General features: G+C 46.1%; 3 protein-coding genes across 5 annotated transcripts; 2 read left to right on the top strand and 1 right to left on the bottom strand.

Moving 5' to 3' along the window:
* Nucleotides 1-38043: 38043 nt before the first annotated feature.
* Nucleotides 38044-44345, top strand: LOC136515006 (protein DEHYDRATION-INDUCED 19-like). The gene is made up of 5 exons (XM_066508707.1): nt 38044-38383; nt 38493-38632; nt 39531-39608; nt 39737-40014; nt 43882-44345. The coding sequence occupies exons 1-5, from the start codon at nt 38311-38313 to the stop codon at nt 43988-43990; spliced, it is 678 nt and encodes a 225-aa protein (XP_066364804.1). The 5' UTR covers nt 38044-38310; the 3' UTR covers nt 43991-44345.
* An 892-nt stretch (nt 44346-45237) lies between these two features.
* Nucleotides 45238-49216, bottom strand: LOC136517363 (uncharacterized). 2 transcript variants are annotated; one of them, XM_066510914.1, is made up of 3 exons: nt 48649-49216; nt 47654-47932; nt 45238-46718 (listed from the first exon to the last, which is right to left on the bottom strand). In XM_066510914.1, the coding sequence occupies exons 1-3, from the start codon at nt 48748-48750 to the stop codon at nt 45558-45560; spliced, it is 1542 nt and encodes a 513-aa protein (XP_066367011.1). In that variant the 5' UTR covers nt 48751-49216; the 3' UTR covers nt 45238-45557. The 2 variants fall into 2 exon arrangements, with proteins under 2 accessions (XP_066367011.1, XP_066367010.1); XM_066510913.1 differs by having other exon boundaries at nt 45238-46736; nt 48649-49215.
* A 2736-nt stretch (nt 49217-51952) lies between these two features.
* On the top strand, nt 51953-56182 carry LOC136517072 (3-deoxy-manno-octulosonate cytidylyltransferase). Of its 2 annotated transcripts, XM_066510588.1 has the most exons (9): nt 51953-52301; nt 53538-53844; nt 54378-54423; nt 54506-54592; nt 54690-54814; nt 55077-55216; nt 55295-55346; nt 55451-55561; nt 55769-56182. In XM_066510588.1, the coding sequence occupies exons 2-9, from the start codon at nt 53608-53610 to the stop codon at nt 55859-55861; spliced, it is 891 nt and encodes a 296-aa protein (XP_066366685.1). In that variant the 5' UTR covers nt 51953-52301; nt 53538-53607; the 3' UTR covers nt 55862-56182. The 2 variants fall into 2 exon arrangements, with proteins under 2 accessions (XP_066366685.1, XP_066366684.1); XM_066510587.1 differs by lacking the exon at nt 51953-52301 and having other exon boundaries at nt 53366-53844.
* The last annotated feature ends 15199 nt before the right edge of the window (nt 56183-71381 follow it).

The following is a 71381-nucleotide window of genomic DNA, read 5'->3' as shown; positions in this document are numbered from 1 at the left end:
TTAGCTAGTCGGGTCATGCAGCACCTGCTGCTCGCTGGGCCTAGCATCGTGCTCGAGTCTCGGGGACTCTTGTACTGGTTGAGCTAAAGAAGATGGCCTCGTCGATGCCTGGCTGGTCGAGACCGCAGGCTTCACCGGTTGACTCAAAACTGATGGCGCCTCTAGCTGACTTGTTGATGGCGTACCCTGTACAAGTGTTGTCCTGCCTCCACATAGGTTAATGTCACCAATTATTTTTGCCAACAAGTCCAGCTAGGTCATCTGAAGCTCCTCAGCCTTGTTTGGATCTATCTCCTTTGGGTATCTAGCCTCCAGGCGCTTGAGATCGATCAAGGGGTAGTGAGCACGCACCATGCTTAACACATGTGCTCCGGTGTACTCACCCACCTCCTTCATGACCTCCTAGAACCATCCCCATGCCTTTCGGCATCTATTGACCAGTCCGAGCTGTGGCGTCCTTGGAACATCCTCTGTAAGCGCTAGATCGATAAGGTTGAGGACTAGCAAAATGCTTGTTGCCACTTCCTGGCACTGATTCTTCCACATGTCCTGATCCTTGGAGATCTCTTGGCACCGTGCCTTCCAGCCATCATGATCTTTTATCATGACTTCCAGATGCTTCTTGGCATTGACTTTTAAAACTACAAACCGCATAAGCCATTAAAATGTCATACCACGACAAGATAAAGCGGGCAACAAAGGTGAGCAAAGGGGTTTGGAAAACTTACTTTTTAGTTCCTCTTTCATCTTGGTCATGTGGTCCCAGAGCTGTGACTGGTCGTGCGCCAGTTTTCTGTTGTCCTCCTTCAGGCGATCACACTCCATGACCGCATGATTGTTCTCCTCTCAGAGATGGACCACTCCAGCTTCTAAGCCTACACTATAGCTATTACTACCAACAACGCAATAACACTCGTCATGCTCTCGTTGTGATAAAGTGACTACTTACTTGTTCTTTCCTGCTCTTTTTTACTGAGCTGGACGACCAGGTTCTGGTTCTGGGACTCTTGCTCCGTCCTCTCACGGTGGGCGGCTTCAAGTTGGTGGCGCAAGCGTTCCACTTCCACCGTTAGCTCTTTATTGCTTACAGTGATCCCATCGATCTGGTCGAAGCATTTCTTATGGTACCTTGCGGTCTTCATTAAGTCCTATGTGCAAAAAGCTAAGTAAGAAAGTTTGACTACACAGCAAGATCAGGTGATGAAGCAAAACATACCTGGACCTCCGTCACCAGTTGTTTCGCTGCTCGTTCAACCTTCTTGGTCTCTTTGACCTCTGGGATTTCCTCATGAACAACCCATTGGTCGTTCCACCAGCACGACACATATACATGTTGTCGCTTGTCCTGTGGACGGCCCAGGACCTCTACTTCATCCTCTTCAGCCTCCTCTTCGGGTATCGGTGCTGGTCCGGAGGTGGCAGCTTCTGCGATCACTATGGCCTTTCCGCGGGCTGCAGCATCGACAAACGTGCTCTGTGCTATCACTTTCGGTAGCTGCTCCTCAATGTGTTCCATTACTCTTGGTGCTAAGGTGTTGCCCTCAGCAAGGTTGGTGCTCGGAGCACTTGTCCTTGGCTCAGCTCTTCCCTCGACTACCTGCTCAAGGACTATTGTCTGGCTGCTTGTGTGCTAAGGCTTCGGCGGACCTTCTGCTATGGTTTTCTCCATGGCTGGCTGCTGGGCAGTCTTCTCTAAAATTGCTGGTAGAGCCACGCCACCCCCAGCTAGTTGGTCTGGATTTTTGGTGGACGCCGAACTAGTATATCCGAGATAAATTTAGAAGGCAACCGTAATCAATATAAATTGCAAGCTTACATCAAGGTTACAAATACTTACATGTTGGAAGCATGGAATGATGTGGTGAAGGCGTGTCTCTTTGGCCGTGCTTGCTCCACGTGCTATGCGGGTGACACCTGGTCTCCCTCTATGCCCAGCACCGACGCCGGGGCTTGGTGCTCGACCCCTCCGCCGCTTGTCCTCAGCGCTACAGTGGTCGACGATGTGAGTTCCACCGGCATGGAGGAGCCACCTTGCTCCATCATCTCTAGTTGCCTCCTCCTCTTTTGAGGGACGAGTTGAAAGATGTCTGCATCCTCTGTGTCGTCGTCCGAAAAAGTCAAGATAGCCTGACGACGCTTGCTGGTCACCGGCCGCTTACCAGTAGCTTTGGTCGCTGCCTCTTCTCCAACTCCGAGCATGGCCCAGTCCACGTCCTCACCCCTGATGCTGGTCTAGGTGGTCAGGTCAGCAACTTGTGGCCAATCTACACTAGGGGGTGGTGACACAAACACTATCGCTCTATCCTAACCATTAATCTAGGAAACAAATAGGAGATCACATAGTAAGTTTCTACTACAATATGAGACTATGGGTACAAGGCAAGATGAGTTACCTTTGGGGGAGGTCGGGCGAGCTTGAAAGCGTGCTCGATGTCGCTCAATCTAACATAATTTGGATCCGCTAAGTTAAATAGCTCTCTAATTCTGGCTCTGACTTCAATCTTGTCAAGCGCCTCCTGCCTCATCCTCGTTGGGTCTGCGCTACTTTGGTACTCGAAGCTAGGATGTACCCTCCTCTGGCAGGGCTGGATCCTTCGGCTGATGAAGTTACCGACCATGCTAGGACTATCCAGTTTCTTCCACGAGATCATCCCAAGTATTTCTGGAATCTATTCTAGGCGCTCGGGCTTCTCCGACCAGCTGGTTCTCTTCTCCAGAATGAACCCCACGTCGCACAGTGTGATCGTGTTTAGCTCTTCACGGATGTAGAACCACTTCTTGTACCAGTCGTCAAGCGACGTGTTCTAAGGGCAGTGTAGGTACTGGGTCTTCATCCCGTCATGGAGGTTGAGGTACACACCTCTGGCTATCTTCGAGACACCGCTTCCTTTCTTCCGTAGATAGAAAAGATGGTGAAAGAAGTCAAAATGGGGCTGGAAGACGCCATATGCTTCGCAAAGATGAATGAAGGTGGAGACAAGGAGAATCGAGTTGGGATGCAGATTGCAAATCCCAATCTCATAGTACAAACAGAGCCCCTGAAGGAAAGGGTGCACTGGAACCCCAAAACCCCGCTTGAAGAAGTCTTCAAAAACCACAATCTCACCTGGTTGTGGATCGGGGTACCCTTCGCCCTCCGACATGCGCCATCCTGTGAGTTCCTTGTTGTGGAGTACTCCCATGATGACTAGGTCTTCGATGGTCTACTCGTTGCTTCTTGACTTCCACCACTCCTTCGCCATGACTCCTGCTTTCTTCTGGGCGTCACTTTTCACCATGAATCCGGCCTTGCTGATGAAAGAGGATACAGTGGAGGATTGATTGGTGATGATTTTAGAGGTATTAGGGTTGGAAAGAGAAAGAAGAAGGCTACAGCGGCGAATGGTAATGGGGTTCGGTAAAAAGTAACTTACCAATTATATACTATATTTAACCAAGAGTTTCGCTGTTTCATTTGCCTGAGATTCTTGGGAGACGTGCGCACGTGCCGCAGACGGTTGTTTTCATAGCCTCGAGATCTATGCCAATATATGCGCCTCTTCGTTATCAGTGTATGTGCCTCTTCGTTACCAGTGTGAGAGGGCCCACGCTGATGCACCTCTTTACAGGTGACAAGTGACTATTTGCTTGAAAGGACAAGAAGGCAGTATGACATGCTATACCCATCTACTTTTTTTACCAGACGTGTCAGATTGGACTTGACAGAGTAAGAAGATAAATAAATACACCAAATAATAGTACAAGTGGCATTTGGTTCTTCACCGCACCTCTCGTGCTCAAGGACTGTCTAGACCACTATCGTGCTCGGGGATTGCCTAGACCACTACCGTGCTCGGGGACTGTACATACCACTACCGTGCTTGAGGATTGTTCCGACCACTGCTCGGAGATCACTCTCCTCGGCTAAATGTGATTTGTGCTCACATACAGTCGAGAGGCATTTATTTAGACCTTGCTACAAGGCTTATACTTTGCCTTCCAGTAAGCTCAGGGACTACATCGGTACGATGCACCTGCCAGTGCATCTTGTATTGCTTGTACGACGATTGGATTCTTAACTTCAGTGGAAATTCTTTTTAGACCCTGGCACCACGTGCCTATGTCACCTACTACTAGGCTCAAGGACTAAGTGGGCACACTTCACCTTGCAGTGAATGTGTTTATTTTATCGACCCCTACACTTTGACTGATTGCCAGAATTACTATTGTCCAAGGGTCATTTATATTTATTTTTAGAAATACAAGTGGGCACACTTGATAAGAAAAGAAATCTTTTTCTTTTTTCTTTAGAGCACCATGCATTCTTCGGACAACCGAAATCTTTAGCTATAATCATGGTCTACTGCTCTCTGTTCTAACCAGAATGCTGTCACATTTGATTGGTCAATGTTTCAATCAGTTGGAGATGACATGAAGACGGATCGCATTAGTCAAAGGAGATCAAACGGTGTGTCGCAGTATAATATATGGTGCTCGGGGACTAGCTGTGGGGGTATTAACCCCTATACCCTTACGGCTAGGCTTGGGCTAGCCCGAATCAGGGGGTCCAACCCACTAGAAGATGACGTGTGGCCCAGCCAACCTGTTTGGAATCCCATGCAAGGAATCAAGGTAGATTTGGAGATCAAGCAAGATCCTGGTCGGTTAGAATAGGAATCCTTATCCGGCCACCTATGGCAATTGTAACTGGCTAAGGTTAGTTTCTAGATTTGTAACCCTGCCCCCCAGACTATATAAGGCGGGCAGGGGACTCCTCTAAAAAACATCTCTCATTGACATACAACAATACAATCAGACGTAGGACGTAGGTATTACGCCTTTACGGCGGTCGAACCTAGATAAAATCTTGTGTCTGTCTTGCGTCACCATCTTGTTTGTGGCTTGCGCATCTGTCTGCCGATAATCTACTACCTTAGGCATACCCCTAGGTAGACTGCCGACCATATTTCGTCGACAACGAGGGACCCCAGGTTTATGAACCCGACACATTGGCTTAGCATAAACTGATTATTGTTGACATCCTATTGCCATTGATTAATATTTGTCTAAATAAAGAGATTCATCCTGAACGATAACCGATCTTCCTTTCATAATTCCACAAACTTTAATTGGTTTATTTTTATGTGTATGCTGGAATCGACTATTTAGTTGATCTCCTTCCACATCGGCTTTTAGAGCCACACATTTGGGACTGTCTGGCAACACCGGCATGTTCCGCCTTAAATTATTGATTAGCTTTTTGTCCTTATCAATTATAGGGTCAAATTGACTGGCACATCTCAGGAGGAGTATGTAGGATTGACCATCCCTGTGTTGAAGCTAGGTGGATCTATGGCTCCATCGAGCAGACCCTTCCGGCTTGCTCGTGTGCCCTCGGCATGGGATGAAATTTTATGCCAATAGCAACACTTGTGGCATCATCAATCTTATCAAGTGACTTATAGTGGATTGATCATCATCATCATCACTTGACCATGAGGTGGAGCAATCTTCCACAATCACCGAATTGTGGTCATGCTCAACACACTCATGTGCTTCCTCCTTGGGCTCCTCCTTCTTAAACTTGCCATCATCCCATGTGGAGGAATCACTGAAGGTGTGCTTGATTGATTCCCACATATCACGAGCGTTTCCCACATAGTTTATCTTTTTTCATCAAATCAAAGCTCAAAACATTAATTAGATAACAACAAGCTGTGCATCAAGTTCAAAGAGAACCCTTTGAGCTTCGGTGAGATTTCTATGATCCAAGACATTAGTGAGACCACTAGTGACAACCCACCAAAACTTAGGTTCATTTGCACAAAAATGATCAAGCATGTGATTTTTCCAAAGTGCAAAGTTTGTGCCATAAAAATGTGTCTTACAATCATCTAGCCCATAAGTCACCATCCTCTCGGGTCGATGAAGACCACAAATGAGAGACCTAGCTTCGATACCACGTGTAGGGTCGAGATAGTGGACTAGAGGGGGGTGAATAGTCCTTTTAAAAAAATTGCGCCTACTAACCGAAATAAATGTAGAATTATAACTATCGGTCTAGCCAAGACTACACCCCTCTATCTAAGTTCTCAAGCACCTTATAAAAATCCTAAATAGGCAACAAAGGTGTCGGGATAGCTAGGCTCACCTAACCAATTCTAGCTTGTAAGGTCACATAGACCTATACAACTAGTACTTCAACCAAACCGGGGAGCACCTACACAATCTAGTGATGCAAAGCACACAAAGCCTAAGCTCACTAGCAATGCTCAATAACAAGGCTACACAAGCCAAATTAGAGAGCTCAAATTACTTAGCTACATAAACTAAGCAATGTGATTAACAAGGTTACTCAAACCAAATTAGTCACGCAAGGGAGCTACTTCTATGCTACACAAGCAAGAAGGCAACTAGCAAGCTACTAAAGCTAAACTAGTTACAGAGCAACTACATAAGCACAATATATGAAATGTAAATACAAGCTTGTGTTACACGAAATACAAACCACCGAGAAGATGATGAAGACAATGTTGACACGGTGATTTTGTCCCGAGGTTCACTTGGTTGCCACCAAGCTACGTCTCCATTGTGTCGACTGCTCACTTGGTGGTTCGGCGGCTAATTGGCATCACCCATCAAGCCCGTGCATCGGGAACCACAAGAACCTACCCCAATAGTGAGGGTAGCTCAATGACATGCTCTACTAGAGTTGCTCTTCATGATCCCCATAGGTTGAGCACAATCTCCCTCACAAATCTTCCTCCGAAGCACCGCACAATCTTCTCGCATGCTTCAACGTAGTCGCAAGCCACCAAGCCATCTAGGAGGTGTCAACCTCCAAGAGAAACAAGCACCACCGGCTTATAACTTGATCACCTAGTGCCACTTGATGCAACCTCATGATGCAATTGCACTAGAATCACTCACTCACTCAATCAGATGAACACTATCAAGCAAGAGTTAGAGGGCTTCCAAACACACCTACACAAGCCACCAAGGCTCAAGGGTGCTCAGCAACCAGCCCAAGCCCGAGCTCCACCTCTATTTATAGCCCCAAGCCAAATAGAGCCGTTGGAGCAAAGCTGTTGGTTTCTACGAGGATACCGGACAGGGCGATGCCTGGCACCGAACATGGAGGTGCCCTCCCCAATGGTCAAATTCTAACGGCTAGAAACTAGTCCTTGGTCATCGAATAGGGGTGGCAGTGGCACTGCCCTAGGGGTGGCGGTGACCACCCAGGCCAACCCCACGAAACCCTTGCCCACGGGAAAAATAAGGAGGTGCACCGTCCTAGGCATGGTGGTGCCCAGGTGGTGACCAAGCCCTGCTTCCCTCGCTCTCTGTCGAAAAGTGGTGGTGGCACCGGACAACACCCGATGGTGCACCGCCCTCACCATGGTGGTGTACACCATCACTTCCGATGACCACCCTGACCTCTGATGTGCTCGGGCAAGACTAGGTGGGCACCGCCCTAGGGGTGGTGGTGCCACTAGACAACCAGTGGTGGTGCCCTCAGGGCAACACGCTGCCCATGACCTCCTAGCCGGTCACCGCCGTAGGGGTGGTGGTGCACCAGACAGAGGGTGGTGGTGCCACCTAGGTAGCACCCTGAGTCTAGTTTTGCCTCCTCTTCTTTACCAACTTCTTCACCTTTGCAAATATACCAACACCACCAAGTGTGCAACATCATGTGCAAGTGTGTTAGCATTTTCACAATCATTTTCCAAAGGATTAACACTTCTTGCCATGCCACTCGATCCTAATATGTATGCAAAGTTAGATCGCTCAAGTGGCACTAGATGACCGATATGCAAACAAGTTTGCCCCTCTTAATATTATGGCCATCTATCCTAAACCCAGTCATTAACTTCTCTACACGCCTATGACCGATAAAATAAAATGCCCTAGGTTATACCTTTGCCTTGTGCATTCCATTCTATCTCCTCCATAGTTGATGCAACACATACACCAACCAATCACCAAATGATATGATCCACTTCATATCATCATGTGACTGTATTGATTCATTGATCTTGACTTCACTTTCTCTTCACTGTCACCTCGGTCCATCGACGCCAAGTCATCACTCAACTTGCCCTTCACACTTGCAACCGGTCTATCGAGCCAAGTCTTGTCTTGATCTTCACCTTGATGACATGACTCCATATCATGTCTCATATGCAATGAGCTCCTTCATCATATGTGTGAGCTTTGCAACATCTCTGAGCTATTTTCACCTTTATGGCATATGTTGCTCACACACATGTACCTACGGACTAATCACCTATGTATCTCACATTAAACACAATTAGTCTACCTAGGTTGTCACTCAATTACCAAAACCAAACAAGGACCTTTCAATCTCCTCCTTTTTGGTAATTGATGACAACTCTATAAAGATATGGAAATTAAGCTCTTTTGGATTCATGTTGCTTGACCAAGAAATTTTACCATGTGTAAATGATTTTGGACAAGTACCATAAACCTAAATTGATAGTATTAGATCCCTCTACATATGTGCTAGAGTATTTGGTTTGAAGCTCGCACATATGCATAGATTGGAATTGTGGGAGAGTAATGGCTACCAAATGATGCTAAGGTGTATAGAATAAACCTTTGAAGCATGATACCAACCGGAGTTGCACCTTTAAGTTCATCCTTAGCACCATGGTTAGCTAGATACAACTTGGAAACAAAACCACTAGATACCCTATGAGATCAACTTTAGAAGCAAGGTACTAGTAATACTTGAGAAACATACCAAGTGTCTAGCCATCATCCTATTGAAAGTGCATTTGCCCCCTATGTGGGTTTTGGTATATTGATGACATCCAAATTAGGTACTAATGAGATCTTAATAAGATATATTGCAGCTTTAGTCCCTTGAAAATTTTAAAGAGTTGATCGAAGATGAAATAGTAGCCCTCAATTCTTCAAGTGCAAAAAGCGGATGAACCCAAAGCGCTCTCCAAAGCTTTTATATTTTGTTTTGGGTTTAGTTATGCCGTATTATAAAGAGGGATACAAGTTTAGGTGGTCTAAGAAAGATAGAGTGCTGAAGCATAAAAATAAAATCAAAAGAGAGACACAAAATCACCTCACGAACACTTAGACATAGTTTGTGGACTTTTGGTAGTTGGAAGTCCCGGCATGAGCCAGGAGTTCCGGCTATCGAAAGTCTTGACGTTTGGTGCCGGAGGTCCTGGCGCTTGCTAACTTAGCTGCTAGCCCGCCTGCGCACCTTCACCCGTCGGAAGTCCCGACGAGCATCGGGAGTTCTGGGTGCCGGAAGTCCCGGCTCCCGCTAGAAGTCCCAATGCCCTGGGACTTAGCCCCCTGGCTCAGCTGTGCGTCGGGAGCCCGACTGCCGGAAGTTCCGACTGTCAGAAGTTCCGATGTTCCATCAGGAGTTCTAGCTCTAGCTATGTTGACCACCTTTGACTGTGCCTTGAATAGTGTTTTGTAGAAGGGTTGGAAGTTCTGTTGATCTATGTTAGAACTTCTTACGCAGATCTGAACAGTTGGATTCTACTATGAGTATAAATAGCTCTCTCCTCTCTTCTAACCGTTACCCACTTATTCATTGCTCACCAACCTTCATCCCAAATAGCTCCCAAGCATTCAAGGCGCCCCTCTCCTCTCCTCTTTGCTCCAATCTTCAATTCCCCTAGGGTTATGAGTGAAAGGAGAGTGTATTGAGTGAGAAAATCACTTTGGCAAGCTTGAGCACTCAATTTTTTTGTCAAGCCAGTTGGATTTGTATCTATTACTCTTGGGTTCTTAGAACCCTAGCCATCTAGGTGTTGCCCAAGAGCTTTCATCTTGTGCAAGAGCCTTGAGAAGTTTGTATTATCCTTGATTTCTTAGTGGAAAGCTCGAGTGACCTTTGTGGTTGCTTTGAGAGAGGCAAGGAGGTGGAAGAGACTCCGACCATTATGGTCACCTTAACAACGAGGATGTAGGAGCTTCTTTGTGGGGTTGCCAAACCTTGAGATAAATCCTTATGTCTCGCATGCTTGTTATTCTTGAGATTTGTACTATCATATTTGTTCTTGTTGGTTTGTCTTCCTCCCCAACTCTCCTCTTAGTGTTTGGACTCGATCTATGGAGTGGTGACCTTCCAGCGTCAAAGAAGCAGCCCTAACACTTCATCTTACCACTAGAAAGTGGGGTTATAAGATATCTTGCACTCAAAGTTTATTTTAGCACTTGTAGTGAAATTCTCATAGGTACCAGAATTCCTAGCTCTTTGCGTCGGAACTTTCGGTTGCCGGAAGTTCTAGCCCAAACTGTTGGGACTTCTGACTGTCACTGACATTTGACTTTGAGATTACATAGAATTTTTTAGATACGCCTATTCACCCCCCTCTAGGCATGGTTTAGATCCTTTTAACTGGTATCAGAGCAAGGTCTTCTTTTAGCGCTTCACCACGTAAGAAGAAATAATGTCAAAGACCGATAAGATGCAAGCCAACGCCACCAAGATGGCCAAGAAGATAGCTAAAGAGTTGATGGCTGCTCAAGTCAAGTTCTTCTAAGATGAAATGAAGAAGATGCAAGATGAAGGAAGAATTGAGCAAGAAGGTTGATGATGCAATAAGTGGCAAGAATGAAGCAAACAAAGATACCGCTAGTGATATTAGAGTCAGTGAGCATGCTCATGGAAAGGGAATATATTCAAACATGAATTTTGACCATGGACAACTCATCAAAGGTTCACCTCTACATACTCCTTCCATCAACATTGGCAAGCCTCCTCACTTTGATGGAACAAGATACATCGATTGGTCTTACAAGATGAAGAAGCATCTCATTGCCGTAAGACTTTGGAAAGTTATGGATGTTGGTGTGATGATTCCTACCGATGAACATAGAGAGATAACTCCAAAAGAAGTACACAATCTCCATCAAAATGCACAAGCCATAGCATTGCTTGTGTCAAGCCTAGGTCTGGATGAGTTTAGAAAGGTGAATGGAATAGAAAGCGCAAAGCAAATTTGGGATACTTTGAAAGTGTCATTTGAAGGAGATAGTGTGAGAAAAGGCAACATTGAGTTACTTCATGGTGAATTGGAAAGATTTGTGTTCTTGCAAAATGAAACAACACAATCCATGTTTGATAGGCTTATGGCATTGGTCAACCGCATAAGAGCTCTTGGAAGCACCGAATGGGATGACAACAAGGTTGCTAGAAAGATGTTGTCGACGAAATATGGTCGGCAGTCTACCTAGGGGTATACCCAAGGTAGTAGATTATCGGCAAACAGATGCGCAAGCCCCAAACAAGACGGTGATGCAAGACAGACACGAGTTTTTATCCAGGTTCGGCCGCCAAGAAGGCGTAATACCTACGTCCTGCATCTGATTTGTATTGCTGTATATTAATGAAAGATGTCCTTTTAGAGGGGTCCCCTGCCCGCCTTATATAGTCCGGGGGGCAGGGTTACAGATCTAGAAACTAATCCTAGTCAGTTACAATTGCCATATGTGGCCGGATAAGGATTCCTATTCTAACCGACCAGGATCCTGCTTGGTCACCAAATCCGTCTTGATTCCTTGTGCGGGACTCCGATCAGGCTAACTAGGCCGCACATCATCTTTTGAGTGAACTGAAACCATCGATCCGGGCCAGCCCAAGCTTAGCCGTAAGGGTATAGGGGTTAATACCCCCACAGCTAGTCCCCGAGCATCATGTATTATGCTGTGACACGCCATTTTAACCTTCTTCGACAAGCGAGGCTTGAATCCTTGACGCCTCTGACCACCGTCATCACCGGAGAAGTAGGTTGTCTGAAAAATGTATGGTGCTCTTAAGAAAAAAGAAAAAGATTTCTGTCCTGAGAAGTGTGCCCACTTGTATTTCTGAAAAGAAATGTAAGTGGTCTTGAAGCATAGCGTCCTTAAACATCAGAAGCGTAGGGGTCGAAAAACAAACACATTCACTGCAAGGTGAAGTGTGCCCACTTAGTCCCTGAGCCTGGTAGTAGGTGACGTAGGCACGTGGTGCCAGGGTCTAAAAAGAAATTCCGCTGAAGTTAAGAATCCAATTGCCGTACAGGCAAAACAAGATACACCGGCAGGTGCATCGTACCGACGTAGTCCCCGAGCTTGCTGGAAGGCGAAGTATGAGCCTTGTAGCAAGGTCCAAATAAATGTCTCTCATCTATATGTGAGTACAAATCACATGTAGCCGAGGAGAGCAAAACTATAAGAAGTTATCGGGACAGTCCTCGAGCACATTGGTGGTCATAGTAGTTCCTGACTATGGTAATGGTCGGAGCAGTCCCCGGGCACGGCCGTGGTCGGAGCAGTCCCCGAGCACAAAAGTGGTCTGGGCAGTATCCAAGCACAGTAGTGGTCTGGGCAGTCCCCGAGCACAGTAGTGGTCTGGGCAGTCCCCGAGCACAGTAGTGGTCTGGGCAGTCCCCGAGCACAGCTGTGGTCTAGGCAGTTCCTGAGCACAGTAGTGGTCAGGGCAAATCCACGATCACTTGCGCTGCTTATACTATTATTTGGAGTACTTATTTTTCTCTATGCTCTGCCAAGTCCAGTCTGACACGTCTGGTCAAAAAAGTAAATAGGTATAGTATGTCATTCTGTCTTCTTCTTTTTTTTCTTTTTTTTTGGCAAACAGTCGGTTGACACCTGTATTAAGGTGTGTCAGTGTAGGCCCTCTAACACCATCAACGAAGAGGCGCGTACACTGTTAACGAAGGAGCGCGTTTATTGGCGCAGATTTCGAGGTTGTGTGAACAACCGTCTATGGCGCGTGCGCACGACACCCAATATTCTCGGGTGAACGAAACGACGGTGCTCTTTGTTTTATATAATGTAGATCTAGTAAGTTACTCATACCGTTCCCCATTGTCATCCGCCGCCGCAACCTTCTTCTTCCTCCTGCCAAACCCTATTCCCCCAAAAATCATCTCCAATCCCCTCGGTCTCCCGCATCCACCCACTTAGTAAGGACGAACTAATGGCGAAGAGAGACGCCCAGAAGAAAGGCGAGGTCATGGCGAAGGAATGGTGGAAGTCACGGAGCAATGAGCAGACCATCGAGGACCTCGTCGCCATGGGGGTGCTCCACAACAAAGCTCTTGCGGGATGGCGTGCGCCGGAAGGAGAAAGCTTCCCCGATCCACAACCAGGTGAGATTGTGGTCTTTGAAGACTTTTTCAAACAGGGTTTTGGGATTCCAGTGTACCCTTTCCTTCAGGGTCTCTGCTTGTACTACGAGATTGGGATTTGCAATCTGCATCCCAACTCGATTCTTCTTGTCTCCACCTTCATCCATCTCTGCGAGGCTTATGGTGGCTTCCAGCCCCATTTCAACCTCTTTCGCCACCTGTTCTGTCTTCGGAAGAAAGGGAGCGGTGGCTCGAAGATCGCCGGAGGCGTCTACCTGAACCTGCGTGACAGCATGAAAGCTCAATACCTGCACTGCCCCTGGAACACCTCATTGGACGAGTGGTACAAGAAGTGGTTCTACATCCGTGAAGAACCAAACACCATCACTCTGTGCGATGTGGGGCTGATTCCAGAGAAGAAGAGTAGCTGGTCGGAGAAGCCCGAGAACTTGGATCAGATCGCTGAACTGCTCAGGATGACTCCGTGGGGAAGGCTTGATGGCCCGAGCGTTGTCGGCAACTTCATCAGCCGAAGAATTCAGCCCTGCTAGAAAAGGATTCATCCTGGCTTCGAGTACCAAGGAGGCGCTGATCCAACGAGGACCAGGAAGGAGCCGCTCGACAAGATGGAAATCAAGGCCAGGATTGGAGAGCTGTTCAACCTGGCCGATCCCAATTATGTCGCGCTACCCACCATCGAGCACGCCTTCAAGTTAGCACGACCTCCCCCAAAGGTAAATGACGCCTCCTTTTAACTGTAGAGTCATGTTGTAGCAAGAAAATAACTATTTGTCTCCATTTTGTGTCTCAGTGTAATGGTCGTGATCGGGCAGCAGTGTTCGTGTCAGCCCCTCCTGGTGTAGAATGGCCGCAAGCTACCGGCCTAGCCACCCAGACCAGCGCCAGGACGGACGACGTCCACTGGGCGATACTCGAGAATGTGGACGACGCATCAACTAGAGCCGCTGGCAAGCGTCTGGCTGCCGGCAAATGACACCAAGCCATCTTCCCTCTGTCAGACGACGAAGCAGAGGATGTGGACATCTTCTGGCTCGTCCCTCGAAAGAGGAGAAGGGAAGTGGGACCCACGGAGCAGGGTGGCTCTTCTAGGCCAGCAGTGGCCATAGCACCGACCACTGCAACCCAGAGGATAGACGAAGGAAACGTCAAGCATCATACCCCATCGCCTATGCCGGAGGTGGAAAGAGTCTCGTCGGAAACTGTCGAGCAAGCAGAGCAGGGGCGGTCGAGAAGACGTTCTTTCACCACATCATTCCGCAAGTTGAAGCTATAAGTATCCATACTTTTGATGTAAGCTTGCATTTTGCATTGTATACTATTATCTTCTGAGTATGTCTCCGATGCATTAGATCGGCATCCACCGAGAGCCCCGACCAGCTAGCTGGGTGCGGCACGTCTTCGCCAACAACGGCGGGTCAAACTGCCCAGCAGCCAGCCGTGGAGGAGCCCATAGTAGAGACTCCGCTTGGGCCTCAGCAGGCAGACGACCAGACGCCCGTCCCTGAGCAGCTGGTCAAGGGAACAACCGAGCAGAGTACAAGTGCTCTGAGCACGAACCCTGCTAAGGCGAATACCATGGCGCCAAGGGAGCTAGATCTAACCGAGGAGCAGCAGCCAAAGGTGGCCCAGAATGCTTTTTCCATCGCGACGGCTCGTGGAAAAGCCCTAGTGGTCATGGAGTCTGCAAACTCCAGACCAGCACCGCCTCCTGAACAGGAGGCTAAAGAAGAAGAAGTGGAAGAGGTCCTGGGCCGCCCCCAAGATAGGCGACAACATGTATATATGTCGCGCTATCGGAACGACGAATGGGTCATGCACGAGGAAATCCCAGAGGTCGAAGAGACCTTAAGAGTCGAACGGGTGGCCAAGCGTCTGGTGACAGAAGTCCAGGTACATTTTGGCTTGAGTCCTTGACCCTATTTTGTAGTCGAACTGTCTGACGTAGCTTGTCTGTATGCAGGATTTGATGAAAACTGCAAGATACCGAAAAAGGTGCTTCGACCAGATAGAAGGAATCACAACGACCAATAAGGAGCTGATGGCTGAAGTGGAACACCTACGGCGCCAACTTGAAGCCGCCGACCAGGAGAGGACAGACCGAGAAACATAGAACCAAAACCTAGTCGGCCAGCTCAATAACAAAGAGCAGGAGAAAACAAGTAAGCTTTCACCGTATCATAGCAAGTGCGGGACTTGTGTTATTGTGTTCTTGGCAGTAATAGCTGTAATGCAGGTTTAGAAGCCGAAGTGACCCGCCTCCAGGGGGAGAACAACCGTGTGCTTGCAGAATGTGGTCGCCTGAAGGAGGACAACGAGAAACTGGCGCGTAGCCAGTCGGAACTCCAAGACCACACTACCAGAATGAAGGATGACCTAAAAAGTAAGCACTCCAGACCACCTTTCTCATCCTATTGCCCACCTTGCCTTGTCGTGTCATCACGTTTGATGTCTTGTACTATTTTCAGTTTTGAAAGTAAATGCCAAGAGGCACCTGGAGGCCATGATCAAGGAACGTGACGACTGGAAAGCACAATGCCTTAAAGCCAGCGAGGAGCGGGACACGTGGAACAAGCGGTGCCAAGAAATGGCAACTGGCATTGTGCCCATCCTCGACCTTATCGACCCAGCGCTCACAGAGGAAGAGCTAAGGACACCCCGGCTCGGACTGGTCGAGAGATGCAAGCAAGCATGGGGATGGTTCCAAGACTTTGTGAAGGAGGCGGGTGAGTACACGGGTGCCCATGTGCTAAGCATGGTGCGTGCTCACTATCCCCTGATCGATCTCAAACGCTTGGAGGCTGGGTACCCGAAGGAGATAGACCCAGACAAGGCCGAAGAGCTTCGGACGGCCCAGCTGGACTTGTCATCAAAGATAATTGGCGATATTAACCTGTGCGGAGGTGTGACAGCACCTGTGCAGGGTATGCCATCGACAAGCCAGCTGGAAATGCCATCAGCTGCAAGCCAACCAACGAAGCCTGCGGTCTCGACCAGCCAGGCACCGGCGGGGCCATCCCCTTCAGCTTGACTAGCTCAAGAGTCCCCGAGACTCGAGTAGGTTATCAGAGGCGGCGAGCAGTAAATGCTATGCGCCTCGATCAGCCAATGTAATAGGCTTAGAGCTGTAGAAGGAGGACATAGTTGTGTTATTGTAAACTTGAGCCTCTTCAGGCAAGCTTGTAATAACGTAACTGTATATCATTATAAGCTTGTTTGTTTTATACAAAACGCACTTTAAGCTTAAAATTTTTTGTTGGTGTAACTAAGTGGGAACGTGTTAACGTTCTGTTTAGTTGTACCGTTTTGCTCGACACGTCATCCTGAAAAGTTTGTGTGGCCCTAGTCTGGCATGTGGTCAGAGTGTGAGGTACTATGACCTGTGCACACGTGGACGCAGACAAGTCAGACCAGGGGGGACCTGCCGATCACCTGCAACGTAGAGAGCGGATCCCGTGCACGTGTTGGGAGGAACCAGAGATAGGGCCTGCTCCGAAAAACCGTAGAAGGAGTGGTGGTCGGCTTGTACTGGCTTAAGTTGGAATAACCATAAAATTCGGAGTGACACATTGGAGTGGTCGGAGAAATCATAGTTGCTTTAGTAAAGTAAATCGAAAATACAACTAGAGTACATATCTCAATAGTTAAGCATAGAGTCTAAGCTTGTCGATGTGCCATGAGTTCGGTACGTCCGTGCCGTCCAGATGAGCTAACCTGTAAGACGTTGGACGTGTGACTTCCTTGATCATGAAGGGTCCCTCCCATGGGGTTGCGAGTTTGTGGACACCAGCCTGGTTCGACTTCCACTTCAGGACTAAGTCCCTGACCACGAAGAAACGCTCTTTAACGTTCTTGTTGTAGTACCTGCGCAAAACAGCAAGGTATTTGGCCGTGCGTACGCAAGAATCTAGCCTTTTCTCCTCTGCGCTATTGACTTCTAGCTCCCGTACTTCATTGACCTTGCCTTCGTCGAAGTTCTCTACCCGTGCTGATCTGAAAGCTATATCTGGTGGGAGGACTGCCTCAGCGCCGTAAACCATAAAGTATGGCGAGACGCCGGTGTTACGACTGGGCTGAGTTCGGAGGCCCCAGACCACGGCTGGTAACTCCTTGAGCCATCTTCCAGGAGCTTTATCGTTTTCTCTGTACATCCTCTTCCTCAATGCGTCCAAGATCATGCCATTTGCCCGCTCGACTTGTCCATTAGCTCTAGGATGCACCACCGAGACGTATTTTACAACTATGCTCCTTTCATTGCAGAAGTCCCAAAAAGTGTTCCCGGTGAATTGAGTACCCAGATCAGTAATGATGCTGTTGGGCATGCCGAAACAGTGGATGACCTGGTCGAGGAATGTGACAGCTTTCTCTAAGGATGCCTGTACCAGAGGCATGTATTCTATCCACTTAGAAAACTTATCAATTAGCACGAAGACACATGTAAATTTCCCAGGAGCTGGTTTGAAAGGCCCGATCATGTCCAGTCCCCAGCATGCGAAGGGCCAAGAGGCTGGAATCATCTGGATCTCATGTGCTGGTACGTGGATTCTCTTGGAGAAGAACTGACAACCCTCACAGCGGCGGACTAGCTTCTCTGCATCGGCCACTGCTGACGGCCAATAGAACCCTGCTCGGAAAGCCTTACCGACCAGTGTTCTTGAGGCCACGTGGTTGCCACAGGAGCCAGAGTGGATTTGGTCTAGGAGATGCTCACCTTCCTCCTGGGTTATACACTTCATCAAGATTTCCTCCTTAGCGTTTTTACGCCACAACTTGTCGTCGACGAGCAGATACAGCTTACTACGACGCATCAGGCGCTCATTTTCTGTTCGATCGATATAACCGCTACCATCTGTTAAGTACTTGATGAAAGGTGTTCTCTAGTCCGGCTCATGAGTGGTCGGAAGCGGCTCGGTTGTGCTCGGCGCCAGAACCGTAGCCACTAATTGCTGGTCTGAAACTTTGTCGATCGTTGAATCTTCGTCTTCAATGGAAGGCGTGAGCAGGTCTTGGACGAATACGCCATGTGGGATTTTGGCGTGGGATGATCCTAACTTTGACAATGCATCCGCTGCCTGGTTCTTGTCCCAGACCACGTGTATGTACTCGATGCCATAGAACCTGCCTTCCAGCTTTCTTATCGATTTGCAATATGCGTCCATCTTTTCACTGGTCGTGTCCCAGTCCTTGTTGAGTTGGTTGATGACCAGAGCCGAATCTCCGTAGACATAGAGACGTTTAACTCCAAGTTCAACCGCAATGCGTAGACCATGCAGGCATGCTTCATACTCGGCGGCATTATTAGATGCTGGGAAATAAATCCTGAGGACGTACCGGAGCTGCTCCTTGGATGGTGACACGAAAAGAACTCCTGCTCCTGCACCGTCGATGTTGAGAGAACTGTCGAAGTACATCATCCAATATTCATTGGATCCTGGAGAGGTAGGCGTGCTTAAGTCTGTCCACTCGACGATGAAATCGACGAGTGCCTGAGACTTGATTGTAGTATGGCTTGCAAATTCCAAGGAAAGGGGGCATAGCTCCATTGCCCATTTGACGATGCGCCCGTTCGCATCCTTATTGCGAATGATGTCCGCCAAAGGATACTCGGTTATCACCACCACACGATATCCGTCGAAGTAATGTCTCAACATTCGGGATGTTATCAGTATGGCGTAGAGCAGTTTCTGAATCTGTGGGTACCTGGTCTTGGATTCGTTGAGTACCTCACTAATGAAATAAATTGGCCGCTGTACCTTGTAGGCGTGGCCCGGCTCGTCGCGCTCGACCACCATTGTAGTGGAAACCACCCGGTCGGTTGCCGCAATGTAAAGTAGGAGAGTTTTGTCTTCTCTGGGAGCAGTGAGTACCGGAGGTGATGTGAGGTATTGTTTTAGCTGCGTGAAGGCGGCATCCGCTTCCTCCGACCACTCAAACTTCTCGAATGCTTTGAGCAGTTTGAAGAACGGTAGTCCTTTTTCTCCTAATCTTGATATGAAACGGCTTAGAGCAGCCATGCAGCCGGTAAGCTTCTGGACATCCTTCACCTTTTTTGGGGGCTTCATGTCTAAGACAGCTTTGACTTTCTCCGGGTTAGGGCGTATGCCATCATAACTGACGACATTGCCGAGCAATATGCCAGAAGGGACACCAAAGATGCACTTCTTTGGGTTTAATTTCCATTGGAACATTTTAAGGGCTGCGAAGGTGCGTTCCAGATTGTCAACAAGGGTATGTGCTTCCTTGGTTTTAACAACTACATCGTCGACATAAGCCTTGACAAGGCCATCTCTTATCTCATCGTTGAGGCAGGCCTGTATAGCGCGTTGGTAGGTAGCCCCGGCGTTTTTCAGCCCGAACGACATAGTCGTGTAGCAGTAGGCGCCGAAAGGCGTGATGAAAGATGTCTTGATCTGGTTGTCCTTTTTGAGAGCGATCTGGTGATAACCAGAGTAGCAATCGAGAAAGGAAAGCAGCTCGCAACCGGCGGTTGAATCTACGACCTTGTCTATGCGAGGTAAGCCGAAGGGGTCCTTAGGGCAGTGTTTGTTGAGATCAGTGTAATCAACGCACATTCTCCATTCATTATTCTTTTTGCGTACAAGAACCGGGTTGGCTAACCATTCCGGATGATACACTTCTTTGATAAATCCGGCTGCCAAAAGCCGTGTAACTTCTACCCTAATCGCCTCCTTTTTGTCGCGAGTGAACCGTCGTAGCTTCTGCTTGATTGGTTTGGCCTTGCTGTTGACATTTAAGGAGTGCTCAATCAAGTTCTGAAGTACACCGGGCATGTCGGAAGGTTTCCATGCAAACACATCCACGTTGCCCCTCAAGAACCTGACGAGCGCGTCTTCCTATTTGGGATCTAGGTCGGCCCCGATGAGGGCCGTTTTGCTGGGATCGCCCTCGACCAACTGGATCATCTTGTGATCCTTGGACCTGATGTTCTTGCGTGGAGCCTCGAGCTCTGGGATCTCCAGGTGGTCAGCCGAGGTCTTCTTAGCGTCGAGCATGGTCTCAGCCATGCGAATAGAGAGGTCATGGGCCTCTGCTATTTTGAAGCTGTCATCCTCGCAGGTATAAGCTGTGTATACATTGCCCCTAAGGGTTAAAACTCCTTTCTTAGTAGGCATCTTGAGCACCAGATACCTGTAATGAGGTATGGCCATGAACTTGGTGAGCGACGGTCGACCAAGAATAGCATGGTAGGTGCCGTCGAAATCAGCGACCACGAAGTTGACGTAGTCGGTGCGGAAGTGGTCCGGAGTCCTGAATTGCACAGGTAGCGTGATCTACCCGAGAGGTGTGGAGCTCTGTCCGGGGAGAACACCCCAGAACTGTGCCTCGTACGGCTTCAGGTCCGCCTGGGCTATTTTCAGAGCGGGCAGGCTGTTCTTGAACAGTATATCAATGGAGCTGCCGCCGTCGATCAGTACCCTGTCGAATTGAACCTTGTTGATACAAGGATCGAGGACCAGGGGAAAATGCCCTGGCTCAGGTATGGCGGCCCATTAGTCCTTCCTGCTGAAGTAGATTTCACGGTGAGACCACGGAGGAAGCCGCGGATCGGTGAGAAGGTTGTCGGTGTTTGCCACGTTCAAGCAAGCGCGGGCGAGCAGCTTGCGTTCTCGTTTGGTCTCGATGGACACCTTGCCGCCGATGATGGTGTGCACGCGATCAGTCGACTTGACGTATTTATGACGAGGATCTGCATCGTCGTCGTCGTTGTCCTCGTTGCGCTGTTCCCCCGCGTCGTTAGGCTTGTTGAACGTATCCGGAGCCTGTTGACGCGTGTAGATAGTCTTGAGGACGCGGCAATTCTCCATGGTGTGGTTCGACTTAGGATGGAGCTGGCAGGGCCCCTTCAATGCTTTGGCATAGTCGTCCTCGTAGTTACGACGTCCGCCGCCCTTTTTCACAGTATTGACCTCGCTGTCGTCTTCCCGAGCGCGCTTGCTCCTGTAATCGTCACGGTGGTTGCGCCGCTGATTACGTTGATCACGGTGGTCGCGAGAGTCGTTGCGCTGGTTGCGGCGGTCAAAATTGTCGTTCCGACCACGATTGCCATGGTAATCGTCGTGGTGTGGGGGGTGGTCGGAGCGTGGAACCCTTGCTGCTTCTTCAACGATTATCTTTTTAGCATCGTCAGCGTCCGCGTATTTCTTAGCGGTGGCCAAAAGCGCTGTGACCGATTCCGATCTCTTCTGGAGGAGCTTGTCTCTCAGGGCGTCGTGGAAACGGAGGCCGGTGACGAAAGCCTCGATTGCTTCGTTGTCAGAGATTGATGGGACCTTAATGCGCATCTCCGAAAAACGCCGAACGTACTCACGCAGTGGTTCATCCTTCCGATCTCGGATCCGTTGCAGATCGTACTTGTTGCCGGGTTGTTCACAAGTAGCGATGAAATTGTCGATGAAGGCCTGCTTGAGCTCCTGCCAAGAGTCAAAATAGTTCGCTGGCAAGCTAACCAGCCATTGGTGACCTGCATGACCAACAGCGATTGGGAAGTAGTTAGACATGACGTGCTCGTCAGCCATGGCTGAGCGGCACGCAGTTTCGTAGAGCATGACCCATAATTCGGGGTTTTCCTTGCCGTCGTACTTCTGAAGTTTCTCGAGTTTGAAATTCTTGGGCCATATGACTTGGCGAAGGTGTGGAGTGAACTGCTTTAAACCCGGCGGGCCGTGGGCAGTGTCATATTCCATACGGCGATAGCTTTCATGGGATGCATGATCGTTGGCTCTCTGGTTGATGCGAGCGCGTAGATCACGTCCGACGAGGTAATGGCGGAGATCGTTATTGCCATCACGGCGATCTCGATTGCCATCTGGATTAGCCCTGCGACCGTGGTTATCACAGCGATTGTTGCGGTTATCTTGGCGGTTGTCGCCTTGAACGTCGTGGCGGTTATCCTCCCAGCGGCGGTTGTCGTCCCGACCACCATCATGGCCGCCGTTTCTGCCTTCACGGTTGTCCGATGGGTCGTTATTGCGCAAGCCACATTGGTTGAGTGGCTGTGAGCGATTTGAGTATTGGCGGCTGTGGCTTGATTCGACAGAAACGGATGGAGCCCGAGCTTGATTCATCTCTACGGTCTGAGCCATAGCAGCCGTCAGATAAGCTTGTATGTCATCACGGATTGCTTGGGTTTCGGGAGTGTTGGGCAGCCGCTGCATTGTCGCCATGGCGACGGCTACGTTGGCGCTTGGGGTCTTGAAGACTTGTTTGTCCCCCACCCTGTCGAAAGCATTGTTGAGGTCATGTGGTTGGACCCTTATGCGTCGTGCCTCCTGGTCTGCTTCAGCTTCGATTTGCCGGTGATTAAACCGGTCAATATTGCGTGCTTCGCGTGCAGTCTTTTCTTGTTATGTTTCACCAACTACTGGCGGCTCGTCGTTGCTGACAACATGGACCAAATCCCCTCGTCTTGGCGGGAAAGATGGAAATTGGGGGAAACCTGGGGCGTGGTCTGGTAGATCCAAATCGTATTTGACGCCTTCATCTTCGTGACGCTGAAGCTCGGTGTGGACAGATGCGTTGGATGCGATGCCGGATGAGGAGCTGGAGTCACCCTCTCGGACTGTGTGGACAGATCCTTCTTGATAATCTTCAATCCGGACCATGTTGACGATGTTGCATGGCTTCGGCCGAGATCGGTGTATAGGACACAGATCTGAGCGGCGTCGCAGGTTGTACGCGTAGCTGGAGGCAGCATTTTGCAGGTCGTAGGGCTGGACCTGGTGGTTCTCCGTCGGGACTTTGTACTCGCAGAGTCGGAGACCCGTCGCGACGGCTGGCCGGCGACGAGCGCAACGCCCCTCAGGAGTTGATACGACCACAAGATCTGTTCCAAGTCGCGCAGGACGACTGGTCCGAGCTGGTCGGATAGATCTGTTGTGGGGAGCTGTTACCTGCTCGTTAGGTTGGCTTTGAATCGTACTTACCAGAGCCAGGGTTTCAGCGAGTTGGATGCCGACCCGATCAATGGAGTCAAGCAGGTCAGTGTTGTCGATCTGCTTTCCTCTGTAGCAGGGAAGCGGATGACAAGTTATCGGCGTGGCTGTAGGCGTGGTTGGAGCCAGATGTCCCGTGGTCGGAGCTAGGTCCATCGTGGTTGGAGCCGTATTCACCGTGGTCGGAGCCGTGTTCACCGTGGTCGGATCTATTTTCACCGTGGTCGGAGCCGTAGCCGATGCAGGTGAAGTAGTCGTCGGCGCAGGCTGAATCCATGCCTCCTCCGTGGTCATGGCGATGGAGTCTTCGGAGCCGGTGGTCCAGGTGATCTGGCCGACGGTGAACGTGAGGCCGTTGGGCGTAGCCATGGAGCTGGAGATGATGACCATCTTATTTGCTTGGAGAGCAGTACGCACACCCCCTACCTAGCGCGCCACTGTTGACGAAATATGGTCGGCAGTCTACCTAGGGGTATACCCAAGGTAGTAGATTATCGGCAGACAGATGCGCAAGCCCCAAACAAGATGGTGACGCAAGACAGACACGAGTTTTTATCCAGGTTCGGCCGCCAAGAAGGCGTAATACCTACGTCCTGCGTCTGATTTGTATTGCTGTATATTAATGAAAGATGTCCTTTTAGAGGGGTCCCCTGCCCACCTTATATAGTCCGAGGGGCAGGGTTACAGATCTGGAAACTAATCCTAGTCAGTTACAATTGCCATATGTGGCCGGATAAGGATTCCTATTCTAACCGACCAGGATCCTGCTTGGTCACCAAATCCGTCTTGATTCCTTGTGCGGGACTCCGATCAGGCTAACTGGGCCGCACATCATCTTTCGAGTGAACTGAAACCATCGATCCGGGCCAGCCCAAGCTTAGCCGTAAGGGTATAGGGGTTAATACCCCCATAGATGTTGAGAACCTATAGAGCCAAGAACAACATGCTAGCATCCGTGATCATGGAAAGGCTTGGTTATGATGAGATGACACCCCAAGAACTCCTCTCAAAGCTCAAGCATCATGAGTGTCTAGATGAAGATGCAATCAATGCTCATAATCAAAATCCTAGTGCAATGGGATATAACAAGAGTGCAGCCCTAAAAGCAACTCAACAACATGAGGTTCAAGGTTCAAGTCAAGGAAAGAAGAAGAAAGTGAAAAATGATTCCTCAAGTGAAGAAGATTTTGATGCCGAGGTTGCTTTTGTGATTATGAATCTTAGAAAATTTATGAAGAAGAGCAACCACAAGACCTAAGGTGATGGAAGGAAGAGGTACAAGAATAGGTTTTGCTATGGGTGTGGTAAAACTAGTCACTTCATTGCCGATTGTCCTGAAGAGAAGAAGAAGCACAAGCACGATAAGGATGAAGACAAGAAGAACAAAGGCAAGAAGAAAGGTGAAGCTCATCTTGGTGAAGAATGGGAGTCAAATGATAGTAACTCTAGTGATGATGATAAGAAGAAGAAGGGAGCCACAAACATTGCTATCCACCACTCTTCATCACCAACCATGATCTTCCCCGACTCGGCTTCACCACCAAAGCTCTTCCCCAACCTAGACTCATCACCAAGGCTCTTCTCCAACCTCATCGACAATGAATACTACACTCCAACTTGCCTCATGGCTAAGGGGGAGAAGGTACATGACTCACCCGATCCTTCTAGTGATGAGTATGATAGTTCTGATGAGAACATAGAAGAAATTGAAGCAACCATGATGAAGAAATTTGGTAAAAAGGCCTTCACTAAAATAAAAATGCTAATGAAGAAATTAGAGAAGAGGGATAGATGTTTAGAGATGCACGGAGATATAATCACGAGAGAGAGAGAGAGAGAAAACCCTGCACTTGAAGCATCTATCATTGAGGAAAAGATGAAGGTTGAGAAATTAACCGTAGAATTATCTTTAGCCAATGACTCAATTAGGAAATTGACTAAGGAATATTCCTCAGTTAATGATCAAGTAGCTAGCCTCAAGAATGAGAAGAGTATAGCTCAAGAAAGCCTCATAAGCTTGGAAGAAAAATACCAAAATCTTGAGCTAAACTATAGTACTCTTTGGGCTAGCACTTCAACTTTTCCTAAGGCAACCAAAGACTCTAATGCCTCCACTAGTAATGGTTGTAAAAGATGCTATAAAATTGATGTGAATGCGTATGCAACTAACCTTGTTGAGTTAGAGAAGAAAGACAAGGAGATTCATAGGTTAAAGATGATCTTGAAGAATGGGTGCAACTATCAAGAGCAATCCAACAAGACTATATACAAGTCATCAAGGCACCCATCAATCAAGGAAGGCATTGGCTACAATAGATATGATGGAAAGGCCAATGGAAGAAACATGATCAATGGTGTGCCTCATGTGAAGTTCAACAAGGGCGTTGCTCCTGATGAGCATATATGCAAGGCCAACAACAAGGTCTACATTTCCAAGATCTAACCTACAAGTGACAAGACAATCAAGACGAAGAAATCTAAGGCCCCCAAGCCACAAGCACCACTTCCACGGTGCTATGCTAGTGACTATATGTGTTGTTGGGGCAAGGATGACAAGATTGTGGTCAAGTATGTTGGTGTCCAAAAGAGAAAGGAGATTATGAGGAGTGTTTGGGTGCCCAAGTTTTATGTAACTAACCCCCTAGGGCCCAAATCCTTTTAGGTACCTAAAACAAAAGCTTGATCTGTCTTTGTAGGAATATTCCTCTAGTGGAACAAGTTAGGTGGTGGATAGTGGATGCACCAATCATATGACCAGAGAGAAGGACATTTTCACATCATTCCAACCTAGTCATGATCAAAGTGGAAACATTGTGTTTGGTGACAATGGAAAAGGAGAAGTTCTCGGTTTGGGTAAAATTGCTATCTCAAATGATAATTCTATTTTCAATGTTTTACTTGTGAATTCGTTGAGATACAATTTGTTATCCGTTTCACAACTTTGTGAGATGGGCTACAATTGTGTCTTTACGGATAAGGGTGTGGAAGTCTATAGAAGGGAGGATTTCTCTATTGCATTTATGGATCATTTAAAAGGGAAACTCTATCTAGTTGATTTTACATCAAATAAAATAAATCCCGAGACTTGTTTAATGACAAAATCTAGCATGGGTTGGTTATGGCATCGCCGACTTACCCATGTTGGGATGAGGAACTTGGCCAAACTTTAAAAAGGCGAACACATCCTTGGACTAATAAATGTTTCTTTTGAGAAACATAGGATTTGTAGCGCATGCCAAGTGGAAAAGCAAGTTGGAGCTAAACATTCCATCAAGAATGTTGTGACAACCGAAAGGCCATTGGAATTGCTTCACATGAATATATTTGGACCTATCGCTTATATAAGCCTTGGTGGTAACAAATATGGTTTCATAATTGTTGATGATTATTCTCATTTCACTTGGGTATTCTTTTTGCGTGACAAGAGTGAAGTAAATGGCATCTTCAAGAAGTTTGCAAAAAGAGCCCACAATGAGTTTGATGTCAAGATCAAGAGAGTTAGAAGTGATAATGGGATAGGGTTCAAGAACACCAACATTGAAGAGTTCCTTGATGAAGAAGGAATCAAGCATGAGTTTTTAGTTCCATACACTCCACAACAAAATGGTGTTATGGAGAGGAAGAACCGAACTCTCATTGAAGCCACAAGAGCAATGTTGGATGAATACAAGACTCCAACCAACTATTGGGTGGAAGCAGTTAGCATGATGTGTCATGCTATCAACCGCTTATATCTTCACAAGAAAAGGGACAAGACCGCCTACGAACTTCTAACTGGTAAAAAGCCTAAGGTGCACTACTTTAGAGTTTTTGGATCCAAGTGTTTCATACCTAACAAGAAATCCAAAAGCTTAAAGTTTGCACCAAAGGTTGATGAAGGTTTCATGCTTAGTTATGGTACTAACGAACATGGATATTGAGTTTTCAATAAAACCACTGATTTGATTGAAATTGTGGTAGACATGACTTTTGATGAAATCGACGGCTCTCAAAAGGAGCAAGTCAATGTTGAGATTGTAGGTAATGAAGAAGCTCCACATAAAGCCATCAAAAAGCTTGCAATTGGTGAAGAAAGCCCATCGAAGATGAAGATAATGACAATATTGTGCATGTTGATCTTGATCCAACCACTCATCATGTTTCATCCAATGAACATGGTGAATCTTCCGCAACAAGAAATGATCAAGATGGGAGATCAAATGAAACACAAGATCATTCTCATCAAGATGGTGTCAACAATGACCAAGCTCAACATCAACTCAACAATAAAGAAAGAAGTGAAGACAACCCTCCAATCAATCATGACCATGATGATGAAGATGATGGCCCCATCCAAAGATCAACTCAAGTGCCACATCCTAGAGTGCATCAATCCATTCAACAGGATCATCCTGTTGATAACATATTGGGGAGCATCTGATAAGGGGTAACAACACATTCTTGTTTAGCAAGTTTTTGTGAATATTACTCATTTGTTTCTTCTTTGGAACCTCGTAGGGTGGAAGAGGCACTTGATGATCTAGATTGGATGATAGCCATGCAAGAGTAGTTGAACAACTTCACTCGAAATGAAGTCTGGTCCTTAGTGGAAAGGCCCAAGCAAATTGCGATTGGAACCAAGTGGGTCTTCTACAACAAGCAAGATGAGCATGGCGTGGTGACAAGGAATAAGGCAAGGTTGGTGGCTCAAGGATTCACTCAAATTGAAGGCTTGGATTTTGGGGAGACCTATTGTCAAATACCTATACCTGGATATCTAAACCAAAGGATTAAGGAGCATCATGTCACCTCATCCAATGGTTAAAGATGGAACTATGATCATGTCCAACCATCGAGGGCCAGGCCACGCCTCGTCTAACTCCAAGGATGAGGTTTCCGCCTCGTCCAACCCCTAGGGGCCAGGCCATGACTCGTCCAACTCCAAGGATGAGGTTTCAGCCTCGTCCAACCCCTAGGGGTCGGGCCACGCCTCGTCCAACTCCAAGGACAAGGTTTCCACCTTGTTCAACCCCCAGGAGCCAGGCCAAGCCTCGTCCAACTCCAAGGATGAGGTTTCTACCTCGTCCAACCCCTAGGGGCTAGGCCACATCTTGTCCAACTTCAGGGATGAGGTCTCTGCCTTGTCTGACCCTAAGGCATCGTCTCCAACTCCAAGGACAAGGTTTTCACCTCGTCCAACCCCAAAGTAGGGGCTCTGACCCGTCTAGTCCCATGGGAAGGGCTCTGCCTTGTCTGACCCCCATGGGTCGAATTTCATCTCGCCTGGCCTCTAGGGCAAGATTTTCACCTCGCTCATTCCCTAGGGGTCAGATTTGCTACCAGACAAAAGCAGTGGCCCTAGAGTAGGACCCAAACCACTTCAACCACTACGGCGTGGAGGCGCACGCCTAGGAGCATGTCTTGGGCGTGTCCTAATGTGACTGGTGGTCGCATCAAGCCATGCTTGGAGACTCACGTCGCCCATCATGTCAATAGGCTAGCACTATGCTACCAACTCTCTGCCTAGCCACCATCCAACGTCAGTCGACCGGCGTCGGTTGACTTGCACTATACCTCCAGCCCCCCGTATGGCCTTTGTTAGGGACCCTTTGACCATTTTGTCTGCTCAGATAGGATGGAAGACAAGAATGATGCACGACACCCGCACGTATGTTGCAGCGGCCAACAGGACTCTGGTGCGATGCTGCTGCCACCATGATCTATAGGGTTAGCGGGACCCACATGAAGAGGAGGACAGCACACCTCCAGGAGCCTTATTTTCTCTTTCTTTTTCCGTCTTCCCTTCGGTTGTAACTCCTGCTTTCCCTTGGGCTATAAAAGGGAAAGCAGGGCGTCCCACTAGGGGACATCGAACAAGTGCATTTGATAGCATCACATATCACACCACGTCACACCGGAACCACTACCATCGAACCTTGAATATATAGTTGAGCAGCGATCAAGCTCTCGGTGCCCAATCGATCTTTCCACCAGAGACTTGGGACCTGTTCCTCTCTTGCCAGTTTGTAACCCTCTACTACAAACTCAGTGCTAGTAACATGAGCGGCCCAAAACTGAACGTAAGGACATTCAGCCCAAACCAGTATAATCCTTGTGTCCTCTTAGTACATCATCTGGGTCAGACGCGTAATATACAAATTTACTCGTTGGTGTTTACTCAAAACACCAACACCTATGCACCGGTGGCTAGGCTAGAATCAATTTGTATTCTACTTGCCTACACCGCTCATCATTATTTTAAGCTATATCAAATGGACATGAAGAGTGCATTTCTCAACGGCCACCTATCCGAGTTGATGTATGTAGAGCAACCACCGGGCTTTGAAGATCCCAAGTATCCCAACCATGTCTACAAGCTCAACAAGGCGCTCTATGGGCTCAAACAAGCCCCTAGAGCTTGGTATGATTGCTTGAAGGATTTCCTACTCAAACAAGGGTTTGAGATAAGAAAGGCCAATGCTACTTTATCTACTCGCAAAGTCAATAATGATATCTTTGTTTGCCAAATATATGTCGATGGCATAATATTTGATAGTACTAATGTGACTTTTTGTGAGTAATTTAGTAGGATTATGACAATTAGGTTTGAGATGTCCATGATAGGAGAGTTGAAGTTCTGCCTTGAATTTCAAATCAAGCAACTCAAGGATGTCACGTTCATAAGTCAAACCAAGTACACCAATGATATGTTGAAGAAGTTTGACATGGATAAGGCCATGCCCATCAAGACACCTATTCCGACCAATGGACATCTTGATCTTGATCAAGGAGGAAAGGACGTCGATCAAAAGGTATATCGCTCCATGATTGGATCCCTCCTTTACCTCTATGCATCTAGGCCTGAGATTATGCTTAGTGTGTGTATGTGTGCAAGATTTCAAGCTAATCCAAAAGAATGTCATTTGATGGCCATTAAGAGAATCTTTTGGTATTTAGTGCACACTCCTAATCTTGGCTTGTGGTATCCTAAGGTCTCCACTTTCGAGTTATTTAGTTATTCCGATTCGGATTATGCCGGTTACAAAGTAAACCGAAAGAGTACTACCAGGACTTGCCAATTTATTGGCCAGTCTTTGGTGTCTTGGAGCTCTAAGAAGCAAAACTCTATTGCCTTGTCCACCACTGAAGCCGAGTATGTGGCGGCCGGTGCATGCTGTACCTAACTACTTTGGATGAAGCAAACTCTCAAAGACTTTGGTTGTGAGCTAACCAAGATTCCCCTTTTGTGTGACAACGAGAGTGCCATTAAGTTGGCAAACAACCCCATAAACCACTCTCGAACAAAGCACATAGACATCCGGTATCACTTTTTAAGAGACCACGAAGCCAAATGAGATATCGCAATTCATCATATGAGCACCGAAAAGCAACTAGCCGATATCTTCACAAAGCCCCTAGATGAGTCAAGATTTTGTGCTTTAAGGAGTGAACTAAATATCATTGATTCTCGTAACGTGGCTTGATGTCTTGCACATACTTTGTTTGAACTAGCTAGGAGAAAATAATTGAGAAAATATTGTGTGACACTTTCAAAATCTATTTTATAGTTTTTATATGTGACTATTGCTTTGTGTTGAATGTTTGAAATCTAGTCACCAGAGAAAATGTTGTGTCCATCATATTTTTGCCCCATATGGCATGGTGAGCTTGAGCTAGGAAGTTTCTAAAGTTTCCTGCGTCGGAAATCCCAGCGTCTGTCGAAAGTTTCGATAGCCAGAAGTCCCAACTCTAGAGCCGGAAGTCCCGACTACCAGAAGTCTTGGCTCAGGCCAGAACTCCCAATGCAGATCAAAGTCGGTGCCCCTCTGATCGCCTGTTTGACCGCACGTGACCTAGGGTTCACTCGTTTTGACTATGGCCCAGCCCAGTAACTTGCCATTCACTGTCTCCTCTTCCCTCCCACCCACCCCCGAGCCGCCCTACACCCTCGAGTCGCCTCGTAGCCATCGTCGCCTGCCATTGCTTCGCCCGTGTGCCATCGCCACATCGTGTCCCTATAGGGGGCTCCACCCTCCCTCCAACTCCGCTCGGGAGTCCTGGCGTCTTCACCTCCATTCCTTCCCACCCATCGCTATTGTCATCTCCGCCTTCCTACTCCTCGTCGTCGTCGATGGTGCTGTGAAGTCATGGATTCATTAGGGAAGGTTGTTCCTATTGTGGATTTGCTCGTGGTCGGTGTTGGTGCTATGGATTTGGTGCTTCTCCTCCTCTTCCTCTCTATCCCAAGGTACAATCTCTATGGCTAACCATAACGTCCAATGTACCTTGCGATTTGGTTCTATTCTTCCTTCCTCTCTTCTCTTCTACCTTCCTTGTGTGAATGGTTGCGTGGATTTGGAGCCCCATGTATGGATTGGCCACCAAAGTGTGCCAGAAGTCCTGGCTCTAGGGCCAAAACTCCTGACTGCCAGGAGTCCTAGCTATCACTGGCACTTTTGACCCCTTGGTCGCTACTCCATCCATGTTTCTCCATCTCTAGGCTCTCATTCAACATTCTTCTGCCTTGATTCTTAGTTTCTCTTTGTTTTCCCCACAGCGATGGCTTCTAGTGGTGATGACACTCCTCCCCGTTGTAGCGAGAAGCGTTCCAAGAGGAACCATGACCGTGCCAAATCCTCTCGGTCGACTGGACGCACCAAGGCATCACTCCATCATGACATAGCTGGTGGTCATGGGCTTGTGCTCATGCTACTCATGCTCATGCCCAAGCTCTAGTTCTGCCCGTTGGTGCTACTGCTTAGGAGTTCGTTCCCGACATTGGCGATGTGCCCATTGTTGATCCTGTTGAGGAAGCCCTTGATCAAGAAGGAAGGACTATTGCTAAAGATGTCTGCACCATGACTCCCTCTCCTTCAGACTATTTTGGGGTTAGCCGGTTGGTTTCATTCGCTGATCCTACTCCATCCATCCGGGAGCCTCAGCGCCCCCAATCCTACTGGTGGCTACACCCCGCACTTGATGGTGGATTATCATCGCCATGTGGCTGAGATTCGTCGTCAGCATGCACAACATCTCTATGATGAGACTAAGGATTTGAGGATTGAGTACTGGTGTTGGCAGCCATTTCACTTTGATTTCTACCATCATTTGATGTAGCTCCACTTCATCAACAAGCGAGAGGCTCCAGTGATTGCCATGAAGGCCATTGACACCTTTGAGCTTAGCAAGCTGCCTGGCTTAGACATGACGCAGCTGCTCCATGACTTGAGGAGGATGGGGTTGTAGCCACTGATGGAGTTCCACAAGCCATGGAATAATGAGATTATCTGTCAGTTCTATGCCTCCTATCACTTGGACACTCAGGCGGATACACATGTCATTCATTGGACCACCAAAGGCAAGCACTACAAGGTTGATTTCATTACCTTTTCTCGCCTTCTTGGTTTGGACCGTAGGGATCGCACCTCCACTGCCATCACTAAGATTTTAGCTCTTGCTATGGATGAGTATCAATACATGTATTTGGATGGTCATCGTGCTGATGGAAGATCGTTTGGTTGAAACCCTACTACAATGTGCTCAACAACATTCTTCATCAGATCCTGTATCCCAAGATAGGTGAATCTACTAATCTCCGTGAGGATTCCTAGGTTGTACTTGATTGCTTTGGAGATGAGTTCACCAAGTTCTCCATCAGTCGTTATATTTGGGATAAGATCTTCGTGGCTAGTGAGGATGTGGTGAAGCACTACCCCTATGCTCCATTCATCATGCATATCATTGAGCGCATGTCAGGCATTCACTTCCCCTCAGATGCCCCTCACAAAGTTCTCAAGCTGTCTAACAAGACATCACTTCAGGCAAAGAGGGAGTTAGAGGAGGCCGCTAAGGGAAAAGGCAAAGGCAAAGGTGCCTTGAGTTCCTCCTCATGTGCTTTTCCACCACGTGCTTCACACTCTCGCCATGCTCATAGTGAGGAGCCTCAGTCCTCCTCCTCCTCCAGTGGTAAGCCCCCCTAGCAAGTCCAAGTTCTTCATGAAGTATATGTTTGGAGCTTATTGTGCTAGCGCGGAGCATGAGCAAGAGTTGCTTGTGAGGATGCATCGGATTGAGTAGAAGTTGGACATTCACTCTGCACCGCCTCATGACTTGGAGCCACTTCATGATCCCTTCAACCTTTATGATGAGGCTTGCAAGGAATTCTATGGTGAGTCGTTCTATCAGCCCCGTTGCCATAGCAAGCAACAAGCCAGCGCCGAGGACGAGGAGTACATCAAGTATGATGATGACGATGACGACGATGGTGGTGATGATGGTGACCATGATGACGATCAGGACTACAAGGACACATAGTCATTTCTTTCACGTGGCCTACCCCTTTTGACACTTGTTGACAAAGGGGGAGTGTCAGGCTTTGATATTATTGTAATAGCTTAGTAGGTCACTTGGATTTAAAGACTTTAAAACTTTTAGCTTGTTTAAACTATGTCGTGTGGTGGCAAGTATGTGATGGACAACTATATATGTGTCTATGATGGATGATTGTAGGACAAGTTATGTTTATCTATCTATTAGCTTGTGTTTGTCTCTACTTATGATGATGAATGTTTTACTTTGGATGGCCATGTATTGCTCCAAGTCCCTACTTTAAGATCTTGGCCATCATATTCTCTTTTACTTGTGTGAATATAACTTGTCATATTGCATCTCCTTTTCATGGATATATATATTTGTTCACACTCACTTATTGCACCCCATGAATTACAAAATTTAGGGGGAGCTTTTGTCTTGATATATGCAAATGATGGATAAATGATCATCATTGAAATTCAAATTCATTGCATATATTAAGGGGGAGCGCTCCATAAATTTTGGGGGTTCAAAAGCCTTAAAATTCTTACATTCTTATGAAAGCCTAAGTTGGTTGTCATCAATTACCAAAAAGGGGAAGATTGAAAGTGCATTTGCCCCCTATGTGGGTTTTGGTGTATTGATGACATTCAAATTAGGAACTAATGAGATCTTAATGACATATATTGCAGCTTTAGTCCCTTGAAAGTTTTAAAGAGTTGATCTAAGATGAAATGGTATCCCTCAATTCTTCAAGTGCAAAAAGCGGACGAACCCAAAGCGCTCTCCAAAGCTTTTATATTTTGTTTTGGGTTTAGGTATGTCGTACTATAAAGAAAGATGCAAGTTTAGGTGGTCTGAGGAAGATAGAGTGCTCAAGCATAAAAATAAAATCAAAAGAGAGACACAAAATCACCTCACGAACACTTAGGCATAGTTTATGGACTTTTGGTAGTCGAAAGTCCCAGCATGAGCTGAGAGTTCCAGCTGTCGGAAGTCCCGACGTTTAGTGATGGAAGTCCCAGCGCTTGCTGACTTAGCCGCTAGCCCGCCTGCGCACCTTCGCCCATCGGAAGTCCCGACGGGAGTCGGGTGTTCTGGGTGCCGGAAGTCCCGATGCCCTAGGACTTAGCCCCCTGGCTTGGCTGTGTGTTGGGAGTCCCGATGAAAGTCAGAAGTCCCAACTGCCAGAAGTTCTGATGTTCCACAGGGAGTTCCAGCTCTGGCTGTGTTGACCACCTTTGACTATGCCATGAATAGTGTTTTGTAGAAGGGCTAGAAGTTCTAGCGATCTGTGTTGGAACTTCCGACATAGATTTGAACGGTTGGATTCTACTATGAGTATAAATAACTCTCTCCTCTCTTCTAACAGTTACCCACTCATTCATTGCTCAACAACCTTTGTCTAAAACAGCTCCTAAGCATTCAAGGCGCCCCTATCCTCTCTCCTTTGCTCCAATCTTCGATTCCCCTAGGGTTATGAGTGAAAGGAGAGTGGATTGAATGAGAAAATTACTTTGGCAAGCTTGAGCACTCGATTTTTTTGTCAAGCCGGTTGGATTTGCGTCTATTACTCTTGGGTTCTTGGAACCCTAGCCGGCTAGGCGTCACCCAAGAGCTTCCATCTTGTGGAAGAGCCTTAGGAAGAGATGGGGATATTGATGAAGATGTTAGCCATAGAATCAAAGCAGGGTGGATGAAGTGACGGCAAGCATCTGGTGTCCTATGTGACAAAAGGGTACCACAGAAGCTAAAAAGTAAGTTTTATAGGATGGCGATTAGACCTGCTATGTTGTATGGTGTAGAATGTTGGTCTACGAAAAGACGACATGTTCAACAGATAAGTGTCGTGGAAATGCGTATGTTGCGTTGGATTTGTGGTTATACAAAAAGGGATCGAGTTCGGAACGATGATATACGTGATAGATTAGGGGTAGCACCAATTGAAGAAAAGCTTGTCCAACACTAGTTGAGATGGTTTAGATATGTCCAACGGAGACCTCCAGAGGCACCGATGCGTAGTGGAATCCTAAGCCAGGGTAGTAACGTGAAGAGAGGCAGAGAAAGACCGAAGTTGACTTAGGTAGATGCAATAAAAGGAGACTTGAAAGGATGGAATATACCCAAAGACTTAGCCTTAGATAGGAGTGCTTAGAAGATAGCTATTCACATACCTGAACCTTGATTGCTTCTGCTGGGTTTCAACTCTAGCCTACCCCAACTTGTTTGGGACTTAAAGGCTATGTTTTGCTATTGTTGTTGGGTTCACTAGCTCGTGAATAAACTCATACTCATACCACTAGATCAATTGACCATTCAAGCAATAGTGGTAGGCTATAAATTTTAAAATTTCATTTGTTATGCATGATCCTATAAGCATGTACTATATGCACTAACAATATACTAGTAAGGGATGAGATGATCATGCACATTACAATGATACCTTTGCTATGTTGGAGTAGAGGATAGTCATTAGATTCCAATTTATTACTCCACTAGCAATGTGAAGTCCAATTATAAGCTTGATGAAGACCAATCATTAATATTAAAATTCATTCTTTACCCATATGAATTGAGAACCACTAATGATCAAATGCACTTTTCTTGTTGTGGTCGGCTAGCTTCATCCTTTGATCAATGCTTGCATGAGAGAACTAAGTAAGAGAATACAACTTGAATTGTTATGACTAGCTCTCTTTTGGGTGTTGGTTGCTCTCTTGATCAACCCTTTAGATTGCTTCAACTAAGCATCTCAAATATTCTTTAGATCACCACTTCTATGTTAGCCTTCCAAGTACCACACTTAGTTTACCTATAAAAGACGACAAGCCCCTACACTAGGGAAAAGTGACCTCTCTCCAAAGAACCATTCTTGACACTAACTTGAAATAGCTAGTGGAACCACAGCTTGGAGAAGGGTGTCGGTTTCTGGAGAAACAGAGGGCACCTAGGCGGTATCCAGATTTGAGCGCGGGGCGTGCAGGGATAGCTCGGGCGCGTGTGGTGCGGGGCGCGCGGGGAGGGTTCCAAGGGTGACGCGTCGGTTGGAAGCTGGTTAAGTCAAGTTGGTCCATGGTTTAGAATATTATTCTACACCTATAGGGTGTAGAATAGCACATGTACTCATATGAATATATAATGTGATTCATAAAATGATGTTTGTTGGTCAAACTTTGAACTTGTTGACTTCTTGAAGTGTGAGATATGCACTTATTTTAGGACAGAGGGAGTAAGTCTTTAGAAAGTGAGAATTGTATTTTTTTTAATAATGAAGGAAGTATAAGCGAGATAGAAATTTGGTGCACATGTGCTAGAAAAATTACATAATATACTCCCTACGTTCAAATTATAAGGTAGTTCTACTTTTCTATAGAGTCAAAATATTTCAAGTTTGACTAAAATTATAGTGAGAATTATAAAGATATATAACATCAATTAGATATACTATGAAAATATAATTAATTACGAATCCAATGGTACTAATGTCATTATTTTATTATATAAATTTGGTTAAAATGAAGATTCCTTGACTATCTAAGAAAGTTATTAGAATGGTTTATAATTTGGGACGGATGGTGTATTGGACACTACTTCTAAACTTCCTTACATTGCGATTAAGCTCCCCGTTTGTTATACAGGATGGCGCATGCGCGTCATTTTGGTCTTGTTGACTTCATCATCTTTTATCTCATTGTCGCCTCTTTTTCTTTGGATAGTTTCTTGAGGCCAAATGGTATGGTGGTGCATCCTGTTGCCCTGAAAGTCTCTTGGGCCTACTTGTACGAGTTTAGTAGGTCCTTCTGCCCTTCGTCACCCGTCGCCGCAGTAGGTAGCTTGGTCCCTATCATGTTTTCGACTCGGTGCTACAGCACATTTGCATTTGGAGTTCTCTCCTCCAGGTCTTTGGTAGAGTATCGTCGAAGTTGCGGCGTCGCCGGACGCGGTGTCACGGTGACGGACGTCTGCAGCGCGCGGGCGCAGGCGCATCCACTCAGCGGCTCAGCCACGCCGCCGGAGCCGTGCCCGTCGGCCGTCTGGCTCTCGGCCTCGGGGTCAGCAACTCTGACGAGTTACCTACTGCTGCTACGGTTACTGGTACGGTGGTCCCATCCCACGATTCCGCGGTCCGACAGGCCCACGCGGCCACGCCACGTTGCCACCGCGTGGACGGCAGGTCGCGCCTCGCTCGCCTCGTCCCGCCCCACACGTCATCCGCGGCGAAATTTCACGGGCTGACTGACACGGCGAGTCAGTACTCAGTGAGCGACGACCCGACCGGCTCTGCTCAGCCTGCTCACCTCACCTCACCTGCCCGGCGCGGGCCGGCGGGGACGGCGACCGCACGGCGAATAAAAAAAAAGGCGCCACGTCCCTCTCCTCCTCCTCCTCCTCTCTCTCTCCATGGCCATGGTTAGTTCACCGAGAATTCAAACTTTGGCGCTGTAAAAAAGAAGATTCCTCGTCATATCGAACTTACGGTACATGCATAGAGTATTAAATGTTGACGAAATTAAAAACTAATTACACAATTTGGTTATACTTTACGAGATAAACATTTTAAACTTAATTAGTCAATAATTAAATAATTATTACTAAATACAAAAAAAAAAAAAATGCTACCGTAGGCGCGGCGCCAGATTTGGGCGCAACTAAACGCGGCCCACATCTCACTCTCACCTCCCGATAAGAGAGGGCCCTCGGCTTCCCCTCCCTCCCCTCCTGGGCTCCAGCTCCCCTCCATCCTCGGCCAAAAAACTGCGGCGAGCTCCGATCCGATCCGACTACTCCCCACGCCGCAGAGGCCGTGCGAGCTGGTCGCGCGGCGGTCGAGGATAGGAGAGGCGCGGCGCCGTGGCTGCCACCGCCACAGGAGGACGAGAGGCGAAAGAAGAGGAGCCGTATCCCTCCGCCCGCTCCGCTCCCGCCGGACCGATCGACCCATGGACTCGGAGCACTGGATCTCGCGCCTGGCCGCCGCGAAGCGCTTCTACGCGGCGCAGCTCGGCCACAGCGGTGCGGCGACCGCGCTCCCTCCCGTCCCGTGTTTCCGTTCCGCTGGGTTTGCCTTTGTGGCGGCGTGGTTTCTGACTGCTTCACCCTGGGATTGCTTTTGCGGGCGCAGATCGGTCGGGGATGGAGGAGCTGGACATGGACGAGGAGGTCAGGCCCGAGTTCGCCTGCCCCTACTGCTACGAGGACCACGACGTCGGATCCCTCTGCGCGCACCTCGAGGAGGAGCACCCGTTCGAACCCCAAGCCGCGGTGAGTGCCCCACACCGGGTGCCTTAATCTGATGTGTTTTGCTTCCTATGGATGGCTAGAGAGGATCGAACAAATTTGTGCTTGGTTGACCTGGATGGCTAGAGAGGATCGAACAATTTTGTGCGTGGTTGACCTGGGGACAGACCTCATGATGCTAGTCGTGTAGGTGCTGATGCTTGATTATATGGGTTAAATACCTTGTCCTGATTGGAATTTGAACTATCAGCTCGTTGGCGTTGACTTGAAGAACGAGATTGTTTTTTTAGATCCATGGACACGAGAAGTATTAGAAAGATTGTATTATTTGATACTTGCACTATTCTTTTAGTCTGCCTAAATGAAATTAGAGTTTTGGGATATGAGTATATATATGACCAGTTAGAGCTAGGGTAGCTCTTCTCGGAGATGCAAAATGAGAGCTAATTTGCCATTCGTCAGTGTTATAACCCTGTGGCTTGAGTTTTTGTCAACATACAACCATGGACTGAAGCCTGCTACAGAAAAGCTGACAAATAGGTATTTGGAGAAGAAAGGTTTCAAGTTTGATCCAAAGAATGAACAGCACTGGCTTTGGACCAGTGAACTGAAACATCAGTTTTGGAAGGAACACAATAACTCAGTATCAGGGGTAGAACTTCTAGCTTATCCTAAGTTGTAGATGTTAAGAGCTCTTAGTTGTCTCCAATGTTATAGGATCTGTTGCGTATTGATTTGAGGATCCCTTCTCTTTGCCTCAGTTGAATTGATCTTTTATTTATCTGTTCTCCCCCCCACCCCCCCAAAAAAAATGTGTACCATGTATGAAACTCACCTTAATGATGTTGTTGCTTTTATGCCGTAATAATGATTCATTTTGCTGGTTGCTTTCTTGCCCTGATTTTTCCACTGCCCATTTCAGGCTTGCCCTGTGTGCTCTGAGATGGTTACGAAGGATATGGTTAACCATATTACTATGCAACATGGATATTTATTTAAGGTATCCTCACATTGTGCACATGTAATTCGTGGTTCTTGATCTCACCAATTGATACATCAAAATGTAGCTGCTCAATTTACAAAGCTCTTTTTACCCTTGAAACTCATTCACCTTCTGACCTCCTGCAGAATCGTCGCCGGTTGCGCAGATTCGTTATTCCAGGCAGCCAGGCCCTTTCTTTACTGAGCCGAGATCTACGGGATGCCCATTTGCAGGTGCTTCTAGGAGGTGGACATAGGTCAAGCAACAATAACAGCACCACAAATATTTCAGCTGATCCTCTTCTGTCATCATTCGGCCTTAGCTTCCCTGCATCAGATGCAGAGCAAACATCCAAATCGACTATTTCCAGTCCTGATGATGCTACGATGGTAAAAGAAACGCCTGCTCAGGCACGGAAGTTAAGGTATGTTTTATACACAACAACAACAACAACAAAGCCTTTAAGTCCCAAACAAGTTGGGGTAGGCTAGAGTTGAAACCCAACAGAAGCAATCAAGGTTCAGGCACGTGAATAGCTGTCTTCCAAGCACTCCTATCTAAGGCTAAGTCTTTGGGTATATTCCATCCTTTCAAGTCTCCTTTTATTGCCTCTACCCAAGTCAACTTCGGTCTACCTCGGCCTCTCTTCACGTTACTATCCTGACTTAGGATTCCACTACGCACCGGTGCATCTGGAGGTCTCCGTTGCACATGTCCAAACCATCTCAACCGGTGTTGGACAAGCTTTTCTTCAATTGGTGCTACCCCTAATCTCTCACGTATATCATCGTTCCGAACTCGATCCCTTCTTGTATGACTGCAAATCCAACGCAACATACGCATTTCCGCGACACTTAGCTGTTGAATATGTCGTCTTTTCGTAGGCCAACATTCTGCACCATACAACATAGCAGGTCTAATCGCCGTCCTATAAAACTTGCCTTTTAGCTTCTGTGGTACCCTTTTGTCACATAGGACACCAGACGCTTGCCGCCACTTCATCCACCCTGCTTTGATTCTATGGCTAACATCTTCATCAATATCTCCGTCCCTCTGTAGCATTGATCCTAAATATCGAAAGGTATCCTTCCTAGGCACTACTTGACCTTCCAAACTAACATCTTCCTCCTCCCGAGTAGTAGTGCCGAAGTCACATCTCATATACTTAGTTTTAGTTCTACTAAGTCTAAAACCCTTGGACTCCAAGGTCTCCCGCCATAACTCCAGTTTCTGATTCACTCCTGTCCGGCTTTCATCAACTAGCACTACATCGTCCGCGAAAAGCATACACCAAGGGATGTCCCCTTGTATGTCCCTTGTGACCTCATCCATCACTAAAGCAAACAAATAAGGGCTCAAAGTTGACCCTTGATGTAGTCCTATCTTAATCGGGAAGTCATCCGTGTCTCCATCGCTTGTTCGAACTCTAGTCACAACATTGCTGTACATGTCCTTAATGAGCCCGACGTACTTCGTTGGGACTTTATGTTTGTCCAAAGCCCACCACATAACATTCCTTGGTATTTTATCATAAGCCTTCTCCAAGTCAATAAAAACCATATGTAGGTCCTCCTTCTTCTCCCTATATCGCTCCATAACTTGTCTTATTAAGAAAATGGCTTCCATGGTTGACCTTCCGGGCATGAAACCAAATTGGTTCATAGAGACCCGCGTTATTGCTCTTAAGCGATGCTCGATAACTCTCTCCCATAGCTTCATAGTATGGCTCATTAACTTAATTCCCCGGTAATTTGTACAACTTTGAATATCTCCTTTATTCTTGTAGATCGGTACCAATATACTTCTCCTCCACTCATCAGGCATCTTGTTCGATCGAAAAATATGGTTGAACAGCTTGGTTAACCATACTACAGCTATGTCCCCGAGGCATCTCCACACCTCGATTGGGATACCATCCGGTCCCATCGCCTTACCTCCTTTCATCCTTTTCAACGCCTCTCTGACCTCAGATTCTTGGATTCTCCGCACAAAGCGCCTATTGGTGTCATCAAAAGAGTCATCCAACTGAAAGGTTGTGTCCATATTCTCACAATTGAACAATTTGTCAAAATACTCTTGCCATCGATGTCGGATCTCATCCTCCTTTACCAAGAGATGCTCTCTTTCATCCTTAATGCACTTAACTTGGTTGAAGTCCCGTGTCTTTCTCTCACGAACCCTAGCCATCCTATAAATGTCCTTCTCTCCTTCCTTCGTACTCAAATGTTGGTAAAGATCCTCGTACGCTCTACCCTTTGCCACACTTACAGCTCGCTTTGCAGTCTTCTTTGCCACCTTGTACTTCTCTATGTTGTCCACACTCCTGTCATGGTACAAGCGTCTATAGCATTCTTTCTTCTCCTTAATAGCCCTTTGGACTTCCTCGTTCCACCACCAAGTATCTTTAGCCTCACGTCCCCTTCCTTTGGTTACTCCACACACCTCTGAGGCTACCTTCCGAATGTTGGTTGCCATCTTGTCCCACATATTGTTTATGTCGTCTTCTTCCTTCCAAGAGCCCTCTTTGATAACCCTTTCCCTAAATACCTCTGACGTCTCCCCTTTCAGTTTCCACCACTTTGTTCTTTCAATCTTAGCTTGTTTATCCCTACGGGCACGCACCTGAAAACGAAAATCTGCCACCAAAAGCTTATGTTGAGAAACAACACACTCCCCTGGTATCACCTTGCAATCCAAGCATGCTCGTTTGTCCTTTCTTCTTGCGAGGACAAAGTCAATCTGGCTACAGTGTTGTCCGCTACTGAAGGTCACTAGATGAGATTCTCTCTTTCTAAAGAAAGTGTTGGCTATCATCAAGTCAAAAGCTACCGCGAAGTCCAGAACTTCCTCCCCCTCCTGATTCCTACTACCATACCCAAAACCTCCATGAACTGCCTCGAAACCTGCGCTTGTAGTACCTACATGCCCATTAAGATCTCCTCCTATAAAAAGCTTCTCACTACTAGGTATAGCTCTAACCAGACCATCTAAGTCTTCCCAGAACTGTCTCTTAGCACTCTCGTCGAGGCCTACTTGGGGGGCATACGCACTAATTACGTTCAAGACCATATCACCAACGACAAGCTTGACTAAGATAATCCTATCTCCTTGCCTTCTCACTCCCACCACACCATTCTTGAGGCTCTTATCAATCAAAACTCCTACTCCATTTCTATTCGCAACTGTCCCTGTGTACCAAAGCTTAAAACCTGTATTGTCCACCTCCTTCGCCTTCTGACCCTTCCATTTAGTCTCTTGAACGCATAATATATTTACACGCCTCCTAGTCGCGGTATCAACTAATTCTCTTAACTTACCTGTAAGTGACCCTACATTCCAACTACCTAAACGGATCCTAGTTGGTTCGACTAGCTTCCTTACCCTTCGCACCCGTCGACTCTGATGCAAAGACCCTTGCTCATTTTTCACTACACCCGGGCGCCGATGTAGCGCGCCACTAAGGAAGCGACGACCCGATCCTTGGTTACTTGACACCATGCCCAGATCACGACACGGCGCGTCACGGGGGTGACGACCCGGCCCTTGCCCATTTAACACCATACCCGGGTTCCGATATGGCGCGTCGCTAAGAGGGTTACGCCCCAACGATTTTCTTTCGGGTTTCATCTCCATTTAAGTGGCTAGGTTTTTACATTGGCTCGCCACGCCTAACACAACCCTCCTCCTTTACCAGGGCTTGGGACCTACTATGCTGGGACACCAAAGGCGCCCCACCATAGGCGGAGTTGTATGTTTTATACACATCCATGCTAAAATGAAACACTAGTATATCGGCTTACAACCTCATTATTTTTCGCCCAATCACGTGAACACCATAATCTTCAGGTTACTTTCTGGACTAGTTCAGAGTCTAGCTGAATGGTCTTGTGTGATAGGGAAATCTTATGTGGCCATGCAAATCTGAGCCAGTAGTTTTAGTCTGCTAGATAGCTCATTTTTTTTCCTTTGATAGCCATGCAAATCTGAGCCAGTAGTTTGTCTGCTAGAAAGCTCATTTTTTTCCTTTGATGGATGCCTTTTATTATAAATTGAATATTAAGTCTTCCAGCCAGCAAGTTGGTTCCGTTGAAAAATGATAAGCAGTGTAGTACCAAGCTTCTCTTCATTATTTTTACGGCTCAAAAAAAAAAGACTTCTCTTCGCCTTTTGCAACTTACTATTGTGTAAACGCATAGATAAAGCAGGTTGTCCATGCGATCATTAAATCCTACCCATCTTACAATTGATTGTACACCGTTCAGTCATCCGCTGTTCTTTTTTGCTGGCACAGTATCGATTCGTCCCTCACAAGTGAAGAAAGGGAGCAGAAACGGAAGCAAGCCAGCGTCAGAGCCTCATTCGTGCAAGACCTGCTGCTCTCTACTCTATTCGGGGACTAATTAATCAGGGCGAGCCTAAGTTATCACTGGAAGGGTGCTTCCCGGTGCAGGTCTGCAAAGACTAGCGTGCTCCACCCAACTTGCTGAATTCCTCGACGGAACATACGCCCGCATCCGGGGTGCTATCCTTCGTCCCCTCCAGTAAGGTGCAGAGTCGATGTGGGCATGATGTGTCTTCTAAGTTATTGTAAGCCGGTCTCTATCTATCTTCAGTTCCTTCACAACTGACGATCAGCATGTGGTATGCATGCAAGTCGCGGTTGTGCGTGTACCTCATCTGTGTCTGAACTCTGAAGCATTGGTTTGTTGTACCAACATAATAATAATGTTGCAACAGCGGATGGCTATGCATACACTGCAGTGTGTAGGAGCAATTAAACGAGTTCCGAAACTACAGCGCATGATTATACACTGCACTGTATAGGGAGCAATTAACGAGCTCCGAAACTGTCTATATTTGGATGTCGTTTAGTCCATGTGCGCCAGACCACCAGTGAAGCCTAAGAGCCTGATATGGGTCCTGTTCGTTTGACTTACGAGCCGTATTATTTCAGTGAATAAACAGTGTTTTACTCACAATAGATCAGCGAACCGTATAGCGAACGGGACCACGAAGGTCTATGCACTACTGTGCTTGGACCAGGGCTCCTCTGCCTTTTTGTGTGATCTCTGATCTGGCCTTATCGTAAACAGAAAGAGGATTCGATCGGTTTGCTGTGCTTGGCGGCACGAGCGGCTGTCTCCCTTCAAAGAATGTTGAGCAGCGTCTGTTCTGAAAAAAAAAACCCGGACCGGTACTTTATCCAACCCACAGCATTCAGCGAGTGGATGTGTTTCCTCGGTCGCCGAATAGGCTATGACGATGAGAGGTGTTGACACGGCGTGCCGCGATGCAAGCCGAAGGTCGCAGGTATCAGCAGAGGTAGGAGAGATTGGTCGGCAGTCAATTATCATGACTCCACAATTATACCAAATAAAAATCCCAGCTCATAGAAACTGCTGGAACGAGCTCAACACTTCATAAGAAAGTAGTAACAACCCCGCAAACTCATGATATCATCCCCTGATATGAAGGTCGCAGGTATCCGACTCATGATATCATCCCCGCAAACTCGCAATTCAATTGATTTTATTTCAAAATCAAGTCAATTCAACTTCACATCCATCTCTTTCTCACAACTCAAATTATCGTATGTTTCACATATGACAATTCAACTGGCGTCTGAGCAGATGAACGAGCTCAACACTTCATAAGAAAGTAGTAACAACCAACAAATTATCATATATTTTTATATTGCAAACGTGCGTGTGCAAGTCCACGGGTTACAAGCACATATGTCCATTAAAAGGTAGGACATATGACAGCATCATTTTAACTAATCTAAACAGTCTTATTTCATCTCGATCCTCCAGCTAGAAAAAATAAGCTGGTGAATATGTAATCCTGGCTGATAAAAAGATGCCAGAGGAAATACCTGAAGATTTCCAACGATAATGAAGTACCTACCGAGATATATCACACAAACAACTCATGAGTAAGCGTGACAGCTGCATTTGTCGTTCTTAACTATCCAGACCATGCATGAGGAGCTACCCCATGGCCAACAGAGCTCAACCTATCATGCAGGTGGTTATATTCTGCAGGCTGGCCTGCAGCCACCATGCGGAGTGCAAGGCCCTCAGCTTGATCCTTTGAGTAACCCATCCGAGCAACCTTTTCAGCAATGTCTACTGGATGGTTCTGCACCGACTGAGGTCCCAAGTGATGAAGCACCATGGGAGCACTGCAATGTGCTTGTTGATTAAGGACAGCAACAATAGTAGCAGGATTGCTGGAAGGGCTTCCATAAGCAGGGCTGTAGGTCTGTGCATTCCCTTGTACCGCATATGATGCGACACCACATGGATTAACTTTGCTTGGCTGAGGTACAAATGAGCCATTGTTGAGTGAATGAAGTTGCTGATGCTGCTCCGCCAATGGAACAGAAACTGTGTTGCTTTGCACATAAATAGGAGCAGCTTCATGGTGCTTCTGCTGGGATGAGGAAATTGTAGAGTATGAAGGCGGCACGACCATGCCTCCGGTGCGTGCCTCAGCGTTACCACATGCAGACTGATGAGCGCCATATGGAGGATATACTAGTGTGACCTGTGGTGTGCTATGAGCATGTGGAGAGGACGTTTGCAGCTGAATCATCTGTGCTGGACCTTGCTGGATATTGCTGTACTGCTGCTGCTGTACCACCTGTGGTTGTGGTTGCCTTGCCTGGGACTGAACCTGCTGACCGGTTTGATGTTGCCACTGATGCTGCGGTTGAGGGTAAAACTCTGGTGCCTGACTGCTAACCTGAGGTACCTCAACTACTGTGTGTGGCTGAGTTTTCCGAGTGTGTGTCTGCACAGATTGAGCAGCAGCTTGGAACATTTGGGCCTGTCTGTGCTCCGGGTGACTTTGGCCTCGCATACAATACACTGCAGTTTGGTTCGAGCGCTGGTGGTCTTGTACTGGTACCAGTTGCTGTAGAATAAGGCCACTGCAACTTTGGAATTGCACAGCAGGAGACTGAACAGCATTTACTTGGTGCAACGGCACAAGGGCAACCTCATTTTCTCTAGTCATGAAAACTGATGGGGCAGTACCTTCACTCTTTTGTGCAGAATCCTCATGTATCTGAAGTTTGCTCATTTCTTTCTGAGTTTCAGCAAACTCTTGCTTCTCCTGAACGACCTGCACAGATTTCTGAACCTGTCAATGAAAGTAGGTACAGTTATGAGTGAAACTCTTAAAAATGTCATCAGAGTTAATGAAACCATAAGTTGGACATAACTGAAGAAGGTAACAAAAAAGTGCAACGGATGTCAACAATGAAGTTTATCTCGGTAGTCTGCCACAATTTGAAAATCTACAGAATGGGCATTGTTACAGCTTGTTGCAATACTACCAGATCTGATCTTTCTTTCTTTCCTTTTGTGTGTGTGTGTGGGGGGGGGGGGGGGGGGGGGGGGGTTATATGAAACTTGTTTGCTAAGCATGTGTGACAGATTTAATGTGTTTTGCATAAAACCTAACTACTCACAATCCAAATATGACTGCTAATCTATGCACACTAAGCTGATAACGTGTAGTTACCAAAGCATAAAGATTCAGTTCAAATGGATCTTGATGCACCACTCTGCATGAGCAGTGCTAAGACTCGATAAGCTTGTGTGTATTCCTGAGAGATCCCAACAAATCAATAAAGTGCGTGTCTGCAGAAACTGATCTAATGTTCACTTGATGAATGTCTAATGATTCAACTGAAATACCATTCCACCGTATTTCAGTTACATGATTTAATTGGAAAACACCGTCCATTCTTTCTTTCTTTTCTTTTTTGGAAAAGAGAGGATCTCTGCTTTTATCGAAAGTAAAACACAGTCTGTTCATGACATGCATTTTGTACTGTTCAGCCATACACCAACACTACGGAAAATTGTACCCAAACAATAGCCTATAAGAAACAGGATATGGAATCTAGTTACATAAAAATTTGAAACCAAACATAAAGCGTTCAGAGTTTATGGGTGATGGATACCTCACAGTAGACAGTAGTGCATCATGCAACAGAGCTCAAATAAAAACAGCAAAGTACTCTGATATTTCAATGTATAAAAAAGATATACCTCTTTCACTTGCTTTTCAAGGCACTGGAAGTTGAGATTTGCTTCGTTATGATAATCCATCACATCACTTCGTAATTCTCCAATGGACCTTTCCAGCTTATAGCAATATAACTCCAATTGTGACAGCCTACCGCTGATAACTTCCAGAGAATTCAATAAGTTATCTGCTTGTTTCTTCATGCAGCTTTCTATAGCGTCTGTCACGATTTTTTCTTTAGAAATTTTTTCTTGCTCATGGAAATTAACAAATGACATCAGCAGTCTGTTCTCCTGAAAATCCTGATTCATTGAGATAATAGACACATTAGATCACATAGGATGAACATAAAAGTTTAGCATATAAGATGGACAATCTCTCTTGTGCCTAGTTACAGAGAACAGAACCACAACAACTTCACGTGTCACTGCATGGCACCTAAGGACAAATCTCCTTAGGCAGTGTTGCCCCTGATTGTCATGCTACCCTAGTTGTAGCAAGAGCCCCAGGAATCTGAAAAGTCAGCTAACAGAAACGAGAAGTCTCCACCCGAAACTGGTTAACTCGTCCACTCCTTTTACTCCAACGGTCCAGAATAATCAGGAAAACAGCAGAACCAAGCGTACCCAAACCCTACGCTTCAGAAGCGGCTAATGAACATCCAAATCCGCAGTCACACACAGGCAACAGACGATAACCCCACAACCATTGGCACAAATCAGAACAAGGCAGCAAGGTGCACCCCCAATCCCCGGCAACGAGCAACGATTGAACCGACCGCTCATGTCAACGCATCACGCGCCCACGAAACCACTCCACAACCGTTGGCACAAATCAGAACAAGGTGCACCCATCCCCGGCAACGAGCAACGAACCGGCCGCTCTTGTCAACGCACCACAAGCACACGGAACACTCGTTTCGGAGCCTGGACACCTACTACTGTACTCCCTCAAGCCCAAGACAGCGTCAGGCGCGGAGATCTCGCTCGGATAGATCGAAAGGCGGGCGGGCTCGTACCTTCTGCCGGAGCGCCTGGTCGAAGGAGCAGCGCTTGGGGTCGAGCGAGAGGCCGAAGGCGCCGGAGACGGATGCGGCTGCGGGGCGTGCCGGGGACGCCATGCTGTGCGGCGGTGATCGGCGGCTGCGCTAGGGTTTCCTCCGGGGCGGCTCTGCGGTGGTCAGAGGATTCGCACGGGAAGGGAAGGGAAGGGAAGCGAAGGGACGACGAAAGGGAGTAGGAGGCGTGGGCGAGGAGTGGAAGCCAAGAGAAAAGAGGAGTAAAAGCGAAAGAAGCGTTCGAAAAAAGCGGTGCAAAGCGAGCGAGCGGTCGGGCTGGTGGGCGGCGGGGCGACTGGCGAGTTCCGGTCCGGGGGCGCGGAGGAGCGCGGAATAAATACGGCGGGGTGGTGGCGCCGTGCCGTGGACCCGTGGTGTGGTGGGGGGAAAGGGAAAGGAGAGGGGGTGGGCTCGGCGGACACGCGACCCGAGGGCGGCTGCGTGCGAGCCTGCCTGCCTACGCCTCTGCCCGGTGCGGACCGCGGGCATCCGCGCGCCGCTCGCGGTTTGGTTGGTCAGGTGGACCGTGCGCGTTGCCGTGCAGCCGAGACGCCCGTGATCCGCGCGGGTCAATGCCATGCCGCCTGGTTTTATTGCACCGCACGCGAGGCGTGAGGACTGCGTGGGGGGTGGTGTGGGCGCGCGGACGCGGACGGATCGCCTGCCGCCGCTGCGATCGCCGTACGGGTACAATAAAACCATTCGCCGCTGGCAGTGGCAGGTACGAGCACCATTCGCCGCGTGTTTCACGACTTGCAGTCATCCTGGTTGTCCAGCCTCCGGCGGATGGGCGATGGAATGGCGGACGGACACGGCACCCCCGTTCTCCGCGGATCGCTAGTGTGAAAAGTTGACGTGGATAGGAATGCCCTCGCCCACACCGCGTCCTAATCCCGTGCGTGCGACACTGTAGATCATACTAGTGGTCTTCGATCCTGGTCGGCAAGTCGTGGTTTGCAGCGTTAGTGTCGGAATGACATCTGGTCGTTTTTGCTCCGTTCATTTGTCTTATAATTCATATTTTTTTAATTATTTTTTTTATTAAAATAGTGTTTTTTCTCATAACAAATCAGCCAAAGAATATTTCAGCTTGTTTTTTACGAAGCGAACGAGACCTTTGGCTCCGGCGGCTGCTGCGTCGATCCGACCAGCACTGTTTTGACAGCAACGAGGCAGAGTCACAGAGACGCGTTCAAAATAGACGGGCAGGGTGTATTGACAGGTTGGCTGCCGAAAGAAAGGGCCCAGTTGACAAGTCAATGGTATCCCGTTGCTTACCAAAAACCCAACTTGTGTCCAATTATAAATGGATTAGTACAAGATATACTGCTGCACTTCCATGTTCCATCAAGATTTTTGTCATTGGCCTGTTTTTCCAAACCCCGGACGTTGATCTCCCGCCCGAAAGCTGCAGCTGAAAAGCATGCCCACAGGTGAGGGTGGGCGTTCGGTTCTCTATTCGGTTCCCTCGATTATTAATGAAATTCGATTCATAGAAAATAGAAACCGATCAGTTCCAAAAAAAAATTAGGAACCAAGCATTTCGGTTCTCGGTCATTTCGGTTCGGTTCCGGTTCTAACCGAACTAACCGAATTTTTTCAGAAGACCTCAAGACAATAATAAATATACTTGTTCTAAGACAAATTTATGCAACACTATATTTATTTTTAATAATAATAATATATAAGAAAACAATAGCAATATAGTAACACAAGTTCAAATATAAAACATTACACATAAACCAGATATAATCCTACAAAATACAAGTAAGTGAAGTATAATTCATGTAATTCAGTTCTTTCGGTTAACCGAGAGTAGGAACCGAATTTTCTTCGGTTATTTCGGTTCCTTAATATCAGGAACCGAATTTTTCGGTTTCAATTCTGGTTCTTTCAGTTCGGTTCTCGGTTCTTGGTTAAATTTGCCCAGCTACCCACAGGCCAGACCACAGCACGGCCACACGAAACCAAAAGAGAGAGAAAGACGGCGTTGCGTTTTGCAGCCTGTTCGCTTGCTCGTAAACGATAGTAAATTTTCAGTCGGGAACAGTGTTTTTCTCTCACATCAAACCAGCCAGCAGTAAATAATCCACGATACGATACGGCCTCCCGAACATGCTGTTGGTTTCTGGATGCTGCCGGGACACGTAGCGGCACCGTACATGTGGCTCGGCTCTGCGGATAGGCACGAGGACGAGGGCGAAGCGAATCTGGAAGTGAGATGTCACGCTGACTTGGATTCGGTAAGAAACGGGGGGTTGGTGGGTGGCTGCCGGCTCGTGACGTCCCCTCGCTGCTCCGCCACACGAAAACCTCTGGTGGTCTCTGCTTGGGCTGGGCGGGCACGCAACGGGCGTATTTTTTGATACGGTGTGGGAATGGGGATGTGGCTGGCGACGCCCCGGTTATCCCTTTCGCCGGGCCACACAGTGCCGCGTGCCGCCTGCCGCCACCGCCCACCGGCAGCGGGGGAGACATGTGCGCGACGGGGGAATCCTTGCACGGAATTCGGGTCTGATTTTGTGCTCGGGGGCTTACGCCTTGTTAATTTTGTTACGAGTGGCAGTGGCCCAGTCAGTGCAAGTTGGGCGACGGTGACCCGCGCTCGCTGGGCGTACGATGTACGCGTTCTTCTAGTTCTCCCTCCGTCCGAATAAAGGTCTGAAAAGAGTCATTTTCGTATTTTATTGAGCCAATTGAATTTTACATTGATAAAACATATAAAAATACTACTCTATAATATTTATAACGCATAATAAGTATTATTGATTAATCATGAAATATATTTATCGATACTATTTTCAACAGATCTAGTTAATTCTAAAGAGTTTGACTTAATTTAAATCTAAGATTGCCTTTTTGAGACAGAGTAATGATGTTTTGAGACAGTGATGACGTTGAACAAGATTTTTGCGAAAAAAGAAGAAGAATCGGGTCTTCATGTCACACGTGAGTCACATTTACGTGGCTACTCTATCTACGTCCTGTTTATTTGAGCTTGTTTGACTGATAAGTCATGACTGAAAGTACTGTTGACTGATTTGGTGTGTCAATGTTTTTAAGGCGGTAAAGCGAGGCGAGGCGACCAACTACCGCCTTACGCTAAAGCGAGTAAGACGTAAGGCGAGGCGACGCCTTACGGCCATCCAACAGTAGTATATAAAAAACAAATTGTCATCCAGATTCCAGACACAAAGTAAAAGTGAGCAAAGCACCAAGCAAAACAAATATAAACAAATTGGCATGCTGTTGTCCGTCTCGAAAGAAGAGGCCACAAGCAAGTAGAAAAATACAGAGCAGAGGAATCAATCAGTACCTGCTGAGCAGAGGAGGCGGCTCGACAGAAGACTTCAGGAGGCGGCTCGGCGGACCAGAGGAGGTGGAGGACCAGAGCAGCGGCGGACCAGAGGAGGCGGCTCGACGGAGGACCAGAGCAGCAGCGGACCAGAGGAGGCGGCTCGGTAAACGAGTAGAGGACCAGAGCACCCGCCGTGGCCCCGCGGGAGGCTGGTCCTCGCGGCTCGGCGGCAGCGACTTCTCCCAGCGGCGCGGGAGAACGCGTCCGCGCGGGCGAGGTGTGGCTTCCGGTTCTTCCCCTGCTCTCCCGCTCGCTGGTAGGTCCGCTTCTCCCGCGCGCTCCTCTCTCCGCGCTCTATTTCTCCCACGCGTCTCTCTGCGCACACCAATTTCTCCCGCGCGCCCACTCTTTTCCCCGCCCTTTCTTCCGCGATTTCCCGCCGCCCAGAACGGACCCCTGTATGGCGCCCGCCACGCATGATTAGGCGCGAATCGGACGCCAAATCGACGACTTTCGGACGCCATGGTAGTAAGGCAGACGCCATACCAATCTAAGGCTTGTCCCGCCTATAGCGCCTTGCCGATTAGGCGACGCCTTAAAAACATTGGTTTATTGGCTGATAAGCCATGATTTATGTGGCTACTATATCTACGCCCTGTTCATTTGAGCTTGTTTGGCTGCCATGACTAAAAATACTATTGGCTGATTTTATGTGTGTTTGTTAGCTGATAAGCCATGGTTTATAAGCCAAACACACCAAGCGAACAGGTTGCTAGGCTAACGCTAACGGGTGTGAGTTCGCGTGGACCGCATGGACCAATCCTGATGCACGGACACGGCCTACTAGCTATTATGATGTTCATATACGAACGCGCCATGCCCTCGTGCAGCTGGTGCTCTTGACAATTGACATTGTCGCCGAGGCTCTCTCGAACGCCGTGTTTATTCAGGTACGGGCGTTTGAGCGTAAACAGGCTTCCTTCCATCACAGGGCTCTTGACAATTGACATTGTCGCCGAGGCTCTCTACAACGTTGATGAAATGAAATGCACACAGCTTTCTCACGCGTTTCCCTACCCTGCACGCAAATACGTGAATGAAGTACTAAAAAATTCAACGTGCCGATTTGAAATGGTCTCATCTACTTCATCGTAAAGTTCAAAATGTCAATTCGGCTGAAAGAAACATGGTTATTGGCTGATTAGAGATAGAAAATGACGAGGATCAATCGTACTCGTTTTGTCAAGTAAAAAGTACAGGATTAGTTGACAAGAATGCACAAACAAAAGACAAGAAAGCAATCATGCACTAATACCGGAGAATCCTGAAGAGGTGAACTGCTGAAGATTGAAGAAACGAGAGAACAACTAGTATGGACGAATTAAAGACACGGGTTGGGCCGCCAAAAACTTTGCGGCAACATGGCCTCTTTGTGCTAGGACGACTGAGGCCCAACATGGAAGTGGGCTGCGGCCCGTGACGTCGTACCTGTACACACCTCGTCCTCGTCAGGCTCGGGTGTGTGTCTGTCTGACAACCTCGATCGTGTCAGTGTTGTCTGCCACTGCCAGAGCTCGGCGCGCGGATCTAGGGGCGGGAGCCGTGCCGGGGCGGACGCCGCGATGCCGATCTGCGCGCCGTCGTCCGACTCCTCCTCGTCGTCGGGCTCGGGTTCCCGTGTATGGGTACTCCACGGGCTAGCGCTCGGCGCGGCGGCCGCGGCCGCTGCCGCGGCGTACCTGTACCGGCGGCGGAGCGGCTTCCGCAGCCGCGCGGTGGGGATCATACCCGCGCGCTTCGCCTCCACGCGCTTCGAGGGCAAGCCGCTCGTTCACATCCTCGGCAAGCCCATGATCCAGGTTTGTCTCCTTCCTACCTTGTCTCATCGCATCTTTCAGAGAGAGCTAGGGGAGGCTTGCGGTAGGTAGAAAATCAATCCGGGGAAATTGTACCTGCAACTCGCGGCTGGGACTGCGAGGGGAGGTGGGAGATCGAGTCGAATTGTGCTGTTTACGATTACAGTGAAGTAGTGAACTACACAGTAGCTGTTCTGTTGGTTACTGAAATGTTGTGAATCGTTATGTCGTCCAGACTTCATTCCTCACAATTCAATGTTTTTTTAGCATTAGAAGTCAAGCTTGAGTTCAACCAATTTCGATTTGATGGATTTTGGAGAAGGGAAATGGTATTAGCTGTTAGTTTTAGCCAGTTTTAATTTCTTGTCTGCGATTAATCCGGCAATCTGTATAATTCCTACTGCACCTCGTGCTGACACTTTTTTATACTGAATACAGAACTAATGAAAGTGTATCATTGCTTCTTCAGATCTGTTACCTTTTTTTACTTCTTGTTTTCGTGTTCAGTTAAAAATTCGTGTGTTTCACACTTACAGAGAACATGGGAAAGAGTGATGCTAGCTTCTTCTTTGGACCATGTTGGTAAGCCCAAGATGGCTAATAGTAATCATTGATTAGTTTCATTTGCTTATCATGTTCACACTTGTGCCTTTTCCGCCCTTAGTTGTGGCAACGGATGATGAGAGAATTGCAGAATGCTGTCGAGGATTTGGAGCTGATGTTATAATGACATCAGAATCTTGCAAAAATGGTACTGATTGTGTGGTTTTATAGTTATATTATCTTTTTCATGATTATTTGGTAGAACAGTAATGTGTGTGTTTATTGGCATTTGCTTGATAACATAGGATCTGAACGTTGCTGTGAGGCACTAAAGAAGCTTGAAAAACGTTATGATATTGTCGTCAATATTCAAGGAGATGAGCCTCTTATTGAACCGGAGATAATAGATGGTGTAGTTATGGCACTGCAGGTGGTACTTACATAACACTATCTTGATGTTTCTTGTACTTCTCTTCAGTTAAATAAAATGGTTCTTAGAATTAATAGTTGGGGACTATATCTTTTCTTTGAGGGTGCTCATGAAAATAATGCATTCACCATTCTAATTATTTTGCATGCTACACATTTAACATTTACCTTGGCCTTGTACACCTAAACACCCCGTGCCTTTGCAGATCTCTTGATCTCTTTTTATTGATCTTGTTTCTTTGTACTTCAAACGTGTTTTGCAGCGAGCTCCTGATGCGGTCTTCAGCACAGCTGTTACTTCACTGAAACCAGAAGATGCATTCGACACAAATCGAGTGAAGTGTGTTGTGGATAATCAGGGCTACGCGATATACTTTTCAAGAGGGCTGATTCCATTCAATAAGTGAGGCACCAGTAGTTGTTTTAACTCTTCCATTGACTGTATTTTCATGTGAAATCTTTCTGACTTTCACCATTTCAGATCAGGGAACGTCAATCCAAAATATCCGTATCTTCTTCATCTTGGAATTGCGGTATCTTATCTACCTTATGTTTATTTATTTGTATTTGCTTCATGGTCCTTTGATTAACCGACTTTCAGTTGACTAATTAATTAACCGACTATTCTCTCACACAGGGCTTTGATTCAAAGTTTTTGAAGATCTATCCAGAACTTCCACCAACACCGTTACAATTGGAAGAGGACCTAGAGCAACTGAAAGTACTTGAAAACGGCTATAGGATGAAGGTATTTTGGCATGGAACTCTAGAATCTATGAGATAGACAATGCCTGTTTTTTACTGCTCTGATGGACTTCGTTCACGATGAACTTGTACAGTTTGAATGCTACTGTTTTTCCAATATGTGCTGTAACATAATCTTTTTTTGTATGGTGCATAAGCAGGTCATCCTAGAGCACTGACTTTTGTTTCCATTTGCTTTTCCTAATTGTAGGTGATCAAAGTGGACCACGACGCCCATGGTGTGGATGCACCTGACGATGTTGAGAAAATGGAAGCACTGATGCGGGCGAGAAACATTCAGTAGAAAATGAAGAGAAAGTAAGTGCTTTGCATAGACTTTTGGTTGATGCCCATGGTGTGGATGCACCTGAGGACGTTGAGAATATCGAAGCACTGGTGCGAGCGATAAACATCAGTACAAAATGAAGAGAAAGTTTGTGCTTTATTGCTATCGGCATAGGCTTGGTGGGAGACTTTTGGTTGTGCTATCCCGTTTTCTTACCCTGTTCGGTTGGTATTAAAGCCGGCTGATAAGCCAGCTGAAGCTGATTTGTTGTGAGAGAAAAATACTGTAGATTCTAGCTGATAAGCCGGCTGATAAGTTGAAGCGAACTCCATTCTTGAAGTTTGTGCTTGCTAAGCTTTCACTCATTGAATTTGTCACTTGCATTACTCAATCAGCAGTTCAGCGCACTGGTGCATTGTATCTGTGCTTCAGGAGTTAGTAGCAGTACTTTCAGACGTCCGCACAGTGGAAAACAAATCGTTTCTGCTGGAGATGAAGCAATTGGGCAATGTAAAAAATGGGTAAAGACCCATCCATGCCGTGTTGCGTGACTGATGTGATAAGATAAATACAACAACTCGCACTATCCTATGGGTACTCACACGGAATGTCACATCCATGGTTAATTGGTCATCTATTGTATCATTACCATGGTATTAAAAGAAGTCACCACGTTTGCACTTAAGGGCTAGAAACCACCATTTTATGATATTCTATCGCTTCGTGCCTTCTCCTTTCCGTGTGACGGTTAGGCATGCAAGTGTGGGGCAGACTTGGTTGACGCAAACACTAACCGCTCTATCCAACTAATTTTCTTTGGGTTTTGGGTCAGCCCAACCCACTCCATCCTTGGTTCTAGTTCCACCAGAGAACATCAACGGACCTGCGCCCCGTCGTCAGTCAGAACTCGAAGACAATCATAAACACAAGGGAACACTAGTCCTGGTGCGCATAGAAACAGAAATGAACAAGTAGTAATTTCAGTCACCAAAGCCTAAACGGTGGCATCGCTAGACATTACCGATCCAAACAAAAATGATGAAAAGAAAAGGGGCATCCCAAGGAACCCAGCACCGAACAAAAAACGCAATTGAAGCACAGATGAAACGCGTTCTACAGCTAACAGCATTTTCAGCTGTGTACCGTCTTCGGGTGGTAGAGGCTGGAACTTAGTTTCATTAGGTAAAAAAACAGCGTTCGCAGCGCTCCGGCTCCTGTTAGTCCATGAAACCAACAAAAACCTATGGAGTATGGACTCGGCATAGCAGCATTGCCCTGTTCCAAGTCTTTGACTTGGAGGTCTAGCTAGTTCCTCTGCGAGTTACCACTCCGTCCATCCCGTCGTGCTCGCCAGTCGCCAACCCCTTTTTCTTATGCATCCTTGTGTGCAGCAATGGGTCGCGGAGGACGTACGCGCCGGCAGTGTCAGGGCGCGGAGGCGGAGCGTGCCGGCGATGCCGGAGGCCGCGCGGGTGTCAGTGTCAGCGATTAGCACTACGAGCCATGATGATTGGATTGGATTGGATTACACAACAACACAGCCAAATCAACACGATCCGAACTAAAACTTATAGTAGATCAAATTATTAGGTACTGTGTTTATATTACACTTTATATTTTGGGTCATTGGGTTGATCCACTAAACTCTGCACTGCACCCGTAGTGATGGTTCAATAATTCAATTTCAGTGGTGCTGCGGATCAGCGTCCTGTTTGTTTGGGCTTGTTTGGCTGATAAGTCATGGCTGAAAGTACGATTAGCTGATTTGGTTTGAGAGAAAAATAGTGTTCATTAACTAAAAAATACGGCTTATAAGCCAAACAAACCCAAGCGAACAAGGCGCAGGCCCGTCCGGAACTTCTCTCTTGGCTTCGCCCTCCGCCGTCGCCTTCACCGCGTTCCCCCGCCCAGCAGCGACCACGAGCGGCGCCGGCACCAGCACCGGTAGCAGCTCGCTCGGCGGGTCTACGCCGCGGATCATCATGCGCGCCATTGACGTTTCCATGAAAGGCCCCGAGGTTATAATCACGGCGAGCACGAGAAGGCACGTGAACGCGGGGCCTCATCTGCCAGCAGGAGGATGTAGTGATCATGTAGTACTGGCAGCTAGTCTTGTGGTCTGGCTAGAGTGGCGGGATCGGATAGCTGTGGATTGCGATCGGTGAACTGAACTGCCCTTGACGATCAGCAACGCTGTTTATATAGGGAGCGAGTGAGTGAGCTACTGAGCTGGCGAATGCGTGGTCGCGTCCATCGCAACGCATGTAGAAATAGCCGACTCGATCTGTGTGCTACGGCCTTCGAATCTCCACTGCGCACCCGCCGGCCAGCCGCCAATTCAGAGCGTCGTGTCCAAACGGTAGTGGCGAAACCATGAACCATGAGGGCCTTCATCGACGTTGTATACGGACGTTAACCATTATGCTTCAGATTGTCGTCTGCGATGGCATTGCTAATCTTAAATCTCTGTCTCTGCAGGAAACTAGAAACAGGCAGGGCGGCAAATAAAGCAGTCAGCTAACTTGGGTGTTTGGTTCCACAAACTAAATTTTAGTCTCTGTCACATCAGATGTTTGGACACTAATTTAGAGTATTAAATATAGATTAATTATAAAGCTAATTATACAGTTTGAGACTAATTTACGAGATGAATCTATTAAGCATAATTAGTCTTTGTTTTGATAATATGGTGCTACAATAAACATATGCTAATCATAAAATTCTGCTGCCGTGTTTTAGAATATTGTATTTCAAGCTGTCTTTTAGTTTGGTCTCGATATCAGCCGTAAATGGGTTTGGATAATGGTTGTTATCTCTACTCGTGGTCTTGTGGATGCTGAGGAAAAAGGGCTTGGTAATGAGCAGGCCTTCCAATACTGCATGAATCAACACTAGTAGAGAAATTTAGTCTCCGTTGTATTTGGGTTCAAGTTCATAGACACCGAAGGCCTTTTTTATCCTGGTTGGTAACATCAACTAGGATTAAAAATCACCCTTTAGTCCTTGTTGGTGTTATCAACTGGGACTAAAGGTTGAAGGTTGGTGTTACCAACCGGAACTAAAGGTTGGAGGTAAAGGTTAGTGTTACCAACAATTTGAGTAACCTCCAACCTTTACTTCAACCTTTAGTCCCGGTTGGTAACACCAACGGGGACTAAAGGTCTCCCACTCAGGATTAAAGGTCCCCTACGGGTCAATTCAAAATAAGAGTGCCCAGGACTTTCTCACATGTGGTGTGCAGTTGAGTTGGTAAGTAAGCTACGCGTGAGACACGGGGCTAAAGATCTCGGCCTTTAGTCCTGGATCCGCAATCCCGATTGGAAAACCGGGACTAAAGCCTGTTCCCAATCGGGATTGAAGGCCACCTGTGTTCTAGTGCAAATCAAAGCAATATATGGAGCTCAAATGCTAAGCATCTATGCAAGTGTACTAGCACTGAACATATATGAATAAAAGATAGATGAACACCTTCTGTGTCAACTGTTAACTTTCTTTGTTCAGTGGAAATTTAGGCCATCTTTTCCCAATGCCTTGAATAGAAATACTATATCCAAAAGTATATGCCCTAAGGGCTTAAGGCAGTTCAGTGGAAATTTAGACGATCTTTTCCCAATACCTTGAATAGAAATACTATATCCAAAAGTATGTGACCCAAGGACTTACTAAAGCTAACTTGCCGACAATCCTACACATCCATCACCCTTTCTTTTTCGCCGCAAAGCAAAACAGTATTACTTTTAGACCAAAAACCAGTTGGTTAACTTCCTTTATTTTTCACAGAATTGGTGACATGATCGACATGCATTGGATTATGCCCCACTTTAAATTGGGTTTGAGGAGGGTGACGCATGTACCGCATGTCCAGCAATGGTGTTCTCTGCACTTGTGCTTTTTCAGCACGCCAGATGGATAGTTGATAAAACTAATCCCATCTATAAGCAGACTGTTAGGTAGTACCTCTTAAAACGTAGATCAGGGAATAAACTGCTCTTAGATGGGGAAGTATTGATGTCCTCGCCCTAGGGCAATTGTGGCCGTGGTGCCGCAACGACGTAGCCTCTGTTGTCGTAGCAGCGTAGGCGCGGTGGTGGCGATGCAGAGGCGACGGTGAGGTCGGTGGCGGCTTCCCGTCGCTGGCAGCACCGTCACTCTTGATCGGTTAGAGTTGTGATAGAGGTGGGACGTCAACGGCTCAGGTGAACCTTGTAGATAGAGCCCCGGCCCCCACCTCCCTTTATGGTGCTGTGCGACGGGGGGCCACTAACCATGGTGTAACACCCCAGGTGTTTGCCACCAGTTAAGCAATGGGTTTGAGCTCGAACATGGCATATTAAGTGATGATGAAGATGTCAAGGTCCAACCTATAGAAACGAGCCTCAACCTAAACTTGAATATTGCACCTTTGCTCGCCTATAGACCCCTTTTCAAGATATATGCTTGGGTGGTGTGATTGGGATATCTTCATGTGTCTCACATCAATATCCATCTATATTGGGCACTCAAAAAGTTTCATGAAGTTTGAAATAAAAAAAGTCACATGAAATGATAAGTTATATCCTTGTTGGAATGATTTTACTAAGTGCTTGAATTACACTATTAAGTGAGTGAGAATATGAGATGTCAACCAAACCTTGCAACCTTGCCAAAATGACTCTAGATGAACTCTACAACAAAAGTCATGAAAGGTTCATGTTGGGCAAATGCCAAGAAAACGCTCCAATGGATCAAAAAGGATAATTTAAGCTTCATCGTGATCCTACTTTGATCAAAGTAGAACAGTAGGTTCTATACCAGTTTTGAGGTTGGACCTTAAATGAAAGTTGTAGTCCATATCATGTAGAACAAACTTTGTTTTTGGACCAAGAGCTAGATCAACTTGGAAATAAGTCAAACAGAGGCTCGAAGTTGGAACCTGCTGCTGATTTCAGCACTTAGAATTATTCTAAGTCTATAAATTCATCGACATCGGCATTGACGTCTCGCGTTCTCCAAATTTCGTTAAGTAACTTGACTTGACCCCAAAATAAAAGTTGGAGCATACATCGAGAAGAAGAGTATGCAAAAGGATGGCACTCGTTGGACCTTTTTATGACCCTCAATTTTGGAGTTTGTTAATCACCGTCAATGCATTGATAATGCCACTTTGGAGATTAATTACCCACTGTTATGTTGCTCAAATGACTAGAGTGCCTTAATGAAAAATGTAGAGCAGGCCGAGGTGATCAAACTTCATTTTTGGCCCAAGGTTTGATTCGGCCCGAAAGTGGCCCAAATCAGCTCCCCACCTTGTCCACACCGGTGCCCGCCACCTGTTCGACCGCTTGCCGACGTGGTCGCTGCGCATGGACGTCGCGCGCCTCCGCTGTTGCCGCGTGCCCTGCGCCGCACTCCAAGTAGTGGAGCACCAGGGCGACTCGCCTCCCCACTCCCAGCTCTTCTTCTCGCCTCTCTCCGCGTGCCCTCTGGCGGCCGCCATGGCCGAGCTCCAGAGCTCGCGGCCACGCTGTTGTTCTCGCTGATGTATTCGGTCGCAGGACAAGCTAAGCACCACCGCGTCCGCCTCACCTTGTTCCTCCTCCTGTGCGTACTCTCCAGGCCCATGGAGGCCGAAGCCGCACCAGCGTCGGGCCGCAGCCGCCATCGCCATGTGTGCATGTGGGTGAGCCCCTTGGGGCAGCTTTCGGTGGAGCTGTCCCCTCCCTTGAGTACTCCCAGCAATGGGGATGCTTCACCACGACTCCACGGTCGTCGGCGCCGCCTCAGCCGGCCGGAGCCGCGAGTCCGACCATCCTCTGCTCTGTTTTCCAACCAGGGACCTCGCGCAAGAATTCGAGTAAAGGAGAGGGCCTTTCTGCAGAACCTGTGACTCATCTGAATAGTGCCGTAAGGACTGGTTTGTAATTGTTTTGCAAGAACTTTGGAAATTCATAGTAAATCGTAGAAAATTCGTAAAATAGTAAATAAGAACTTTTTGGAATCATTGTGAAATTGTCTATGCAGTGGATCTATAATATGGCATGTTTTAGTTTAAATATTTTGCGGTAAAAATAGATTTGTGCAGTAAGGTTGTAATGCTAGTTGAATTTGTTATTTTCCATAGCTGTAGATCTAGGGCTCCAAATGAAGTGAAATTTTTGTGGCATGCTACTCATGTGATAGTTGATGTGTGGTAAAAATTTCATGAGTATTGGATGAAGTATGAGTGAGTTATTGGTTTATCTCGCTCTCACATGATTTCTTACTTTAGCAACTTGTTCTTTTCATAGAGGTTGTTATACATATTCAAATAGAGTAAAATTTGTACAGTAGACTATTAAGAGGATATGTGAGCCACTGTAATTTTTGTAGAATTTATTGTATACTTTTGGTATATGTTCATTAAGTCACCCTGTTATCTAAAATAAATTAAGAAATGCATTAAAAGAATTTATTTGGTCATGGACACTAGGTTTTCTGGTGTTCTTTAGTCATGTGTGAAATGTTGGTAAAGTTGGTTTTGCCCAATTATGAATTTGCAACATAAGTTAATAATTATTTTCTTGCCGATGTGGTTTATGGACAGATCTGGGAACTTAGCAAAGTTCTTCATGATAAGGTGCTTTGTTGTGAAACTTGTTTATACAAAAGTTGTAGATAATTTATGTATCTAACTGCTGTTAAAATTTGGTATCATTTGGCTGAGTAGTTTTTGAGTTATAACTGTTTAAAGTTAGAATACAGGATTTATTGCTCTCTGTTTTGTATGAACCAGTTTCTGTAAAGGTATAATTTTAACCTACTTAACTTAGGAATCATGATGTGATGGTTGTAGATGAAATGTAGATAATTTCATAAGGTTTCCAAAATGTCTTCTTTCAAGTTATTTAGATTTGTGTAACTCCAGTTATAGCTAAATCTTGTAGTTGCTGTTTACATGTCCAGAAATTGGCAGATTACAATTATAGTGTTTGCTGGTATATTGTTAAGTGTGACTTATGCCTTGAATGATGACTGAGTTAGAGCACCTGAGATCTTGGGAAACTTATGTCATGCTTGGTGTTGTCATCTTGTTTGCCATCTTAGCATGATTGATTGTGTGATGTTTAAGTTAAGCATCGCAAAGTATTTAAGTGTGTTAGTGTAAACTATGCTTGTCTTGCTTGCTATTTTGTGATACGTCTCATGGTACTATTCTTCATATTTATGCACTTGCATATTGCATCTCATCTAGGTACGCTAGATGCACCACGTGAAGGATGAGATGTTGGAGCCAAACCCGAAGACAGTGTTTGATGGATCTATCCCGAAGGTGGAAGGGCTAAGCAAGTGTTAGGACCTGTGATATCACCAGGATGGTGCAAGCTAACTAAACTGACTTGTGTCGGATCCCAGGCAAGCCCCGGAGCATTATAAGTCTCCTAATTTATAAAAGCAATTCTTTCTATATATGAGTTATATATTGTTGCATTAAGTTGTAGGAGTTGATTGAAACCGTTGATGCATTTATTACTATCCTTGCCTACCTTATTATCTTTTTACCCTGTTAGGTCAGGATCGAATAACTGCTTAGCCTTGCTTAGACCGGTAGCAATCGGTAATATCCGGTCACCTACATTTATAGGTGGTTACTGAAAGAATTTAGCTATAGAAAGAATGATATCCTGGAATTAACCATGTATGATGGATAATTGGAGACCGGACGGAAAAGTTGGAGGCAACCAGACAGGGTTCTGGGGTGCTGTTAGCTTCCATCTGTGTCGATTAAGGACCGACCGTTGTTGGGCCTCGAGTTATGTTGAACGCATGCCTTACATTTAGCTGGCCGAATAAAGTACCTTTTGACCGCGAAGCTGGGAGATTATTCGGGCCGAGTAGATTGCCCACAGCGCACTGTGCCAGAGCAGGTGTGGTAGGACACGGGGGCGAGATGATAAGACCAAAGTGCAGTCGGTCAACCCCCGGGTACATGTGGTTCCTGGCAAACTCGAGATTCCTGGATAGTTGACTCGGTGATCGATACCTCACTTTAGCGGGTGAGTGAGGTTTGTGTAAGGAATAAATCACCAGCTGGTTAGGAATCGATTCGAATCGCCATCGCTCTTGGATAGTGAACACTTGACTCGAGTTACGGCATCGTAGTAATTATTATGGAACAAGGATGGTTATCCGGATGATATGGGATATGCTAAATCTAAGTTGGTAACTGGATGTTATTGGTTAATCAAGTGATTGCTATAGTACAGGTGCTTACCTAGATGGATAGATCATAATAAATATGATGCAAAGTACTTAAAATGGTTTCTTCATGATAGCTTATGCTTTTCGCAAATGAGTCAGCTAGCCCACTAAAGAAAGCCTTACATAATCCTTGGTGTCGCTTTATTTTGGTTTAAGACGGGTAAGTCTGGCTGAGTACATTCGAGTACTCAGGGTTTATCCCACCTTGTTGCAGGTGATGTTCTCGACCTGTTGATGATGGTGGCTAACCGCCGATGGGCTCGGTGACTCTATACTTACTTCTCATCTATATGCTTTTGTCGGATGATGTCACTTATGCTAGCAATATATTTGAAACTTATATTAATGTAATCATTTGAAAGCTACATTGTTTTCAATAATTGGTTTTGAAACCCAAACTGGTACTTTTATTTGTGAACCTATTTGTAATATTATTTCCGCTGTAACCCTATATATGCGATGTGTATTTGCTTAATCATGTGATCTTGGTTGTGATGTTGATTTACCGAGGTCTTTCGGGACACTCGGCGGACTACCGGGTTTATATGAGTGAAAGTATGGGTGTGTCAACGTGTTAGCGGGGATAACCGTACTTGATCTTGTATAAATTGGGTGGTTCTGTCACACATGGTGCGGTTGGGTGCCCCCGATCAGGGCGCTAATCCAAGGGCCCAATTGGCCGTTGGGTCAATTGGTGGAGATCAAACTAGCATTCTCCCCTTTGATCTCACCTTATTCCTTAAACTTAACTTACTTATTTTATCTTGTTCCCATTCCATCACAGATCAACGTATAGAGCGTGCCTCATCGTCATGGTCTGTTGCCATTAGATTAAACAGCTACAACGCACCTCTCTGTTTCGAAACATATACTCAACTAGGCTCTTAGTATCCAGAAATCATAGGCTTTCCCATAAATCCGTATCGATTGTGTGTTCTCTGAACGCACTGGGTGGTTAGTCTTTGGTAAGCGGATCCGCAAGTACTCACTCGGTACTTATGTGCTCAATGCTTTCAACATGATTCTAGATTTTCTCCTTTACAACATATACCTTAGTGTCAATATGTTTGGCAGCACACTTGACTTGTTGTCTTAGGAGTTAACTTACTTTAAATGGTTATTGCTGTTGTCTACCATTATTAAATCCGGGTACAAATTCCCTTAACCTCCTTTTGCCTGTTCCTTAAGCCTCATGACAAGCTATACTATGGTATGCATCACTGATGACACCATAACTATTTCTTTAGAGCTTTTCTATAATAATACTCCAACTGCGAGTGTTAGCAACTGCTGTAAATTTTAGTACACATCTCGCCAAGACTTAACTTTTATACCCTCAGCTATTTAAGAGTACTTATTCTTTCTTACTCAGCATGAGGCCCATGATACTTTACAAAATTGCAAGACATTCTCAACTCAATTCCAGTGATCTATATCTGAACTAGACTTCTACCAAAATATCTCAGATACTTAAACTACGTCAGGGTAATTTCTTACTTGTACTTGTACACTCATCAAGCTTCCAATAGCTGAAGCATATGGAACCATGTTTATTTGATTGATCTCATATCGGTTCCTGAAACACTTAAAGTTCCCATAACTATTACCCTTGACTATAGGAGCAGGCGTAGGTTTACTCGCATGCATACTTTATTTCTTTAGAATCTTTTCTAAGTATGTATTTGTGATAGTCCTAATACTCTATTTTCTTCTATCTTGGTGAATTTCGATTCCTAAAACCAATGATGCTTTCCTAAGATCATTCACATTAAAACTTTAGGACAAACTTCTTCTTCAATGATAGATTAACATCACTACTAGTGAGTATAATGGCATCTATTCACATGATGTGGAAAAATAATTTTCCATTCTTAAACTTCGCATAAACGCTATTGTTCTTCTCATTTTCTTTAAAAAACTAAACTTTCTTATCGTTTCATCAACTTCAAATACTATAGTATAGAGACTTACTTTTAACCCATAAATGGATTTCTACAGGCGGCATCCCACATATTCTTTTCTTCCACGACAAAACCTTTTTGGGTCGTGCCATGTAATCGTTTTCATATGAATCCCCATTGAGAAATGCCATCTTTACATCCATCTGATGTAACTCTAAATCATAATGTGCCATTAAACACCATTATGATTCTAAAAGAATCCTTACATAAGACTGGAGAGAAAACTCTCATTGTAATCTTTTTATTCTTTTGCTTAAAGCATATTGATCACAAGTCGTGCTTTATATCTTTCTATATTTTCTTTGGAGTCATATTTTGTCTTGTAGACCCATTAACAGCCTACTATTTTGGCTCCATTAGGAATTACTTCTAAGTCCCAAACATCACTGGTACTCATCGAATTCATTTCAACTTTCATAGATTCTTGCCATTTAAACGAGTAAACGCTTCTCATGGCTTCTTCAAATGAGGTGGGATCACCCTCCATTTGAAAATTTTTAACATAGACTTCATAGTCATTGGAAAAACTGGTTTTCTAATTCTTTGAGACCTTCTAGGGCCTCAGTTGCTGGCACTTTCATATGGGGCTATTGTTGCTCTTCATTGCCAAGAGATAATTGATTCTACAGGCTCCTGTATAACAAGATCCTTATTTACATTATTTATCTTCTTCAAAGAGCTAATAACAGGTGTTGTATTGGTCATACAACATCAACAGGTATTGAGAAACTTATTGCTCCTAAGTCACTAGAGTGGGCACACAGTCCCTCTTCTCTTCAAAGTCTTAGGTCTCTATATACCTCTATATACCATGCTTCCTCAGATCTTCTTATCTTTTCTAAAAATAGTGTATCTTAAAATATCTTATTTTGGGTTTAATCTGTTAAACTCTCATATGGCGCTTTTAGCACCACCTTAACATCGTTGACGCTGACTACGCTATCTTCCTGTCGGAACTTTAAAAGGTCCAGGAATTTAGCTATTTCTCTGCTTAGGGGTATCATTATTATGACCGTTGTACTCATTCGACGGTCGCATACATCTTAATTAATCTTTATCTCACTCTTAATGAAGAGTATCTTTCTTAATTAAACTTGATATTCTCCTCCTCGAAATATGGCATGAACTTTACTGCCATAATTTCGATAACTATTCAGAAAGCCTGTAAACGAGGAGACACTTTTAACTTACTTCATTCACATGATTATATCATGTAAACAAAGTTATTTCTTGGTCTGTTTAGGAGTACACTTTACTTAATTCACTTTAAGAACTCAACCAGGTCTTTTATTAGCAGTACTTTTGCAAGTCACGCTTACATCTTTTTCTTATCCTTTGATTAGTATTGACCATGACGATGCATTCCTATTGTGCCAAGGTCAATACTAGGACAGCATAAGAGCTATCCAAACTTCTTTCATTATGCGGGATACAAAATATGTGAATCATCACAAAACTTCTCCCGCCATGCTGGATGGACTAGCATAATTACTATACCAAAACTTCTCCCCATACGGGATACATCTATACGAAAACTCAGTCATGACGACTAAAACATTTACTTATACTTTATTTTCTAATTAAATCTTCTCGTTGGTTCTAATTTAATCAGAAAATTAATAAACTAATAAAAATTATCCTGAATTGGCTTGACTCATGCCTTTTCATTGACATACCTCAGCATCGCACCCCGTTGGCATGCAGCCAAGTGATATCGTCGAATTAAAATATACAAGGTGCGTCTGCATCAATTCTATATCACCGTTGTGCAGAAAAAGAATTAATGCATAGAACTCATAAATCAACTTGAAATACATAAAACTACTCTTTAAAATTAAACTCTCCCATCGGTTCGAATTTAATTAGAAGATAATTAACATCATTGCAGTCGAAACTTAATAATAAAATACATTCTTTCAGTTTAGGAGCATTTCTTGGTCCTTATCTACTCTCTGAAAAATTGACTACGTTGGTGTAAATTTTTTTAGAGATTTAAACCTCAAATTTAAACTCATTATAATATTGTTATCATCAACGTTGGTCAGAAAATAACAATACCATAATTTAACACAAACAAAAACGGACTACTCCTCTAATTAAATTTTTCCGTTGGTTCTAATTTAATTAGAGAATTAACATGATCATAATTTACTAAATATAACTGCTCTTCAAATTAAATTCTTCCGTTGGTTCGAATTTAACTAGAAGATAATCAGCATTAAACTTTGCAGCGGAAACTTAAAGATAATTTGTGAATTTTACCCATAGAAAAATTCACATTGTGGGTAAAATTCACATTTCTTCTATTTTCTTTGGGTCATTTTTCATTTTCCAGAAATTACCATTTACTGGAAAACAAAAAAGAAAAAAAAATTGGGCTCATCTTGGCTGGTTCTCGGCCCAAAACGGCAAAAGCAGCCCGACCCAGCTCCCTTGCACGCACGCTGCCCGCACCCAGGACGCAACCTAGGCCTAGGCCAGCCTCCGGTCCATTGATTCTGCGTCGTTCGATGGAGATCAACGGCTGAGCGCGCGTTTTGGATGAACAAAAACCTATCACGACTGGTGCCCCTGAAACCCTAATTCCATTTCGCTCTAACCTTTCTCTTTCCCTCCTGTCTCTCTCGCACGGTCGATGAGCAGGCGAAACAGCGACGCCGCCCGAACTTAGCCGCACCGCCGAGGGGCTTCTCGCCGAAGCGCGCGTGCGGCTGAGGCTGCGTGTGGCCTCGTTGAGCCGCCTCACGGTGGCACGTGGTGGTGAGCCCGGAGCCCCGGCGCGAGCCCGAAGGTTGGCCGATCTATCCTAGAGCCGAGAGAGAGAGAGATGGCGTCGTCGCCGACCCCCTCTCTGGCGTGTGTGCTCCCCAGCAGGTGAGCGCGCCGCCGTCGAGTGGCCTGGCCGCGGCGCCCTAGCATGAAGCTCGCACAGGCCCGACGAGCATCGGCTTAGAGTAGTTCTCGCGCGCCGACGAGGCGGCAGCACGGTGGAGCGTTGAGGTAGGCCTCTTCCCCTTTTCCCCTTTCCCTCTTCTGTCTTTGGATCTTGCTGTGTTCTTCTCGGTTCTTTGCCGATTGGGGATTAGGGTTAGGGTTAGGGTTAGGGTTAGGTTTAGCTGTTCATCTTCCCCGATGGAATTAAGGTTCGGGTTGATGCTTATGGTTTGAGTTAGGGTTCAAACCCTCTCTCTCTCTTTATTTCTTCCCCCGATTAGGGTTAGGGTTTCAATCCGAACCGGATTGAACCCTTTGCTTCTCTTCGATTTCTTTTCAATTCTCTACCCCATACTAGATCTACACACTGGCAACCCGGCTCTGGTACCATTGTTAGGTAGTAGTACCTCTTAAAACATAGATCAGGGGATAAACTGCTCTTAGATAGGGAACTATTGATGTACCTCGCCCTAGGGCAATTGTGGCCGTGGTGCCGCAACAACGTAGCCTCTGTTGTTGTAGCAGCGTAGGCGTGGTGGTGGCAATGCAGAGGCGACGGTGAGGTCGGTGGCGGCTTCCCGTCGCTGGCAGCACCGTCTCTCTTGATCGGTTAGCGTTGGGATAGAGGTGGGGCGTCAGCGGTTCAAATGAACCATGTAGATAGAGCCCTGGCCCCCACCTCCGTTTATGGTGCTGTGCGACGAGGGGCCACCAACCATGGTGCGGTTGGGCGCCCCCGATCAGGGCGCTGATCCAAGGGCCCAATTGATCGTCGGGTCAATTCGTGGAGATCAAACTAACACAGACCACTTGGCTAATGGCCACCGTGATCAGATGCGCTTATCAGACATGATTTCTCTTTTGGCATACGGTTTCTTGTCATGGCGGCGCACGCTGAGAGGTACTAAAATGGCAAAGGGCTAGCTTATGGCAGACAATTTTTTGTGTGCTATAGAGATTTCTAGCAGGTTGGTCGCCATCTACGACCAGAATATATATATTACCTTTTTTATGAAAGCATTGTCATCTTCCACTGTTTAGTTTCCACAGAAGTTCACTGTGCATACATTGCGTCGCCTCGTGGGGCGAAAATGAAATACGATTAGACAATTTGACAAAGATATTATATATAAACAATATATCTAAGCTTAGATTGTATGAAAAACTTTATAAAAAAGGTGACCAACCTAGGAGAAACTAGATGGTTTTCATTAGGAAAAATTAACTCACGACACCACCATTCTTGTGTGGAATTTGCTTATACATACATGAATGGTCAAATTTGCCTGGTATCACTATAAAAGCATGAATCTTTGTCGTTGGACATCGCAACCATTAAAGTGATCATTTATCCAATTGGAGGAGAGGGGTTGTTATAAAAGGTCTCTTTTGCCCTGTACTCTACTCTCTGCCTATCTATCTATCAATTAACTTCACAAATAGACTAAAAATACAACTAGATTAAAAGTTGGAAGCTAAACTATATATTCATGACGTGAAAGAAAGGAATGCAGCAAGAACTTATATAACTTATGCTTAGGTTTCAACTAAATACACACCTCATGCTAGAAAAAAATATCCTAGAAATTCTAACTATCGGTCTCTAATGGAGTCACCATGTTCTTCCTTACGATGTCCACTAGAAAAAAAAGTCCTAATAATTCTCACAAGGATAAAAAAAACATCTAGCCATCAATTTTGTTGACTCTAATCACCATTGATAATAATAGTCATTGGATCTGCTCTAATTTGTAAATAATTACCCACCTCTAGGATTGTGTAAATCAACATAAGTTAACCCACAAATCTATACTTCAAATTACCCATCTATTCCATTAAGAAACATGATCTAAGTAAACTTAATTTTGCATATAAACTATGACTTTTTTATTATTAAAAATACTAAAATGTCCCATAAAATCTACATTTAAAATATTAACACTTTTTATTATAAAAAATGTATAAATAACCATAAAGCAAGTATATGTTTCTAGTTATCCAATCTTATTTATATTAATATATTAAATTTGAATAAAGTAAACATGCATATTATACCATCATGCAAACAAACTAGAAATGCATGCATGAGAGATGAATATATATCATATGTTGCATCAATCATGAAAATATTTCCTTAATAACTAATATATGATACTAATACATCTTTCTTAAGTTTGACAACTTGGAAAGAATTAATTAAACATATTATAACCAATAACATACAATTTAATAAATTATTGCTTTGTATATATTTATACATGTTAATTAAAATGTTTGGCACATATATATTAATAATATAACCATCAATATACATATAATTCTTTGATATGAAAATTCAAACACTTTGAGAAGAGGGGGAGGTTAGTGCAGACCACATTTAGCCATATCTCTGTAGCCTTTAAGATTTGTTTGGAGTAAATAGTCAT

Source organism: Miscanthus floridulus, chromosome 17 (genome assembly GCF_019320115.1).
Source record: "Miscanthus floridulus cultivar M001 chromosome 17, ASM1932011v1, whole genome shotgun sequence".
In the NCBI taxonomy this organism is placed as follows: Eukaryota; Viridiplantae; Streptophyta; class Magnoliopsida; order Poales; family Poaceae; genus Miscanthus; species Miscanthus floridulus.
This window is presented reverse-complemented; position numbering and strand designations above follow the sequence as displayed.

Bases quoted from the DNA above. Each gene is read 5' to 3' on its own strand.
- LOC136515006 (XM_066508707.1), top strand. From the start codon at position 38,311: ATGGACTCGGAGCACTGGATCTCGCGCCTGGCCGCCGCGAAGCGCTTC. The intron at 39,609-39,736 runs GTATCCTCACAT...GACCTCCTGCAG, and splicing joins AACATGGATATTTATTTAAG to AATCGTCGCCGGTTGCGCAG. The intron at 40,015-43,881 runs GTATGTTTTATA...TTGCTGGCACAG, and splicing joins GCTCAGGCACGGAAGTTAAG to TATCGATTCGTCCCTCACAA.
- LOC136517363 (XM_066510913.1), bottom strand. From the start codon at position 48,750: ATGGCGTCCCCGGCACGCCCCGCAGCCGCATCCGTCTCCGGCGCCTTC. The intron at 47,933-48,648 runs GTACGAGCCCGC...TCAATGAATCAG, and splicing joins ACCAGGCGCTCCGGCAGAAG to GATTTTCAGGAGAACAGACT. The intron at 46,737-47,653 runs GTATATCTTTTT...TTTCATTGACAG, and splicing joins TTGAAAAGCAAGTGAAAGAG to GTTCAGAAATCTGTGCAGGT.
- LOC136517072 (XM_066510588.1), top strand. From the start codon at position 53,608: ATGCCGATCTGCGCGCCGTCGTCCGACTCCTCCTCGTCGTCGGGCTCG. The intron at 55,217-55,294 runs GTGAGGCACCAG...TCACCATTTCAG, and splicing joins GGGCTGATTCCATTCAATAA to ATCAGGGAACGTCAATCCAA. The intron at 55,347-55,450 runs GTATCTTATCTA...TCTCTCACACAG, and splicing joins TTCTTCATCTTGGAATTGCG to GGCTTTGATTCAAAGTTTTT.